Consider the following 72,089-nt stretch of genomic DNA (forward strand, 5'->3'; position numbering starts at 1 on the left):
TCCACATTTAGATTGGCTCCCAAAGCAGTAGCTAAAAGTTGGAGGAGAGCTGAAACAGGCATCCCTGCCAGCCAATTGGTCCAGATAGTACTGCTTAGAGAATGTATCCAATGGAGACAAATGTGCTACTTGGCAAATCTCGCTCACAGGAACTCCTTTTGTAGGGCAGAAGATGCTGCCACTTCCCTGGTCGAATGAGCCCTGAGATTTGATGGCACATCCTTGCCCGCTGTGAGGGGTCAGAAATGCGAGACAATCACAAAAGTATAATTTTCTCAAGGTTTGCCATCTATTAAATGAACAGGGGTGAGATAAACGCCTATCGTTTCCTATCCTAATGAGAATTTCCCTACCTGACAAACTAAAGTAAAGAAAGATGAGCTAATGTCCAAAAAGTCTCTGACCCTCACACTAATATATACAACAAAATAAAACAAGGAATATTTGGCTGTCTTCAGTTCAACACAACAGTGTAAAAGTTCAAACTTACACATTTTATAAAGTACTCCTTGTGACCAGGAGAAAAGAGGGACCAAAGGCAGCTTTGCGCTTGCAGTGTTTGTCAAGGAGTTCTCTAGAGTTCTCAAGGAGTTAGAGCATATTTAGTATACACAAGTAGCAATGTGTCAGTGTCAGACCTATCCTTGTGACAGGGTACTATTATAATCATAGAAACAGTAGTGCATTTATGAAGGAACTGAACAGCCAATACTGTGGTTGGACCTAAGGGTCTTTATTAAGGCTTTGGCATTATTTTTTTTTACCAGAGTGACAGCGGAAATTCAAGAGCATGGTTGCAAGTTGATAAATATGCTTACATTATTTGGTGTAGAACATCGTTCACAGTGGTGATAAATACATATTGTTAAATTCCATGATTCATGGGTATATATATACATTTATTTATTTATTTACATTTACAGTAGCTTGAAAAGACCTCGGGCACCTAGGCGCTAGTTACAGTTAGTGAGTGGGCGTAGGTTGGGGAATACATGGCTGCATTACAAGAGGAAAGGTAGGTCGAGTAGTTATAGTAGAGTATTTGTCTTAAAGTAGGTGAGAAAGTAGTAGGTTTAGAATGGCATACCCCGTAAGCTAGGATCAATTAAGCAAGGTGGGGAACAGTATGAAATAATGCCGCCTGAGTGCAGGCTGGGAAAGCCACACCACAAGATAAAGGGGCCACATCAGCTATACAGTGGGAAGCAAATAAGTCAATGCAATTACAGAGATACATTAAGAAGGCATGGGGAAGTAAATCCGGCAATTACATTGTAGTATTTGTCTTAATCGTAGGTTAGCAAGTAGCATGGTTTGAATGGCATACCCCGCTGTTTGAGATTAGAGTGCACAAGACGGGAGCAGACAGAGGTCAAGCGAACACAGTGAAAGCCTCATCTTATGAGTCTGGAGAAGGCTCAACTGAGCAAGGCGAGTGGAGTCAGTAAGGTGGAATGAGTCGGGGGCACTGGCAAGGGCAAGATCTATCTTTGCGGCATAATAGCAAAGAAACACAAATGGATATGAAGGTCCAGGTGCAGCTCCAAGGTAGACATTAGGGATTGTAGGTCGGTACTGAGATAGCAGTAGATGGATTTGGGCATTAAGCGAAAGGGAGCAGGGAGAGGAGGCGGGAAGGGAGCGGGGAGAGGAGGACCAGGAAGTGCGGTGTAGGGAGGGGGCAGGGGGCAGCACAACGCGCTCGGAGCGCCAACAACAAACAGAAGTGCCTGAATTCATTTACTGAAGGCCCAACGGGGCCTGGAGGGCAGCCTCACAGCAGGCCACACAGGGCTACGGGCGACCGCTCAATCCCGCTCAGGCTCAACAAGAAACGAGTGTGGAGAGCGGCCATCGCGTAGTCCTGGAGGGACTACGAGGACGGCCAATCAGAGGGGGGGGTGGGCGGGCAGGGAGGTGGGAATGGAGCGGGGAGAGGAGGACCAGGAAGTGCGGTGGAGGGAGGGGGCAGGGGGCAGCACAACAAGCTCAGAGTGCCTACAACAAACAAAAGTGCCTGAATTCACTTCCTGAAGGCCTAACAGGGCCTGGAGGGCACCCTCACAGCAGGCCACACGGGGCTACGGGCGACCGCTCAATCCCGCTCAGGCTCAACAAGAAACGAGCGTGGAGAGCGGTCGTCGCGTAGTCCTGGAGGGACTACGAGGACAGCCAATCAGAGGGGGGGGCAGGCAAGGAGGCGGGAAGGGAGCGGGGAGAGGAGGACCAGGAAGTGCGGTGGAGGGAGGGGGCAGGGGGCAGCACAACGCGCTCGGAGCGCCTACAACAAACAAAAGTGCCTGAATTCACTTACTGAAGGCCCAACGGGCCTGGAGGGCAGCCTCACAGCAGGCCACACAGGGCTACGGGAGACCGCTCAATCCCGCTCAGGCTCAACAAGAAGCTAACTAGGGCTTGCCGCTTTCACTCCTGTCCGCTTGCTCTCGTCTGTCTTCCCCCCCACTCCCTCCTTATTCCATGGTGCTCTCTATCTCTCCTATCTTCTCTAACTGCTTCTCCATTGACTATCCTGCTCTCCTCACTAAATCTGGTAGGAAAAAGTTTAAAAAGGATATCCTGGTCTCCAACCCAGGCCTCCCTATGGCTGACACCTATACCAATGCCTCCTCCAAGGAAACTCTTACTGACATCCTCTTTTTCGTGCCTTCCCCTGACCAATGGGCCCTTCATATGGTCTCTGTGCTCTCTCCCTTCTCCTCTTCTCCCATTAATGGTGGCACCCTTTGGGATGTCCTCTTGGCCCCCTTCCGCTCCTCTAAGGCCATCTTTAATGTCTACGCTAATCGGACCGTCTTGGTCCAAGGCCCTCAGGCCAACCTCCACCTCTTTGATAGACGCTTCCTGCGCCTCATCAACTTCCTTTCCTCTCCTGCTGTCCCCTCTTCTCTGTCTTCGGCTACGTTGCCTCCACCCTCTCACCCTGCCCTCTCTTTTGCTCCTTCCTCTTCACCTCCACAGGGCGTATCTCTGATCTGTACCCCTCCCCGGAAGTCTTTTAAGGATGGCAACCTTCTCCTCATTGCCACTCTCAACTCGCGCTCTGCCGTCAAACATTCCTCTGATATCTGTCGCCTTCTTATGGAACTGGACCTTGACATCCTCGGTGTCACCGAGACATGGTTCACAGCCAGCTCCGTCACCCGCTTTGACACACTCCTACCTGACGGTTACAAGATCCTCTCCTTGCCCAGGCCCAACCGTGCTGGGGGGGTGTGGTCCTCATCTTCCCTGAGTGGATTCCTGCCACTGTCACCCCTACGCAGACCTACTCCTCCTTTGAATGCCTTGTCTGCTGACTCTCTCTCTCTCCTAGCCATTCCCTTACCGTGGCTACTATCTATCGGCCACCTGGTCAAATTTCCTCCTTCCTCTCAGAGTGGGCGGACCTCTCCTCCTCACTCCTGTCCTCAACCACTCAACTCCTCTTTCTTGGAGACTTCAATATCCACCTTGATGCCTCCTGTCCTCCCTCTGGACTCTTTCGCGACCTCTGCGACTCTCTCTCACTCTCTATTCTCCCGTCTGGGCCGACCCATTCTGCAGGGCACACTCTTGATGCTCTGATCTCTCCTGACCTTCCCCTCTCTGTCCCTCTCTCCACTCCTCTCTCCTGGAGTGATCACTGTCTCCTATCCTCCCACTTCACCTTCCCTACCCCACAGGCAAAGCCACCCTCATCACTGCCACCCACCTTCGCGGTCATCCGACCCATGAAGCGCGTGTCAGTTGAGGCTTTCGCTTCCACCTTCTCGCCCCCCTCCCCCTTCGGCTGACTGCCACCCTGACACAGCCCTCTCCACTCTGCTATATCTGATACCCTTGATATCCTTGCCCCTGTCATGAGAATCTTCCTGAAGCCCAAAGCCAAATGTAACTCCTGGTACGACTCGGATCTCGTCACCCTTAAACGCAAGTGCAGGGGGGCAGAGAGGAAATGGCGTGCTTCATGTTCATCCTCTGACAAACTGGCCTGCCGCCTGCTCCAAAGGCAATACCGGCTCTCCGTTCTCACTAAGAAGAGAGCCCTTATCCAAGCCCGCATCTCTGCAGCATCTAACAATTCGGCCGAACTCTTTAAAATCTGCAAGGAGCTGGCGAACCCTGCTGCAGTCTCCACCTCTCCTGTCCCCTCCCAGGCCCTCTGCATGGCACTGGCCTCTCACCTCATTTAAAAAACTCAGGACATCCTGTCCTCACTCTCCTCCTATCACCTCCCCTCCTCGATTCCCGGCTCTCCCTGTGGCCCCTCTGCAGCCACCCCTCCTCCCTCCTTCTCTGCCTTTCCTCTTTTTTCTGCTGACGAGGTTTCGAGACAAGTCCGATCTATGAAAGTCTCGTCTAAACAGGTCCACCCCTGTTCCTCCAAAACTATCAAGGACCACATCGACTCCCTGGCGCCTGCCCTGGCTGACTTCTGCAATCATTCCTTCGCCTCTGGAGTCTTCCCATCCCCCCTCAAGCACTCCCTTGTGCACCCCCTTCTTAAGAAACCCTCCTGCGACCCCTCCTGCCCAGCTAACTATCGCCCAATGTCTATCACTCCCTTCCTGGGCAAGCTCCTGGAGAAACTGGCCATCTCCCAGCTTAATCTCCATGCTGAATCTGTTGGTAGTCTTCATGACCATCAGTCTGGCTTCAGAGCTGCCAGAAGCACGGAAACTGCTCTCCTGAACATCCGTGAGGACCTGCTCTCAAACTTTGACTCTAACACCCCTTGTGTTCTCATTTTGCTCGACCTCTCTTCTGCCTTTGACACTGTCAACCACACCATCCTGCTCAACCATCTCAGTGATAACCTGGGTATCACTGGTCAGGCTCTGGCGTGGCCGACCTCCTTCCTCTCCAATCGACCCTCCCAGGTCCAACTGGGTTCCTTCCTCTCTGACATCTTTTTCTCTATCTGTGGTGTCCCACAGGGATCTAACCTCTCCCCCTGGCTGTTCAACCAGTACCTGGCACTTCTTGCTCACCGCATCGCCGCTCTCTGTCCCAACTTTCAGTGCTATGCGATGATACCCAGCTCATTTTCAGGCTACCCTCGGCCTCCTCTTCCCCTTCCCTCATCTCCGACTGTCTTTCTGATATCCAGGAATGGTGTGCCGCCAACGACCTCTGCCTTAATGCCAGTAAGACTGAGATTCTACTTATCGGCACACCCACTCCCTCCTTCCCTGCAGCTCTCTGGCCGGCCTCCCTTGGCCCTCTTCCTGCTCCTACTTGCAAGGCAAAAAACCTCGGGTCATCTTCGACTCCACACTCCTCTTTCTCTCCTCACATATCTGACGTCTCTAAGAAGTCACACTTCCAGCTACACCTCCTCAGAGGTAGCCTTCCTTTCCTCTCCTTCCCCCAGAAGCTCACTGTCTCCAGAGCCCTGGTTCTCTCAAAGCTGGACTACTGTAACAGCCTCTATCTAAATCTTCCTGCCTCTACTCTTCGCCCTTTGCAACTCATCCAGAACAGGACTGCGAGACTTGTCCTTGGCCTCAAGCCCAGGGACCGTATCTCTCCAGGACTGAAATCGCTACACTGGCTCCCAGTGGCTGCGCGGATTAAGTTCAAAACCCTCTGCATTGTCCGCAAGGCCTTCTGGGGCCTTGGACCAAAATACCTTCAACTCTCTCTTCCTAAATATCTTCCTTCTCGAGCTCTTCGCTCATCCACCTCCAACTACCTCAGGGACAGCCGCTCCTCCAAGCAACGAGCTGGGGGTAGATCTCTCTCCGCAGCAGGGGCCTCCCTCTGGAACAGCCTTCCTGCCTTCCTGAAACTTGAGGAGAACCATCTGCGGTTCCGGAAGCACCTCAAAACCTTCCTCTTTGCCTCCGCTTTCTCTCCCTCTCTCCCCTGTTAAAATCACTGAACCTGCACTGAATCTGCAACTGGCCACTCACCGATCTCGGTCCTTGGCCCAGCCACTCTTCCCTGCACTGCCTACCTGCACTACAGGACTGTCTCTTTATCCTACAGCCCCTTCTCCCGGCACTTACCTTGAACTTGCCACCAGCTGACCCTATTATTTATCTTGTATTCTACTAACCATGTACTGCACTCTCCTTGCACTTGCCACCAACTGGCCCTATTACTTATCTTGTATTCTACTAACCATGTACTGCACTTCCCCTCTCCCCTTCCCCTTGCACTTTTCCCAGTCCCCCTACCCTTGCACTTGCACGATCTGAATGACACCTGGCCTAGTAGGATCGTTGTCTGTTCTCCCCTTGTTCCACCCCCCTGCCTCGTCGCACCTTGAAACACTTGTGTATAGGGCCGTTACAAATGCCATATCATATCATAAGGCTGTATGAAGTATTGAAGTAGCGGTTAGAGGAGAGGTCACATACCTTAGTGAACAGGCACCTGCAGAGCCACTTGCCAGACACAGAGAGGCAGAGACAGGAGTGGTCCATAGATCTGGTCCTTGGAACTGGAATTCCAGCACAGCCTGCCAGCCATGTAAGCCTGGTGGGGGGGTGTCCGTGAGCAGGCCAATTGGAGGCAGGCATGGTTGGGCAATCAGGCGACACACAAGGCTGTTGGAAGTAGCACCCAGTGGGAAAGAAGGCAGGAGGATGGGATTTGCGCCATACGTCTGCAAAGACATGAGTGGTCCTTAGGTCAATACAAGTAGCATTGATTGAGGCCAATTGGCGTAGTAGTCAGAGGGGAGAGAGGAAAGCAGGGAAGAAAACAAATAGGATTAGCAAATAGTGTTTTCGGCATCTCTATTTATGTTTTAGTTGCTGGTGGCCAGGTGATAATTTGATTTGGTGTCTATTATATTGTAGTACAATGGGGGTTCACATATGTGGTGGGAGCATATGCGTGACATTTCTCGGAGGTGCTTGGGTCATGCTTCACTACACATATTTGGTCTACTTCTGCCGGTGGTTGCATTGTTTGACAATGGGAATGGGTGTTCCCAATGGAGGGTTTGGCGACATGCATGATATATTCACATTATGGGTTTTATGTGCAGATTTAGGATAAGCTGGGCAGTGAGTCGTGCCTCTGGATTGGGCAGATCACTGTAGTTTGGGATTTAGTGATTTATTGGACTGGTGATCAAGGTGCGTCATGGGGTCTTGTTTTGTCTTACCAAGGTGGTTTCAATATGTGGTCCACTACCTAGGGCTGGCCACATGGTTCTGGCAGCCTATGTACATCACACTATCACATGTCCACCAGCAACTAAAACATAAATATAGATGTCAAAGCGACTGTTTGCTAAACATCTTTTCTTCTCTGCTCTCCTCTCTCATTCTCTCCCCTCCGACTACTATGCCGATTGGCATCAATCAATGCTACTTGTATGTATGTATGCCCATGAATCATGGAATTTTTACAATATGTATTTATCACCACCATTGTGAAGGATTTTCTACACCAAATAATGTAAACATGTTTATTAACTTGCAACCATGCTTTTGAACCAATCAATGTGACTTTGCGTTGTCACTCTGGTAAAATAACACCTCACTAAATGCCACAGCTTTGATAAAGACCGTTAGGTCGAAACACGCGTTGGCTGTTCTGTTCCTTCACAAATGCACTACTGTTTCTATGATTATAATTGTAACCTGTCACGAAGACAGGTCTGACACCGACACATTGCTACTTGTGTATACTAAATGTGCCATCACATTGCTGACTAATCAAACACAGGAGACAACTCCTTGACAGACACTGCAAGTGGCAAAATTGTCTTTTTTCTATCTTTTCTCCAAGTTAACTTCCTGGGGCCCTCAGGGTGTGGCCCCAAACCAAGGCACGTGCATCATGCTCTTTTGTACCCCTCATCAATATACTTGACATACGCCAAACGCAGGTGACTATGTAGTTCATCACCCAAACATCTTGTTCTCCTTGTGAGAAGGGCTGGGTTCTCTTCCCCTGGATCAAAGCAGGAATACCTTTGGAAAAGTTATGATTCAACAAAGTTCTGTCCAATTCAACACAATAGATCCTCTTCTTGCAATGCGACCTTCCACTTGGGAAAGTAAATGTCTCTTTCATCAACAATTATTCAAAAATCAAAGCAATTATTGTCCTCCAAAATATCCTTCAAATGTCTCTCTCACAAAACACAAGTTCATAACCAAGGCAATTGTTTTCCTCTGGATATAAAGCCATTATAAGCATATCAAACTTCTACCAATTAAATACCTTTGTCAGTACAGCACAGCAACTACCTCTAGTGATACAACAGTCTGTCAGAATGATGAAAGAATTGACAAGTTCTTTCCACCACACTTCTTTGCCACAATCATAATGTTTCATAACATTATCTTCTTTCCTGGTCCACTCGCCTGCCAGGACTAACTACTATTGATCCCTTTCCTGGTTTACTCACCTGCCAGGATGAGAAACTCCTACAACAAAATCATGCTTAGTGGAAATGTTTGTTCCAGGATTATCCCCACCAGTATCCTACGTGAGGAGGTCTGAACAATGGCTGCTTCTTTTAATAGTCTCTTGACTCTTGTCAATGTGGGTTACAGATTTCCCTCAGTTGGTGTCTCATATAAGGGGAGTTGCACCCTTTTTGCTCTGTACTACTCCTTTGTAGCCGCTTGGCTGTTGGAAATGTGGGTTATAAATTTCCCCCGGTTGGTGTCCCATATAAGAGGAGTTGCACCCTTGTTGCCTCTGTACTACTCCTTTGTAGCCTCTTGACTGTTGGCAATGTGGGCTACAATTTTCCCCCCAGTTGGTGGTCTATATAAGGGGAGTTGCACCCTTTTTGCTCTGTACTACTCCTTTGTAGCTGCTTGGCTGTTGGCAATGTGGGTTACAAGTTTCCCCCAGTTGGTGTCCCATCTAAGGTGAGTTGCGCCCTTATTGCCTCGGTAGCCTCTTGGCTGTTGGCAGTGTGGGTTACAGGTTTCCCCAGGTGGTGCCCCATATAAGGGGAGTTGCGCCCTTGTACTGCTTTATTTGTTTGGTATTCACAAATATTGGTTTCTACTAGTTGTCCTGCTTTGAGCACCCCGGGGTCACCTTTAGCTTTAGACCAACTCATCTGTCTTCTTTGGCGTCTCTGCTTCACTTGCTCGTACTGCCGCAGACCTTCTATCTCTGTCTGCTCTGTTGCCACCTTCCAGGTTACCCCCCCCCCCAGACTGCACGGCTCTTCTCCAGAGCTCTGCCAGCCTTGTTGGTTCTCTGTGTCCTCTCGCACACCGAAGTGCCACGTTTCAGCTTGGGAGCACGTCTCCCCTTTGGTTGTGCTTCTCTTCCAGACGCCACTTTCCGCTGTGTTTACTCTGCAATGCTGCACGCCTTCCCTTCTCGCGTCGGCTTCAGCTGGCGTTCTTCCCTCTACTTCTGTGGCAAATCCAGCACTCTGGACTGCCACAGCTACTCCTACAGCATCTCCCTTCAACTGCAACTCATTCCTGAGTTTAAATGTACCACTCTGGTGTCTTGCTCTAGAACAACTAGACAGCACATTCTGGTCAATGGGATTTTCATCTCAGTACCACAGGCATTATGGTCTGAAGTCCATAGTCTTTGGTGATTTTTTATATTTAGTTACTTTTGTAAACTGAGAGTTGTTAGATTTAGGGAATGTTGTGGAAAAGGTTTGTGATTTAAAATTCGGGTTTAGGCTTTTTTCTAAAACAGACTTATAACAATCATAGGATGTCATATTTAATTCCTGAACTTCCAACGTACAAACCTTATTCTGTTTAGATTACTTTTTATAACATGTTTGGGTAGTTTCATGGGAGGGACTTGTGCAGGGACAGCATGCTATTAAGTATTTGTGAATTATAAGAAGATGAAAACCGTGTCTCACATGACAGTCACCACTTTCCCCTGACAGCCATCTCCTCCCATGTGATACTCCCTTATGATACAACTCCAAGGTTAGGATTAGGTAGTGCTGCCTTACCCTGGCCACATGGGAGGAGATCTCAGGCTGGGGCTCAGTGATGACTCTGCAGGATTCATAACATTGCCTTGTCATAACACTGAAATACTGAGTACTAATCAGTGGACCTGGTCTATTTTGTTATAGCATTACCCGTTTGAGCCTGTGAAAATGCAATGAACAGCTGGTCATCCCTACCGAATTGAGCTTTCCTGCCCACATAAAAACTCTATACCCTCTTGGGGTCCAACCTATCTAACCGCTCTTCCTACTTTTAAGGGGGTGGTTGTGAGACAGGCGACTGAATGTTGTTTAATGTGAAAATCTGAAATGACATATGAAAGAAAAGAAGGCTTTCTTAAAGAGTTAACATGTCAGCTAAGTGTGATTACCAACAGAAAACAGCTTTCAAGGTCAGGAGCTGGAGAGAGCATGACTGCATCAGCTCAAAAGAGACAGCCATGATGAATGAAAGGATGAAACAAATTCAGGTCCCAAGGTGGAACCACAAATTGAGGTGATGGGAATATATTTGTTAAGCGCTTCGCTAAATGGGAATCCAGTAGAACTGTAAATAATGAACTTTGTTCAGGTGACCTTTTAAAAATTTAAATAGCTGTGAGATTGCCCTTGATCATGCCCACCTAGTCCCTGCCTGCCCTAGAACAGCAACATCTCCAGAACTATTGAATGGGGCAGAACATGGGGTCCTTGCTCATGCACACTGCCACAACCTTTCTCCATTTGGATGTGTAAATAGACCTAGTAGTAGGCCTGGGTGCAGCCAGCAACACCTCAATGACTTAGCCATTCAGCTACCAGCCATCATACCATATACCCTCAACAGCCACCCATGAAGGATGAGAGACTCTGGGTTTGGATGATGCAATGGACTTCCCGGATGGGAAAGCAATATCGCACTCCGAGAAAAGTGTTGAGGTGGACAGATGGTCATCCTGAGAAGGTCGATGTACCTTGTTCTCAGAGATAATCCGAATCATGCAAGTCCAAAACCTCCTGAGAACCAAAAGAATGACAGAGAAAGGCATCCCCTATGTCCCCCTCCAAAGAAATTACCCCCAAACAGAAACGTTTGCACTTTCTATTGTTCTTTGTCACAGAAAGGTTGACTGAAGAGTCCCACAAAGGTCGAATATCTCCAAAAGGACCTCTGGACATTGCTCCCACTCATGGGAGACCGAGCCGTGCCGGCCACCCCATTCTCTGCTCCAGCCAGATAGGCTGTCGAAACAGAGATGTTGTTCTCCAGCATACAGAACCAGAGCCGCATTGCCTCCCTGCACAGAGCTTTTTTCAAATCTGTGCAAGCCCAGAGTTGGCTTTTCATCACCTTATGGCCAGATTGCTGCAACATGGCCACCACCACTACATCTGTGGGTGGTCTGCAAATGCCCACCCTACTGCTGTGGGGATTTGCCAAATATTTTTCATCACACTGCTGATCGCACAAAATTACCAGCAGCGTGCTTCTGGCACGTTTCAACATCTTGTGGGCACTACCCTTACTGAATTATAAGCGGCAAGCTTTTTTCAAATCTGTTCAAGCCATGAGTGGGATTTTCATCACCCTGTGGCCAGATTGCTGCAACTGCTGCAACATGGCGGCCGCACCTACATCTTTGGGTGGTCCGCAAATGCCAATTCTGCCGCTGTGGGAATTGGCTTGATCCTCATACAAACATCCGATCCGAGAGCTGGCAGGCAAGAGCCGGCCCCCGACCAAGGCCCCTGTCCGGATAACCCCTCCCAGCAGCTACTTTGCAACACTCCCAAATGATCCACACAGACTTGGTCCCCAGCACACTATAACCACGATCAAAATTTCGACTTCAAATTGCCCTGGTGAGCAATATGGATCGCATTGGTTCTCCCACCTTCCTTGGACACTATGACTGCTCAAATCGTTACCTGCTCCTATTCCTACTTGCCTAATCTTTAACCTCTAATCTATGCACCATGTCTACTATGCATCTTGATGTGCCTCATACTGATTGCTTCTCTGCTGCTGGAGCGCCCTCGTCTGGGCGCACTGGAATGAAGCCGGAGCGGGGATCCGCGGGCTCGTGGGATCACTACCAAGGAGGAGGATGCGCGGAGGGATCTCCGTCGCTGGAGCAGGAAGGACCGCTGGCGGTAGAAACCTTTGTCGCCAAATGTCGGGGGCTGGATAGCCCTGAATCATACACGGACACTAGCGGCTATGGAAACAACCTCTTTATTAGGCATACAACTCCGAAGTGCCTCCCTGGCACTCCGCTCCTCCTCACCACGTCACTTCTCACGTGACGACCCTCCGGTGTGCCTTAAAGGGGCAGCCACGCACAACAGCTGCTTTCTTAATGTCCTGCTTCCTAATGAAAAAAGAAAACAAATAATGTAAAACTCTTTTCTATTCTTGGTGTGCCCCCAACACTGCATCCACCATGTTTTACTGGTTTTGAATGCTTTCTGGCATAGTTTGAATTTAGGTGGGCTTACAACTGTGCATCCTCCATTTTGTACAGCTTTTTAGTGCTTTCTGGCATAATTCGAATGTAGGTGTGCTTCCATATGTGCATCCTTCACTTTTTACATCTTTCTTAGTGCTTTTTGGCATAATTCAAATGTAGGTGTGCTTTCCAATTTCTTATTGATCTGCAAATCTGGGCAATTCCTAGGTGCTCATTGTTATTGTCTGCCTGGCCACCTGGTGAGATTCTACTGTTCATGGTGCTTCGGACCTTCTCCCCTGCTATCTTTTGACTTTCCCACCCCCCACCTGTCTGCCCCCATGGTGCTCTCAGTCTCCCCTATCATTTCTAACTGCTTCTCCATAACCTATCCACCCTCTCTCACAAGGTCGCGAAGAAAGAAACTTAAAAAGGCACCCCTTAGTTCCAACCCTGGTCTGCCCATTGCAGACACCTACATCAATGCTTCCTCCATACAGACTATCACTGACATTCTCTTTGATGTTCCTTCCTCTGACTTATGGACTCCCCATATGGTCTGTCCTCTCCCCTACGCACCTATTACTGGTGGCACCAGATGGGAAGCGCTCTTGGCTCACTTTGCATCTTCCAAATGCACCATTAATGTCTATCACATTGGCACTATCATGGCCCAGGGCTCTCAGCCCAACCTCTTACTTCTTGAAGGGTGTCTTCCACCTCTCTTCAACTCCCCTGCCCCTCTCCTGCCACCCCTCCATTCATCATCCCCCTCTCTCCTAACCCCAGTGGTGGTACCCCAACCCTGTGCCCCCTCTCGCAAATCTTTTAAAGGGTGCAACCAGCTTCACTTAGCTACCCTCAATTCTCGCTCTGCTATCAAACGCTCCTCTGACATCTGTCACCTCCTTGAAGTTCTTGACGTCCTTGCTTTCACAGAGATGTGGTTCAAGGCCAACTATATCACTGCTTTTGACACGCTTCTCCCAAAGAGTTACAAGATCCTGTCCAATCCCAGGCCGTCCCGGTCTGGTGATGGAGTGGCTCTGATCTTCCGTGAGTGAGTTCCTGCCACCATCATCCCCACTCAAACCTACTCATCTTTTGAAAGCCTTGTCTGCAGGCTTTCTGTCTCGCCTACATTCTCTCTTACTCTCGCTACCATCTACAGACCCCGCGGACCGATCTCCCTCTTCCTCTCGGAATGGTCGACCTGTCCTTCTCTCACCTCGTCCCCCAAACTTACCTTTCTTGGGGACTTTAACATCCACCTGGACTCTCCTGATGTGGCCAGTGTTCTCCTTCGCGACCTCTGCAACACTCTTTCCCTCACTATCCTTCCTTCTGGCCCAAACCACTCTGCCCGACACACCTTGGATGCTCTCATCTCAACAGACATCCCCCCTCCAACCCTCTTATTACTCCTCTCTCCTGGTCTGACCACTCTCTCCGCTCTTTCCACCTTGACCTCCCCTTCCCCTAATGATACCCCACCTGCACTGCCAGTCTCCTTCTCTGTTATTCGACCGATGAAGCGTGTGTCAGTCTGCATTTTCCTCTTTATTCATCCCTTCTCCGCCTCCATCCTTTGACTTTCCTTCGGACGCTGTTCTAGCTAACCTCCACCTTTCTGTCTCCATGCTTGCCCCCATCATGAGGATCTGCATGAAGCCTGCCTCCAAATGCAACTCTTGGTATGACTCTGACCTGGCAGATTTGAAATGTAAGTGCAAAGCTGCAGAGCGGAAGTGGCAGGCATCTAGGTCATCCTCTGACAAACTGGCCTGCCGCCTACTCCAAATTTATTTATTTATTTATTTATTTAGATTTATATAGTGCGCAAGCAGCCCACGGGCATTGAGGCGCTGTTACTTGTGAGAGCTTAGTTACAGAGGTACAGGAATGGTAGCAGTTGTTGGTACATTATAAGTATTACAGACATAATACAATACTTACAGCTTCTGCGATTGGTCATTACATTCCAGCTTATGCAGTGGGTCAAAATGTATAGTATTCATGCTGATGTGAGGGACCTTATGTGAAGAGGATGGTTTTCATAGCTTTACGGAAGGCGATGAGGGAGGCCTCACCTCGGATAGTGCGGGGTAGGGCATTCCAGTGTGTGGGTGCAAGATATGGGAAGCTGGAACCCCCCGCTCTGGCTCTTTTTACTAGTGGCACATAGAGCATGTTGGTATAGGGTGATCTGGTTGGCCTTGTGGAGGAGACAGGGTGGATCCTTTCGGAGAGGTAAGCGGGAGCAGTGAGGTGAATGCACTTGTCAGCCAAAGGCAATATTGTCTCTCCATCTGCTCCAAGAATAGGGCTCATGTCCAAGCCCACCTCTCTGGAGCCACCAATAACACGGCTGAACTCAGATCTGCAAGGAACTTGCCAATCCTACCGCAGTCTCCTCCTCTCCTCCTCCGTCCCAGGCCCTCTGCTCTGCACTGACTGCCCACCTTTCCTGCAAAACTCTGAACATCCTGTCCTCTCTTTCATCTGTCCTCCCCCCACACCCTCCTTCTCTTGCCTCCCTTGGTCCCCCATACTCTCCTTTTGCTCTCCCATTGCACCAGTTGATATCTCTAGAGTTGTCCAATCTATGAAAGTCTCCTCTAAACAGGTGCTCCCCTGCTCCTCCAGAACCATCAAGGACAACATCACCTCTCTAGCCCCAGCCTTGGTTGACCTCTGCACCCACTCATTCACCACTGGCTCCTTCCCTCAACACCTTAAATACTCTCTTGTGCACCCTCTCCTAAAAAAAGCAGTCTGCTGACCCTTCTTGCCTGGCTACCTACCGCTCTATCTCCATCACCCCCTTTTTTTTAGCAAACTCATGGAGAAGCTGGTCATCACCTAACTGACCCTCCACACCAAAGTGGCTGGCTGCCTCCATGACCACCAGTCTGGTTTCAGGGCAGCCAGAGGCATGGAAACTGCTCTCCTGAACACCCGTGAAGACCTACTCTCTACCTGGACTTTAACACTCACTCTGTTCTGATCCTTCTCGATCTTTCTTCTGCCTTTGACACAGTCAACCTCTCCAACCTCATAAATCATCTCCATGATACCCTAGGCATCACGGACCGGGCACTGGCATGGCTGACCTCTTCGTTTTCAAACAGACTTTCCCAAGTGCAAATTAGTCCTTTTCTCTCCTCCACCTCACTCTCTACCTGTGGCGTCCCTCAGGGCTCTATTCTACCGCCATGGCTCTTCAACATCTACCCGGCCCACTTGATTTCCACTTTCTCTCCTCATTTCCACTGTTATGCAGACAACACACTGCCCGCTCTTAAGCTGCCTTCCTCTACCTCCTCCCCCTCCTCTCTCATACCTGACTGCTATTCAGGCATGGTGCTCTGTCAATGATTTCTGCCGTAATGCCAGTAAGACGGAGATCCTTCTCACTGGGATGCCTGCTCCTTGTTTCCACCCTACTCTCTGGCCAACCTCCTTGGGTCCCCTCACCCACCTGTGAGGCAAAAAAAACTCAGGATAATTGTTTACTCCTCTCTCTTTCTCTCCACACATCACAGACCTTGCCAAGAAGTCCAACTTTCAGCTCCACCGCCTCAGAGGCATTCTACCTTTCCTCACCTTCCCCCAGAAGCTCAACGTCTCCAGAGCACTCTACTTTTGCCTCCCTTCAACTAATTCAGAATAGGACTGCGAGACTTATCCTTGGCCTCAAACCCAGGGACTGCATCTCTCCAGCCCTAAAATCTCTTCAATGGTTCCCGGTGACTGCAAGGATCAAATTCAAAACCCTTTGCGTCATCCACAAGGCTGTCTGGGGCCTTGGACCTCTTTACATCCAGCTTTCCCTCCCTAAATACCTCCCGGCCACAGTCCTTCAGTCCTCTGGCTCCAACTCTCTGCAGAGAAAACATTACTCCAAGCATAGAGTGGGAGGCTGATCCTTTTCTTTGGCTGGCTCCTCCGTCTGGAACATCACCCCCTGCCCTCAGACTTGAGCCAGATCTTAAGTTCTGGAAACCTCAAGACTTTCCTTTTCTCCTCTTCCTTCCCTCTCCCCCTCCCATGCTAACTCTCCCTCTGCGACTGGGGCCTGGTCCCTTCAGAGTCATACAGGGGCCAGGCTGCCCTCCTACCAGTCCCCCTCAGCATCCTTTGCAAGCACTTACCCTCAGGCTCCCTTTCTCGGACTAGTCGAACTTGGTCCTCCCTGTCCACAGCACTTACCCTTCCTTTCCCCTGGCACTTGCCAACTTGGCCTGCCCAGGGCACCCCACTGCACTTCTCCCTCTGCCTTCTGCCCCCTTGCATTTACCACCTTGTCAAGCACTTAGACAGTAGGATTGTCTCATGGCCAGTATAACTGTTTTTGTTCTACTTTGTGATTCCCATGTCCCCCCCCCAATCTTGTCGTGTGGCGCATGGAAACACTTGTGTATAAGCGCCTTACAAAAGTCCAAAAAAGTAAAAATAAAATAAAAATGATAGGTTGCTGGGGATAAAATGGGATATTCTCCTGCCATGCCTACTGTTCGCCCACAGGTAGGTGCCACAGAACAGAGTAGGTTTTAGCCTCTATGAGTTTCTGTTTGGACACCCTGTAAGAGGTCCCCTCAGTTTAGTGAGAGAGAGGGATGGGAGGGCAACCCCTCCTCCCCCAGTTCAGATGTGGTTGATTGTGTACCTGGCCTTTGGACTAGAAGGAGAAATTATTCACCGTAATGATCTTTCTATGGATTATTCTCCCGCAGATTCCTCATCTTGATGGATATCCATCATCCATCTCTGCTGTTCGGTATCTTTTCGACAGGGGGCGTAGTGGACTTTAACTCGCCCGTTGATCCGTCTTGTCCAGCTCTCGATCATTGGCTCCAGAAGTGACTTCAGGCATCGTATATACAGCAACGTCACTAAGCCCAATGCTTTAGTTCGTCCATTTTCTCCCCCCATGCTGGAACACTGCTGAAGGAAAAAACACAGGAGGCGGCTAATCAGCCAGTTCAAACTTTAAAAAAGATACATCCCAACAGGGTTATCCCCCACAACAATGATTGAAAACAATTTTTTTTTAAGAATTTTGTTTTATTTTTAGAGTGAGTCAGAAGCGGTCAACTAAGAGCCATCACCAGATGCATTCTTGTTTGGGTTTGGACAGAAGCGACAAGCCACAGAACTTTGTGGATGGGAGGGTCAACAAGGAATCTGCAGGAGAAGAATCCACAGAAAGATCATTACGGTGAGTAATTTCTCCTTCAATGGATTGCTTTTCTCCTGTAGATTCCACATTTTGATATACTCCCCAAGTAGTTATGATAAAAGAGGAGGGCAAAAAGATTTAAACCAGTAAATTCGGTAGAGCCGCCCTACCAAATCTTGCATCAGCTCCCCGTGCAACATTTCCAGCTCCCCGTGCAACAACCAAGGCATAGTGCTTGGTGAATGTATGCAAGGATGACCAAGTGGCTGCTCGACATATATGCCTGACAGGAACCCCTCTCTGGAGGGCTGTAGAGGTTGAAACCCCTCTGGTAGAATGGGCCCTGATGGCCGCTGGAAGCTCCTTGCCTGCCGATTGGTTATGCACAAAAGAATCCAATGTGACGGTTTGTTTAGTGATGGCAAGACCTTTTCTAGACAAGGAATGGGCCACGAACAACTGGTCTGATTTCCTAAATTCGGATGTGTGAGCCACATAGAAACTTAACACATCTCTTGGGGTCAAGGCGATGGAACTGCTCCTCCTCGTTCGAGGGATGTGGAGGAGGGTAAAAGACAGGTAAAACAATATACTGGGACAGATGAAACTCTGAAACCACCTTAGGAAGGAATCCTGGTCGGACTTTAAGAGACTTTCTCACGAAAGAAGTTCAAAAAGGGAGGTTTTGCAGGACAAGGCTTGCAGTTCGCAAATCCTCCTGGCAGACTTGATCGCGACCAAGAAGGCTGTCTTAAGGGATAACAGCCACAAAGTACATGAATGCATAGGCTGAAACTGAGCCGCCGTCAAGTAGGGCCAAACCAAATTAAGATCCCGATCTGGGACAACATATGGGGTTGGGAGAAACTTGTTGAGAAGGCCCTTCAGGAATTGTGCCCTCACTGGAATAATAAAAAAGGAACCTTGGTTGGGGGACCTCTTGAACACAGACAGAGCTGCCAAATACCCTTTGACTGTAGCAACGTGAAGGCCTAAAGAGGCCAGTGACAGAAGGAACTTCATCACTGTGGTGGTGGGGCAAAAGATAGGATCAGTCTTGCGTTCCCTGCACCACGCCTCAAATCTTCTTGACCTGCACAAGATCTTGTAGAAGGTCTGAATGCAGCCAGCAACACCTCAACTACCTACTCCGAGAGGTCCTAGTCATCATACCTCATTCTCTAAAGAGCCATGCATGTAGATTGAGGGAATGCAGGGTCGGGTGAAGCACTTGACCTTCCAACTGGGTTAGGTGATCCGGACTCTGAGGCAACCGGTGAGGCGGATATATGATCAGATCCAGGAGATTGGGGTATCATGTTCTCCTTGCCCAATCCGGGGCGATCAAGATCATTTTTTTTTTAAAACAATTTTTATGAATTTTATTTTAACAACCAACACAAACCAAACTTACAGTGCACATAATGGTATGGATACATACAATTGTTCATGACCACTGTATCCCCCTCCCCACTCCAGCCCCACTCCAGCCTACTCTCCTTCTTGTTCTGTTTCTATGTGCCACAATAGGGATTCCTCATCACTGGTTTCCGTTGGATCCTGGTCACTTGATCCGCCGTGCGTGGGCCCAAACAATTCAGCAATTAATTGTTTCCAAGCCAATAAATGTCCTGCTTCCTCCTCTCCCTCAGCGCTACTCACCTCTTGCCATACCATGGTTTACGCTTCCGCCCATTTCTGTAGGTCCCTCCACCACGCTTCTATCCTCGGGCTGTGACATGCTTTCCACCCCATTGCAATTTTCCTCTTAGCTAGTGCATACGCCAGGTCCTTCAGTTTACTCACATGCTTTAGCTTATGTGGTCTAGGGAACCCCCCCAACAGACATGCCCATACCGTGTCCACTTCCATGTTAATCCCTTTATCCTCCATCCTGTGCGCTATTTCCCCCCAGAACAGTCCTATTATTGGGCATGACCAATACATGTGTACCATTCCAACATTTTCCTCATCATATTTGGGGCAAGATTGTCACCCTGCGTTTTTGAACTTGGCTATTGGTTGGGACATCATATACGCCCTATGGGTGATGCATACACCCATAGGTAGGCAGCATCTACTGGACTTTCAGAGTGCCTTTCAAACGAACGTTTTTCTTCCCTGCTAACCAGCATTGCGAGCCGTGAAGGGGCTCTTGCTGGTGCCTGTGTGCTTCCTGGAGGAGGCAGGGCCTGTGCCCTACACGTGACGCATCACGTGACTCTTGTCATCTTTATAACGCTGAGCCATCTGCCTGAGGGGCGAACGCTGCAGCATCTACTGGACTTTCAGAGTGCCTTTCAAACAAACGTTTTTCTTCCCTGCTAACGAGCATTGCGAGCAGTGAAGGGGCTCTTGCTGGTGCCTGTGTGCTTCCTGGAGGAGGCGGGGCCTGTGCCCTACACGTGACGCATCACGTGACTCTTGTCATCTTTAAAACGCAGAGCCATCCACCCGAGGGGCGTTAAGCCCGTAGGAGACAAGCCCTCTGGCTGTTGTGCGGCTGTTTGGCGCTGAAGGCGGACTGATCCTTGTAAGTACTGATAGTGTAGAGACATTGTTCTGCATCTTAGTATCACCATCTGCACTAGTAAAAGACAGCACTTGAGATCTAACATATAAACTGAGCATTTGTGTATATTTGTATCATCTTGGACTTCGTGTGTCTACAATTAACGAGCAGTGGGAGACTGCGGGGCTAGGCCCTTTGATCCCAGTCGCTCAGTCAGGAGCACACACTATTGTGACACAACCAAGAGAGACCCGTGGAACTCGGGGAATCGCGGGATCACTCTGATTCTTAATCTCTTGATCCTCTCCTGAGGGAAAGTGCGGCCAAGTGCAGCCCCAGGAAACAAGGCACGGAGGACAGAAGGCAAATTTTCACAACTATCAAGGTTCTACTACCCTCCACGTATTCCATGTGCATTGGAAACTCTTGGAGCCATTGCCTTAAAGGTAATTTTCACCTACTAGACCCCTTGTGACAAATTCCAGCCAGGGAGACCTTACCTTCTTGGGTCCCGAGTCCCCTAAATTGTAGACAGAACATTTGTAATGGAGGCAAGCCATGTCCCACAAAAAAAGTAGGATAGGCCAGACCGTGACTTTTATCCTGAAGTGGCCATTACTTGTAAAACGGCATCATCTGAAAACATCTTACAACCCATAGCTGAACAGATCGAAGGGAGGGGGGAAGGGCTAAGCCAGGCAAACCGGGAAGCCTTACCGCTGTCTCCACCAGTGACTGATAATACTGGGATCAACATTCAAGGGGAGGATAAGGAAGTCTCAGGGCCAGGTAAGGAAACGAGGATAACGGAACTCTTGCTGGAGCAACCCGAAGAGGCCCTTCAGAGCTTGTTACCCCAGAGCGCTTCGAGCCTCACTCACATATTGCCTATACCGGGAAATGAAGGCTCGAACTTTAATTTCAAATCTACTATCTCTTCTGCTTTGGATTTTTTTGTTTTCGGCCCAGAAAACCGGAGCGATGATCCTCAGGGCTGTACACGAGGGTTTAACCTGGGTTGGAAACCATTTGGTATTACTATCCAAACTAGCCACACCAAACTGGATGTGAATAAAGAGCTCCACTCTAAAAAGAATCACATACAGTCGGATATTACCGGTTTTACAACGCCGTGGCTGCACTCCGATCAAATGGACGACAGACGGCTAGTCTCGGGAACTAACAGCGATTTAACTCACCAAAAGGGGGAGAAACCCCCTCCACCAAACAATTCTCAACTCAGGGGCCTCTCCCCGAGACCTCACAAAGGGGTCTTTCCACAGCAAGCTCCCTTTCCCAGTAAACGATTTAGACGGCAACTTTCTCCCACGGACGAAGATCTTTTGACGGTGTTGGCAACAACTCAGGTGGAGGAACCCTCTAAAAAGGACCCCCAAATTGACTCTGCAATGATTACAGCTTTTGCCCTCGTCATGGCTCCTTTTATGAAATTAATAGAGACACAAAATGAACAGCTCCGGGATCATACCACCACAATAGCAATGCTATATTCTAAAATGATCTTCGTAGAAGGGTTTGTTTCTGCGATACAGTCTAAACTGGACGACAATACTGACCAGACTGTTCAAATCCGAAAGAGTATCATTGAACCAATCATAAAGGAAAAAGAAACAAGAAGGTCCGAGAAGCTAATCCCCTCAACAATGGGAGTGGAGTGTGTCCCGGTTGTTTTGGGTACTCCAGCAAAGTCTTCAGACCCAAGATCTGCTCCTGCTGGTAAGGGTCTTGAACCAACTCCAATTTCACTTAGTTACACGGATAAATCAACTAACACTGATCAAACCCTGCTGTTAGTTGCTCCCACAGTGGTGGTGGGGGGCAGCTCTGTTAAAGACGCAAGGCAAATCGTGCCAGCGGCTAGAACTGTGCCATCAGGAACGTGCGTGGCAAATTCAATTATCAAACTGTATGATCTGTTCAATAAACCTAAGAAGAGCCAGGCCACGCGGGAGGGTGATAAACTAGAAGTCAATAAAAAAGGAGGGAAAAACTATGGAAAAAACCATTCCTGTGCAAAAAAAAAAAAAAAAAACTTTGCCGCTTGAGAATTCTAATTCACGGAAAGCTTCTACTCTCACCAGAGCTGCGATTAGGCTCACACTACCTAGAAATTTGGTTGTACCTGAAAAATCATTAATCCATCAGAGGACCTTTAAGAACCCAGGCGGAGTTCCGACAAAATTAATTAAGGTGCCAACAGAAGGAATGGAGGGCAATTCAGACAACGAGAGGTCGAGTGAAAATGGTGACAACTCACTCATGGACTTATCCATCTACACAGACATGATTGATTCCTGTGCTGAGGAAGTGGGGACAGCTTCATCTGTAACCATAAGCTCTGCCAAGGAAGACGATTCGTTAGAAAACATCAAGCCAAATGAAGTCGACCAAAAATCGGTTGGGGTCAAACAGAAGTCCAAAGATTGTGGGGTTGTTTTGGCGGTCCCCATTATCCCTCCACGAGTAAACTTAACTATACCAGGAGTGGCCACAAATAAGAAATCTTTGTGGAAATCTAGAGTCCATAACTCAAGATACATTTTGGACCTCTCTCTGGATCAGGACAGGGTGGATGGGGGTCCTACTAGGAATTTGGACTTCAAAACCCTGGAAAGCAGGACAAACTTATTGACACTGAAGAACAAGGACAATGGAAAAAGTAGTAGCTCTCAAAGTGCGCTGCTAAAAGGTATCGGAGGAATAGTGACTTGGGCACAAAACCCTAACATGGAGACACCATCCAAGCCCAAAGACGAAAACGTTGATAAGGGGTCTGAGATAAAGATCTCTACGGGACCCTTTAAACTGTTATTGGAGAGAACATTGAGCTACGAAGATAACCTGACCATGAATCGGGAAAATGTCATGAGACTTCTGTACTCCCTCAACTCACCCGGTCAACTAAAATCTAAGGACATCGAATGGATCGAGTTTCATAATGATCAGCGCCATGACAGCGTGATCCTGCATATGGGCGAATGGAAGACTAGATGTGCACTCCTAAATCTCGGCCCTAAACTCAAACTTTGTGGGTTCCTGCTCAGGGAGTTGGAGGAGGCCCAGCGCACTCAGCATGAAGGCACCAAGGACAGGGATCGGGTTGTAAGAAGTGTAAGGAACCCTACACCTAAACCTGATCTGTTTTGCGTAGTGCAGACTACGCAAAGGGCCCAGGGTGACACACAAGTTGATATTCATGGGGCCTCAACATGTACTTTCTCGAAAAAATCCGAGGAGTCCTCTGGGAACAGTCAGGAGGACTGGAGTTGGCTGGCGGGGTTCCTTGCTGCTAAATCATAATGCCGGCTAGACCTGCCTAGTGTCCAACAAACTACTCTCCCAGAAGGGCAAGAAGAAATCATAATGAGTTGGAACACTAGGAGGTTTGCACGCTTGTTAGGGAACCAAGCAGTGGACTTAACCACATACGATTTATTCTGCCTCCAAGAAACATGGTTGTGTGATCTAACTCTCCTTGATGGGTTCGAACTTTTTCTAAATCCTGCTGTAAAGGGTCCTAAAGGAAGACCAAGTTCGGGCCTATTATTGGGCATAAAGCGATCAAGTGGCTTAAAAGTGCTTTCATCCATAAACCAAAACTCGTGGATACAACTGACCACTGTCCAAATATCCTCCAAGGGTTTGGATGCATCACTGGAACAGAAGCTGCTCGTATGCAATGTCTATTGGAGACCCTCAGAAAGATTAGAGGATAACTTCAAGGAATTGCTCCTTAAAGCCATCGATGACGCCAGGATCAAGTGTCCCAAACTTGAGGTCCTCCTCTTTGGTGATTTCAACATGGAATGCTTCGACAAAATGGGGAGTAAAATTGAGACCCTCCCCTTGTTACACACGAAGAACATGTTATGAGGGGTAGACCTCGAAAAAGAGCTTATAAATAGAAATATCCTGATGATCAATGGCAGTCTGCAGGGTGACCAACCCGCAGCTCCAACTTGGAAACGTGCTAACCAATTTAGTACGTTGGACTACTTTTTTGTTACAGAGCAACTGATGGGAAAGTTAACATCGTTGACGGTGGTTCAAACAGAACAGAGTGACCATAACATCTTGGAACTTGTAAGTGAGGACTGGGACACTCATGTTTTACCAGATATACACTTACCAGATCACCACCTGGAATTGGTTCCAGGCGGCAACAGGCTTAGAATTACAAGAAAAGACCTAGGTCTGGTACTGGACACTTTTGAAGTTAAAATCGGACCACCAAGATCTCACTACAAATCTCATCGATTACAATGATGTATTAAAAGTATTCCGCACGAAGGAGGCTGCAAATGGTGGTTTTTCAACCATCAGACACACCTACGACCACCAAGTTGTGGCTAAAAAAAGGAACGTTCGTAGGGCTAGGAGGCGATTTAAAACTTCGAAGTCACCAGAAGACTTATCTCTGTATAAGCAAATCAGAAACACCTACAGAAATTGGCTTACCCAACACAAACATCTGTTGGCGCAACAAGACAGCCAGAAGATGATACATTTAGTCACCAGTAAAAACATCTCAGGTATTTGGAAATTGGTAAATTACATATCCCCGCCTGCCGAGTCAAAAACTGGTAATCCAATACCTGCAACGGTCTGGGAGGATCACTTTCTGAAACTCTACTCTATGGGGATTACCTGTGTACCACATTAACATCTATCTTCTGATAAACCCTGGGACCTCAAATTTGAAAAACAGGACATTGTAGATCTTATCAAGAGCTCAAATTCCTCAAGGGCCGCTGGGCCTGATGGTCTTACAAACGACATCCTCAAGAGTGACCCGGAGAAATGGGCACTATTCATGACAACCCTGTTCAACGATATAAAGTCTCTCAAAAAGATACCCCAATCTTGGACCAGGTCAATAATCGTACCGATCTTCAAGAAGGGCGATAGGTCCAACCCCGCAAACTATAGACCGATCGGACTCTTGGACGTCGTGGGAAAAATATTTGCTGCGGTGGTCCTGAGACATTTGAATGATTGGAGTCGGCTGACTCTTCACCAAGATCCTTGGCAGTCGGGCTTTCGCAAAGGTATTGGCACATCCTTGAACATCTTACTCATAAACATACTTAAATGCATGATCAAGGAATAAAAATACAAAGCCATCTACATTACGTCCATAGACCTTGAACGGGCTGTCGATTCCGTTGACCGTAGTCTTTTGTGGTCTAAATTGAGGAAATGGGGATGTCCTAACAATCTGAGAGAACCCTTGGAGGCCCTTCACAGTGGAACAACGCTCAGATTTAGATTGGACAGTAAAGGAACTCTCTCAAACAATGTCCTCCTTAACAATGAGTTGAAACAGGGGTGCCGTTTGGTTCCTGCTGTGTTTTGCCTATTCATATCTGATATGCAGGAAGCCTTTGGAGCAGTAAGAAGTTTTCCACCTACGATTGCGGGGACTCCAGTGGGCAGGTTGTTGTTCGCCGGTGATCTTCTTTTACTGGACCAGACTGCGATAGGTCTGCAGAGACAGTTGAAAGCACTTGACCTGTATGTCCAAGAGAACGGCCTCAGAATCAACCCTAAAAAATCAAAAAGTTTGGGCCTAGGTACATCGAAAAGAGCAAAAAAATTTAGATGGCATTTAACAGGTGAAGTTGTTCCTGTGGTCTCTTCAATGGTCTATCTGGGAATTACCCTAAATGACAGTATCCGTGACGAGCCAGGAGTCGCTAGGTTGAGAAGCAAAGTTGAGAACTTGGTTTGTCAAGCACTTCTAATCAAGCAACGCTATTGTTCTTTTTCACTTCGACCAATTATGGACTTTTACAAAGTAAAAGTATCCCCTGTCCTGACCTACGCGGCTGAGGCCAATTTTTTTCTTGCTCCAGAGGTTTGGCGCTTGTTGGAAAGCCTTTTTTGGAAAAGAGTTCTGAGATTACCTTCATCCCTTCCGATTGAATGTGCAAGAAAAGAACTGGGGTTAACCTCACTTTATATTGCAATGGTTTGGAAATCTCTAACTCTTTACAGCAAATGCCTGGACCCTCCGGAAAGAAGTGGATTTCAGGCCATAAATGAAGCCCTGTCTGGTGGATCGATTCCAGCCTTAAACGCATGGCAGACAACCTGTAAAGGCATTTTGGACACGATTGCTCAAAGCACAGACAGTTTAATGCAACACCCACTCAAGGTAAAGAAAAAACTTCTAGATTGGGACTGGATTGCCACGATGGATAGGTTTAGTGCTCTTCCGTCTATATCTGTGGGTAAGGAGGAACACTATAGCCGAGGTACAGTGCTTCCATGCTTAGACAAATTCCCCTCCCACATGGAAAGACAGTTTTTTTCTGAGATTCCGCCTAAACCTCCTTCCCACGAGGGAGGTGCTGGGAAGAAGGATCAAAAAGAGAGAAGATTGGATTGTCTCGTGTCGCTGCTGTGGCCAGGAGGTAGAAACTCTCCAGCATTTGGTAATGAGTTGTGCTGCTCTTTCAGTCTACAGAGAAAAATGGCTGGGGAAGCACTTTGAGAATTTTGACCTTAAACCTCTTCAGGAGAGGTGGTCCATTTTAAGATGGGGAGGAAAGGTTTCCTTAACCTTGGCCTTAGTTAACTTTGTCAGAGAGATTTTTTTGATGTTGGACATGTAAAATTCTCTGATCTTCCTTTCCTCCCTATATAGTTGTTGCATTTTACATTTATTCTTTTTTTGTGTTTGAGTTTGTATTTGCATTTAAAGTTTTTCTGGAAACTGATTGATGCAATAAAAATAAGAAAAAATTAAAATTGTATCTGCTGTAATCTTGCATTTCTCAATACTTTTTTGTGATATCCCTGAACGCGCTCCCACATCCCATCAGTCATTGGGGCCCCAGCCTACTCTTCCCAATCGTGTCTAAGTTGTGTCACTTCCTTCCCCACTTTAGTCATCATCAGCTCATATAATCTCAATATTTCGTGCTCCCCTTCTGCTATGTCATATATTGTGTCTATGGCCGCGTCCGGTTCATCTGCCAGTGTATCTTCAGGCCATGCCTCTTTTATCCGCCGCACCACCCTGTGATATGCAATATACTGCCCCATATGGAACCCCGTTTCCTCCACCAGCTCCTCAAAATCCTTTGTGCTCTCTTCTTGCCACATGTCACCCATCGTTACTATCCCCGTTGGCTCCCAGTGCTTCCTAATCGTTAATCTTAATTGCCTCTCTCTTCCCGCCAGAGCGACCAATGGCACCTGTGGGGAGCACGGGATCGGGCTACCCATTATCTGACAGGCTCTCCTCCATATCTCCCACCCAAGTACCATCATCCTAGGGCGCCCCCTCCATGTCTGATTTTGGCAACCACATCATTTCTTTGAAAAAGAATGAAGTGCAATCCAATTGGAACAGCCTGTATTCGGAGGTCGGCTCCTCGGACAACCATTTAGCTACATATTGAAGTTGGCTTGCTATATAGTAAAGCTCATAGTTTGGTATCTTTATACCCCCTTTTTCTTGTGGGTTGTGCAGTTTCCAGAGGGCCATCCTATTTTTTGTCCCCTGCCAGAGAAAGTCCCTACATATGCTGCTCAACCTGGCAAAGAAGCTCCTGGGTATCAAGTATGGGATGTTCCCACAGTAGTGCAACAATCTTGTCAGGACCACCATTTTAAGCATTGCCCCTCTGCCTATCATTGCTAGGGGAAGTTTCACCCAAAACCTCATACTATTTTCTATCTGTCGGATAGCCTTCTCTGTGTTGTATTGGTATCCCCTTGTACCTACCTAGTGGAAATACACAAGACTTTTTGGGATTCACAGCTATACCAGAAAGCTTTGCAAATCGCTCCATCACCATTTATTCGGGGTAGCGCAGATACAACAGCATGTCGTCAGCATACAAAGAAATTAAGTGCGGTTCCGCCCTTATGGTGATTCCTACTGTGTCATACTGTGTCTTAGTTATATTGCCAGAGGCTCTAGGGCCAGAATGTACAACATGGGAGACCACGGGCATCCTTGTCTGGTGCCTCGGCTGAGTTGCCACCTCTCTGATATGACTGCCCCTGTCTTTACTCTGGCCAGCGGGGCACTATATAGTAATCTGGCCCATTTAAGGTACCACAGCCCTATTCCATAGCTTGTCAAAGTTGCCATGAGCCATGGCCACTTGACCGAATCAAAAGCCTTTATGGCATCCAGCGACACTATTGCCATCTCATCGTCTCTTCTTCAGCATATTCAGTGACTCGGTGGAGTCGCTGAAGATTATTTGATATGTTTCTGTTGGGGACATAACCAGTTTGGTCGGGGTGTATTAGTTTGCTCACAACTTTCCTCATTCTGTTTGCCAGGGCCGCCGTCAGTATTTTGCTATCTTGGTTCAACATCGACAAAGGTCTGTAGGAGCCACACTCACAGCCTGGTTTATTAGGTTTGGGGAGCGGAATGATGATCGCCTCTCTCAGGGACTCTGGTGACCTTCCATTTTCATATGCTTCATAAAGCATCTCCAAGAGCGAGGAGAGTACCTCATTCTTGTACATCTTATAAAATTCACTGGGGAGTCTGTCAGACCCCGGGGTCTTGCAGGTGGGTAGCTGTCTCACTACTTCTTCTAGTTCCTCTAGAGTGATTGGAGCGTCTAGCTCCTCTCGCTCCTCAGCGCCAATCTGCGGCAATCCTATAAAGTTTCGCTTATTTCCTTGTTATCACTTTTCTCCGCGTCCCCATACAGGATGCGATAGTAATCTACAAATTCTTGGTTCACTCCCTTTTGGGTGTCTATTATGCTTCCATCTTCTCTCGCTATCGCCCTGATTACTGATCTGGGGGTCTCGCTCTTGTATAGCCATGCCAGAACTCTTCCTGGTTTGTCCCCCCCTGTGTGCTGTTTCTCTATGTATTTTTTGTAATTTCGGTTGCAGAGCCTTTCCCAGAGTCCCTGCACATTTCCGCTGCAGCCTAAGTATTTCCTCATTGTCATCTTTAGTGCTGCCAGCTCTCTTCAATGCTCTTTCTATCGCCGTCTCTGCCTCTTGTAGTTCCACCAGGATTCCTCCCTGTAGCCCCTTGGACTTAGATATGGCTGCCCCCCTCACCACTACTTTAAAAGCTTCCCAGAGTACACCCGCCGAGTCTACACTGCCCGTATTAGCCTCAAAATAACTTATTATTTCCTCTCTCATGTCCTCTCTAAAGATGTTATCTTTCAGTGCTTCTGCCCAGAGGCACCAGGTCGGTATTTTCGCTCTTGGGGGGTCGGTACTGCCATGTCAGTATCAGCGGCGAGTGGTCCGAAAGGACCCTCGCTTTATACTCTGCTTGTACTATCTCTACCATCAGTTTGTGCATGACAAACATGTAATCCAGACTGGTATGTAGGTTCTGGGAGGCTGAAAAGTGCGAGTATTGCCGAGCTTGTGGATAATGTGACCTCCATGCATCCTCAAGCCCAAAATCTGTTACCAGGAACTGCAGTATCCTGGCTGCCGGGGACAGTCTATCTATTTTGGTGTCTGACCTGTCCAGCCTCGGGTCCAGCACGCAGTTGAAAACTCCTCCTCAGATCACTGCCCCTCCCAAGCTCACACTAAGTTTGCTATATAGGGTTCGAAAGTATGCCGCCGTACCCTGATTCGGGGCATATGTATTTATGACGCATAGTTCCTTGTTCTCTATTAGTCCTTTTACTACCACCATCTTCCCATCCTGTTTTGCTCTAGAGCCCAGTAGCTGAAACGGTAATGCGGTGCTATCCAGGTAATCACCCCCTGGCGTTAGCTGAGTATGCTGCGCCCACGACAGTCCCTCTCCATTTTTTCCTGATCACCTCTAGCTTTTCACGCGTCAGGTGCGTCTCCTGCAACAGGGCGATATCTATTTTATGTCTGCGCAGGTACATCATGATCTTGTTTCTTTTTAGATAACTATTGAGCCCTCTAACATTCCAAGTAACTATTTTTAGGTCTCCCATAGCGAGTCCGGTTCCAACTCCGCCCTCCACCAGTCCCAGCCAGGTCTCAGTTCTTCCCTTTTTTCCTGTAGGCTTGTTCCCTTATACAAACTTCCCCTAACTATTAACACTCCCCCAACTCCCATCCTCTTTTACCTTCAACCCCTCCACACTCCCCAACTGTCCCACCCCTCTCCCCCCCTCCTCCCCTCCTTGCCCCAACTTGCCCCACTCCCACAACTGTTGCCCAGCTCCATCCCTGGAACTCAGGCACCCCCGCATCTAGCCCCTTTCTGGCAGTTGCCTTACTTATGGCTCAGCAGGGAGATATCGCCCTAGTGGCGGTCCTCCTATTCGGATTCTCGGGGGTAGGTTGCATCTATACCGTTGCTCCTTATTCGCAAATCTAGCTAATTGCACCCTTTGTTATTCTCAATGCGTTACACATTCTATATTCCAGTCCAAAATGTTCAAATGTCTCATATTACGATTACTCATTACCCTGTGCCCTTTTCAGAATTTGCAAAATTGTTAAATCACTTATCGTATCTTTCCTGTCCCTGCTTCTCATCACTGTCCGGGCAGCCATGCGCGTCCAGCCACGTCGTTGCTTCTTCCGGGGAAAAAATAGTGTTTTATCCTTATGAAAAATCTTGAGTTTTGCAGATTACAGCAACATGTATTTGAGTCCGGCTGTGCGCAGTCTCCTCTTGATCGCCACGTAGCTGTAGCGCTGTCGTTGAACCAGCATCGTGTAGTCTGGATATGCTGTGATGGGTGCCGACACTTTTTCTATCGTCCCACCTTTCCTGAAGCACTCTAATATCTGTTCCCTGTAGTTTAATATCTTCACTATGATTGCTCTCGGAGGGGCTCCAGGTCGCGGCTTCCTCATCAAAGCGCTGTGCGCACGTTTGAACGCAAACCCTTGGGAGAGCACATTTGCACCTATTTCTTGCATAATCATGTTTTCAACATAATTCGTAGGGTCTTGGCCTTCTTCCCCTTCCGGCAGGAGGACCACGCGTATGTTGTTGCGCCTGGCTCTGCCCTCTTCCTCCTTTGCTCGATTCTCCAGATTAGCTACCTACTGCTTCAATATGTGAACTGCCTGGGCATTGGCCGTGCTAGTGTCTGTGTTGATTTTCACCGCACTCTCAAGACCGCTGGTCCTTTCCGCAAGCGCTCTCACATCTTGCCTTAGTAGGTTGACCTTCACTCCAACCGCGTCTATTTTTGTTGCAAGTGCAGTCCTCAATTCTGCCATGGTCGTCCCCCATGAGGTCTTCAATTCCGTTATAGCCGTCAGGATCATGTGGTTCTCGCATGGTGCTGTTGTGCCTGCGGTTGTGGCCGCTCCACTTTGCGTTGGAGTGATGGGGGACTGTTGCGGTTTAGCAAAATAATCCATTGTGGGCTGCTTAACCTTGGCTTTGCCTCCTCTCACAGACATATCGTCTTGGTGTTAGGTCTCCAGTCTGGTGCCCCAGCAATCGCTAGGTCTGTACCACTTTGCGATTCCTCTCTTGGTTGCAGGTTACATGTGTTGTGGCTCGTCCTAGTTTCCACTTGTTTCAATATGCACATGGGAAATATTCCTGGTGTGCCTCCCTTGTCTACGGGGCGTTCTTGGTCTTCCTATCATCAAGGTAGCTCCCCGAGCTGCAGCCAGTGCTCTGCTTCATTGGGTCCTGGGTTACTCTGGGCCAGTTACACTATATCACCTCCTCGCCTTTTGCCAAGGGATATCCTCCCCTATCTCTGCCCTCCTGCGGCTTCAGTGTCATCCGCTAGTTAAGAGGGATCACCCTCGATGTGCTGGCTCGTGCTTCCAAGATGCCCTGGGTGGCACCACCCTCTCTCGTTTTATGCTGGCGTGTGTGTGCTCAGTCTTTTACATGTGGCAGTGTCATACCACTGCGTGCTTGGGGCGGTGTCCCCACCTGTCCCCTTTTGTTGTTTCTATGGCACGGGTGGGGAGGGTCACCTCTGTCCGGGTGTCCCACAACCTCATGCCTGTGTCCGCACCCCCCAGCACATTGGTTGAGTCAGGCAGCGGGGGGGCAGGGATTTCGTACTCACGTCCTCTGCATTGCTCTGCACTCAGGCCTCCTTGCCTGCCTTTGACAGGGCTTAAATCAATGGATTGACTACCTTTACAGTCGTGTGTGGCCCAGGGAGCACCCCCTCTTGTCTGATCCCTCCCTTCCGACTTATGCCACCAATTCCGGTCATTTGTCCATGCCGCATTGCTGCGCACGGCAGCTTTCGTTTTATACTGCGTGGGCCTGTCCAGCACCCCAGTGCTGTGCGTCTTGCTGTCTCCTCTGGCAAAGGCGTCCCCGGGCTTCTCCGCCTCTCGCTATTGTTACCAGCTGATACCGCCGGCGACGGTTCGCAGCTGCGATTGTTGCAACAAACTCGCGATGACCTTGCAACACTTACAGCGTTCTTGACAGGCCCGGCACACTCGCTGAATCCTCCTGCTCGCCAGCTCGTATTTTATACCCTGCGTTACACATTACAGTGCATTGCGGCCGTCCAGTGCACCAGAGGTTTCCTTTGTCCTTTGTCCCATCTCCTCCGCCATCTTGTCCGAGCCCAATCCGAATCAGGTCTTGGTGCTTCAGAGGTCCCATCCCTGGGCTCAAACGTCTGTTGCAATCAGCTGTTCGCTCATTCAACAGGCCACAGGTTCATACAGCTGCACATCCTTTTTATTATTTACGGGTTCATTTTCAGTTGTGCGGTGCCGGATCTTCGTCGGATGTTCAGGAGCTCTCGGTAAGAGCTCCCTACACCATAGTTGCTAAGCAACGCCCCAAGATCATGGTTGCTCAAAATCTCTTCAACCTCCTGAGAAAGCAAGGGATGACGGGAATCGGGGTGAAGGCGTAGTGCAGAGGAAGATCCAATCCTGGGGAAGGGAGGTGGGGTCGCTATAATAGCCAAAAGTGAGTTACAACTGTTCGCATCGCCTATCCACTGTCAAGGATGCAAAAACACTTATACTGAAATTGACGCCAACTAAAAACACCTGTATTAACATTATAGCACTCTACCGACCACCCTTGCTGACCGCAGACTTCAATGAAGATCTGATTCAGATTCTAAATAGCCTAAAAGGGCCTAGCACAGGGACAGTGTTACTAAACAGATGGGGAAAATAGTAAAGATAAAGAAGCCATCAACCTAGAATTAGCCCTAAAATCCATTATCTTTAGGGTGATAAATAACACTCACTACTGACAAATGTAACCAGGTAGATTGGGTAATTACCAGCAACACAGACATCATGACAGAACAAACAACTCCTTGCATTTGGTCTGACCATTATAAAATCGAGTTAAAAATGATGCCCAAAAACAGCAGCAATAAATCGGGTAATGCACCCAAAAATGTTCTTAATAGAAACTTCAAAAGTCTCACACCTGATATCCTAGTGCGAACCGTTACTAACATTATGTCTCAGACCTCAGACGAAGACTCCTGTGAGGAGATCGTAGAAACATACAACAAACATTTTCAAAACCTTGCTGACCTACTTGCACCTATGAAACAAAGGCAGGTAGGCCTTACATAAACCATCAAAAATGGTTCAATGAAGAGACTAAAAGCCTCAAAAAAGAGAAAAGGAAACTAGAGAGACGGTGGTTAAAATGCCAAACAGAAGAAAATAAGCAAAAATGGAAAAACCTAGGCAAAGAATATAGAGAAAACGGATGCTAAGAAAAACTTTTATAATGAGCAAATCTCCACAGCTTCAAACTCGATTGGTAAGCTCTTCCAAAACCTAAAAGCAGTGGAAAAACCAACAGCTCTTACACCCCCCTTCCAACCTTCACAGGAATATTGTTGAAAAGTCCAGCTCGCCTTTCATGAAAAAAATCCAAAAAGCCTGAAATGCCATCAGCCTTTGTCAGGTGTCTAGGCAAGCACAATCTTCCCTGAAAGAATCTGACTCTACCAACTCAAGTGAGGAAAAATGTAGGTTCAAATCCCTCTCCTTAAACGACATGAAGAAACTTCTATTCTCAGTTAAACTGACATCTTGCTCAGGGAACATCTTATCCCCGAAAATCATCTTAGAAAACACTGACATATTTGCCCCACTCTTTCTCAGAGTGGTTAATGCCTCCTTTAGAGACAAAATAGTCCCTACAGCAATCAAAACAGTTACTGTGACACCCCTAGTTAAAAAACCAGGCCTTGACCAACAAGATCCCACAAACCTCTGACTGATAACCAACTGTAGTCTACTATTAAAGATCCTACACAAAGCAGAAACTAAACAGCTCCAATCCTATGTAGACGTAAATAATTTGCTCCACCCACAACAGTCCGGCTTTCGAAGCTCACACAGTACAGAGACTGCGCTGCTTGACCTTCAGACCAGAATGTTATCCATCTTGGACAAAGGTAAAGCTGGTATGCTGATCCTTTTAGATTTATCATCAGCTTTTGATCTGCTAGACCACCAAAAACTTCAGGAGGCCCTGGAAAAATTGTAAAATTGCTCTCAAGAGGCCATAGGTTGGATCTCTTCTTTCCTTTCGGAACAAAGTTCCAAGATACACTGGGGAGAAGAGTTTTCTAAATCTTTACACATAAGCTGTGGCGTGCCCCAGGGAACTAACTTGTCTCCTCTCCTATTTAATGTGTACCTCCGCTGTCTCTGCACCCTTCTTACCAATCTAGGTGTGCTATTCACCAACTTCGCTAATGACACGCAGCTGATAGTTGAACCAAGCCGGTGCCATAGCACAGACAACTCCAAAGTTGTAAACATCTATGACATAATCGAGTCCTGGATGAAGGCAAATTGGCTCTGCCTAAATTGCTCCAAAACAGAGCTCATGATTTTCGGCTCTTCCCAGGCCAGGGCTAAACTAAACACTGTTTATGCTTCATTTACCATAAAATACTCAAATATCTTGGTCACTGGCAAAGTTAAAACTTTGGGAATATTCCTGGAGTCCTCATTGGGGGCCGACTCACAGGTAGCATATCTAAAAAAAGAACTGTTGATATTATCAAAGACTACTCGGGCAAATAAGACGTGTCCTGAATGAAAAAAACGGCACCACCATTGCTGGAGCTACTATCCTCTCAAGGCTAGACTACGGCAACGCCTTACTATTAGCAGCAAACAAGGGCTGCATAGCCCAATGGCAGGTCATTCAAAATGACACAGTGAGAATTATCAAAAAGAAATCCAGGAGGGATCATGTCACTGAAGAAAGGAAGTGGATCCACTGGCTAGCTATGGACAAACGTATTATCTTCAAAGCAGCCTCGATGGTTCACCACTGTATCTACGGTTGCGCTCCAGCATATCTAAAAGAGCAAATACTCCCATATGAACCAGGCCAAATTCTAGGATCAAAAGATCAAGGCCTGGTAAAAACCATCTGTTGCAAGAAAACTAATGGTCTGGGATGTTCCTTTCCGGTCAAAGGGCCCTTGAGTGGAAAAAACTCCCGGTGTCACTAAGGCTGGAACCCAACTTTTTGGTAATCAAGAAAAAATTGAAAACACTCCTCTTCTCGTGAAATACCCAGGAACCTGCACCTTGTAGCCCATAGTTTGTAGCCTGTTTCTTGTCCTGTTAATCGCTTGGTCTTTTGTCTTTGTGTACGTGCCCTGATGCCTGCAGGCTTTGGCGCACTACAAACAAATCACATTTTTTTTAAAAATCCACCAGAAATGCCTGCCCCAGTGCAACGTTCACTGGGAATTCCCTCAAGCAAAACTGTTCGCACTTCCTGTTGCACTCTGTGGTGAACAGATCCACTACTGGTGTGCCCCAGAGAGCAAAGACCTCCACCAGGACTTCCTGGCACACTTAACACTCGTGTGAGACTGTGCTCTGCCTGCTCAGAGCATCCACCTAGGTGTTCTGTGCCCCCGCCAGATGAACTGCAGAGACCCAGATTTGGTTCTCTCGAAACCAGAACCACAGCTGAATTGCCTCGGTGCAGAGTGGATGGGAGTGAACAATACCCTGCTTGTTGAGGTAGTGCATGGTCACTGTATTGTCCATCAGGAAGAGGACATGCTTCCCTTTGAGAGCCAGGCTAACCTGATGGCCTGCAATTCCAGCCTGTTGATATGCCAGCTGGCTTCTGATGGAGACCAGTGGCCGCTCACCTGCAAATCCTCGCAGTGGGCATCCCAACCCTTCAGGGACGCATCTGTGACCACTTGGGTCTGGGGACAAGGAGACCAGAAGGGTTACCCCGCCAATAGATTGTTGCGCGTGATCCCCCGCAGACTACCTGGCTGGACACAAAGGCGATCCATGAGCATGCCCAGATACTGAGAGCACTGGTTCCTCAGGAGCAACTGAAGCAATCTCATGCACAGTCTGGCCTCTGGCACTAGAAAAATACAGGAGGCCATGAGATCCAGAAGGCGTAGGAAGGAAGCCGCTGGAAGGGTGGTGTGGTTCTGAAAACACTGCACCATCTGGGCTATGTTTCTGACTCTCGATTCAGGAGGAAAAGCCTTCCCTACTCGGGTGTCTAGGACTGCTCCGGTGAATATAGCCGCTGAACTGGTGTCAAATGGGACTTCAAGTTGAGCGAAAAGCCCATTCTGTACAGTTGAAGGCAGGTGTCCTCTAGATGAGACAAAACCTGCCCGCTGACTTCCCTTGGATCAGCCAGTTCAGATATGGGAATATGTGGACCCGGGATCTCCTGAGGTGAGCCACCACTACCGCCATGAGCTTGGTGAAGACCCTTGGGGTTGAGGTCAACCTTAAGGGAAGCACTTTGAACTGATAGTGCTTGTACTCTATGAGGAACCTTAAGAATTCCCAGTGCTTTTGGTGTATCGGTACATGGGAATAAGCATCCTGTAGGTCTATTGCCACTAGCCAGTCCTGAAGTTCAAGAGCGTGGAGAATCCCTCTCAACATCACCATCCTGAATTTGTCTTTCCTCAGTAACTTGTTGAAGGCCCTGAGGTCCAGGATGGGAGGAGAACTCCTCCCTTCTTGGGCACCAGAACATACCGGGAATACCAACCCGACCTACTCTGATCGGGGAGTACCTCTTCCACGGCACCTTTCGACAACAGGGCTCTCAGTTTTTCCTGGAGCTCCTGTCCCAGTTGGATTGGCGGAGGTGGAGGTCTGTCTGGAGTCCTCTTTAGAAAAGACAGACCATAACCCCACAGAATCAACTGCAGGGCCCATGCATCAGAAGTTATTTCCTGCCACTGGGGTCAATGCCCTACCAACCGTCCACCAACCGGTGCATCGTGGGAGGGGAAAATCAAAACAGCTTAGAGGGCACGGGTGACCCTGCTGCTGTTGCTGCTTGCTGGCTTCTAAAGGCCCCTCTGCCCCTTCTGGGACTGGAGAAGTGCCTCTGTCCTTGTCTGGCTTGTGGGAGCTTCACCTTCCTGCCATAGGGGACATAACATATGTAGCGTCTGCCCCTGTAGGTGAAGCTGAAGGTAGGTTTGGTCGGCTGTGCCGCTAGGCCCAGTGATTTAGCAGCCAACTTGGATTCCTTGAATTTCTTTAAGGATTTGTCTGCTTTCTGATCAAAAAGCATGTCCCCTTCAAAGGGCATATCCAGCAGCCTGTTCTGAACATTCGGAGAGAAGCCAGAAGTTTTTAGATGGGATTGGCATCTCATTACAACTGCTGAACACATTGCTCTGCCAATGCAGCCCGCTACAGGCCCGTTTGCAATGACTGCTTGGCTACCTCCGTCGCATACTCCACCAGCTGTACAAATCTGTCCCACATGGCACACTCAGGGACTTATTCATCAGCATGTTCCACAGCCTTCATAAGCCAAAGGAGTACTTGGAGAATCCGCAGGCTATGTTTGTGACTTTGAGGGCCATGTTGCGAGAGGTGAACACCTTTCTGGCCAATGCATCAGATTTTGTTCCTTCTCTATCTGTAGACATATTGGAAGTGGATGCCGCAGGTCTGGTGGAAATAGTGGCAGCCGGTACAACCAAGTCTTCTGGGGAAGGGTGCATGGCGCGGAAAGAAGGGTCTCCTCTTGCCGGCCTATACTTCCCCATGAAATTGGTGTTCACAGGGGAATAGTACAAGGGTGCTGCCATAAGGAGGTCAAAGTGTCTGCAACGACTGGGTGATTGGCATGTTATGCTCTACTGCGGGACCTTCATCCAAAATGTCAGTGAACTCATACCCCTGAAGGGGTGTGATGGATGCCTTAGACCCAAGGGTGTCAACAACTCTGTGAACCAGATCCCTGAACTTGATATTATCACAGGTATAGGGCTGGTTCTGTTGTAACTCAAGGTCTGGGGAAGTATCCAGACCACTGGCATCTTGTAGAACCTGAGCTAGGGCCAATAAATCGGACTGGTCGTCCAAAATAATCGACACTGCCGCCTCCAGTGTAAACAGGCTCAACTGGGTCATCAGGGTCATTGTTGCCAAATATGGATTGCATCGAGTCGAAGAAGCCCGATCTCGACAGCGGCACAAATGAACCGTCACAGACTATCGGCGCCAAGGGCTTCAGGATAGGTTTCAAAGCCGAAGCTTTAGATGCGAGGGACGCTCGCGTAACCGATGGGCGTCGTGAGCCTCAGTCTTACGGCCCTCCGGTGACTTATGGCTGGTTGGCATGATGCCCGAAAGCGTGTTCGATGTTGACGCTGTCGACGGAATGGTTGGCTTGGGGTCGGGAGCACAGAGTGCTCTTTTGCCGCCAAAGCTTGCTGGGCGGGGGCTGGACGTGCGCCTACAGCAGCTTGTTGCCTAAACATATCAAGCATGGAAGTCTGAAAACTTTTCCACTTTTCCCGAGTGGTCAGCCCCGCTGAGGGCTTACCTCGATCCGACGACAAACTGGAATCACGTTGATGCCGCTTCTTCTTCCGCAAGGAAGATGACGAGCAATGGCTCCTACAGTGGGACCGTTTCTTGTCTTCTTGCAATGTCGTTCTTTCCCTTTGTCGGGAGTGGGCTCCTCCGACACAGCCTCCGAAGATCGAACGAGGGACCATGCCAGAGATTTAGCAACCGGTCGTCTCAAAGCCAGTTTCCTGGCTTCTCACGTAGGGACTTGGGCTGCATCCTTGCGCACGACGCACAAGCCTCTGTGTCGTGACCAATACCTAGTCACCACATGCACACGTCATGGGGGTCGGTTACTGACATTTTGGCATCGCAATTGCAGCATCACATGAAGCACCAAACCTGCGAGACGACATTGCTTTGAGGTTTTCTGACAAAACGCACAACTAGGTAAAGAAAACGTTGAGTAAACTCGAGTCGTGTTCCCGATGTAGCATGCAAGCGCACAGAAAAAAGGAACTGAAGCATGGGGTGTAGTGACATTCTATATATACGACACCTGACGTCACTTCCGGAGCGGACGATCGAGAGCCGGACAAGATGGATCGACGGCCGAGTCGAGGTCGACTATGCCCCCTGTCAAAAAGGTTTCCGAACAGCAGAGCTGGAATCTGCGGGAGAAAAGCAATCCATCGAATGGCAAAGTACTGTCACACTGACTTGTGTCTCTCCAGGACCGATGGATGAGCATCCCTTGACCCCAAGTTCTCACTTCCCCTGTTTCACCCGGAGGGTTACCTGTCAAATACAAGGTGTACACTTAGACCTGAATTCACCGGATTCCCCTGGGCCCTTCCCTTAACTGTGTGCTGTGATGTCCCCTAAGGGCTTACCTTGATCTTTAGTAGGGTGTGCACTCCATCCTGCATTCACAGGGGCGCGATTCACTCATGTGATTGATGCCAATGTCTGTAGGCTGAGTTCAGATGCTACACGCTGTTTTATGCCTTCACAGCGAGGCCGAGTGTTCAAGGCGCCAGTTTCTTCACTGGCCAGAAAGTCCTTCCCACAAGTGAACGCTGCACGGAGAATGTTGAGTGTCCAAAATCGTCCGTAATGTCTTTGTTTGCCGGTGTTTTTGTGGGTGAGTAGCGCTGCATGTAGAAGCTAGCTGCTGGTAGGTATGCACAGCGCCTTCAATTCGAGCATGCCTGGTAATGTCTCTCCTTTTCCCTTTCAGGAGATATTATGTGGTAGTAGCGCCTCGAGTCCGGGTTCAGTGCTACTGGAGTCTTGGTGGTTTGGTAAGTATGCATGGAGGCTTTGGTAAGTATGCACCGCGTTGAGAGCGAGAGCAGCGAAATAAGTGTCTGCATTATTGGGTCGAGCGCAATGAATAATGTCTCTTCTTTCTTTTGCAGGGGTTTGTGCGCTCGTACAACTGACCTGGATTCGAGCATCGCAAGAACATTCGGTGAGTATGCGCAGCGTTACTGATGTGCGCGTGTTAACCCAGTTCTTCTTTGTTTTTACAGGTGCCGGTGTAGAAGTCCCCTCTTGACTGGAGATTGCTGCGGCAACAGAGGTTCCCCTGGAGCAGTGAAGCAGAATGATCTGGAGCAGATAAGCAGAAGCAGGATGATCCGGAGCAGGTAAGCAGAAGTAGATGATCCAGAGCAGGTAGCAGAGCTGCTGATCCAGAGCACGGCAAGTGTGTTGCTGATACAGCTCACAGTAAGCAACACAAAGCACTGGAAGAATCTTGGGTGTGGCTTATATAGCCAGCCATACCCAAACACTAGAGAGCTCATGAATTATCACGCACTTCCTGTTTGGCAACAGGAAGTGGTAACCAGGAAGTTACTACAAACACTAGGAAGGAATTAAAGGAGAGATCTGCTATGGGTTCTTTGTGTGCCTATGCCAGGCCTGGCGAGCCTCCACCCAGCTTGCCCCAACTACCTGCCTGATACCCATGACAAGTACATGGAGCAGTCTACAAAAAAATCTAAAGGCCAGTCAGGAGCCGATGAAGCACAGGCATGACCAGAAGCCACAGTGACAGTTTATTCTCCAGGCCAGTGGGTGTGGATTATTGAATCTTTCAAACCCAGTGCACTTCAGGACAAGTGGACTGGGCCTTACTGTGTACTAGAAAAGTTCAGTGAGGTAAATGATCTCATTGACGCAAAAGGGCCTATACAGATGTACAGGGCCTTTCACATCAATCGACTAAAACCCCATTGTACCTGGGATGATTTGGTCATGGCATTAGTGACGGGTGTAGAGACTGAGGACGAGAAAGATCCCCTCCAAGAGCTCCTGCAGACTGAAGCCACAGATGGGTCAGTTGAAGGTGTCAATATTCAACTGACCTGTCAGAAAAGCAACTGACAGGCTGTCGCCATTTACTGTTTTCGTGTATACCAGGTCAAGGGTGCACCCATGATGTGGACACTGGAGTAAGTCGGTTAAAAAAAGAATCCACTGGTAAGGGATACCATCATGCAGAACATTTCCAAGATGTTGGACCTATGAGTGATAGAGCAAGCCCAGTTGTAGTGGTCCCTAAAAAGACCAGTGGTGTGATGACTGAAGTTTGCTTTTTTGTGAACTACCGGGGGCTCAATTCTGTCATGAAGACATATGCTCACCCCATTCCTCAGGCAAACGAGCTCATTGACAAACTTGGCATTGCTAAGTACCTTTGACTTCATGGCAGGGTACTGGCAGGTCGGCTTGACAAACGGAGGAAGAGAGAGGTCAGCATTTTCAACCCCAGAAGGACATAATCAGTTCACTGTTATGCCCTTTGGTTTGAAGAATGCCCGTGCCACTTTTCAGAGGATGGTTAACAAGGATTTGTCTAGCCTGGACACCTAGGTCTCACTGGGTACTACCGGTCATTCATCAAGGGGTATGGGACCATTGCCATGCTCTTGAATGAGGTTACTTAAAAAAAAAGATGCCAAGAATGGTAACTTGGACCCCTACCTGTCAAACCTCCTTTCAGGATTTAAGGGACGACTGTGCAAAGCCCCAGACCTGTAAGTGCCAGACTATGGTCAGGAATTTATTATCCAGACAGACGCCTGTGATTTTGGGATTGGAGCAGTTTTAGCACAGCTGAACTGTCAAGGGGTGGAGCAACCTGTCGCCTACATTAGCAAGCGATTAACAAAAATGGAAAGGAACTGGGACATATTAGAAAACAAGGCTTACGCAGGTGTTTGGTCCGTGAAGAAGCTGAAACCATTCATCTTTGGGTCTCACTTCAGAGTGTCCAAACAGACCATCTGCCTCTTAGATGGTTAATGGCCATGCAAGGGGAGAACCCTAAGCTTTTGCACTGGCCCATAGCCCTACAGGCATTAGATATGAACATTCAGCACAAGCCAGGCTCCCAGCATGGGAAAGCAGATGGGCTAAGCCGGTACTTTTGCCTAGATGACACAGTACGGCACTAACCTCTGTATTCCTTTTTTACGCTTTCACTGTTTTTTCATTATTGGTGTTCCGTCATGTTAGTTTCTCCTTTTAGGCTCCGGGTGTATCCCCGGGACATGGCGGGTGACTGGATGCAGCCTACCTGCATACACGCTAAGAATCTAGCGTTTTTATTTCTTTTAACATTTATTTTATTTTATCTAATTTTATCTCTGTTTACTTACATTATTTCCTTGTAAGCCAGGCTGCACTGGCTGAGGGTGCCTGGACAGTTGGTATTCCGAATCTTGTGCTCGGCCACTGCTAGTCGTTCTATTATTTTCATACTTGCAGTCATCCTGCTACTGGGGGCAGTCAGTTCTCACTGACTTTTGTTAGTGGGACAGGATTGGCCTCAGTAATATCATGTGCCCATTTAATGAGCTTGGACGCAGACAGCGATTTTGCGCCTAAGTTAAGCCTGTCTGGGCCAGTCTGAGCGACGGCCGGGCCAGGCGGTCTCGACTTGTGTACCCCTCTGATATTTTCTCGTGCCTCCTTGGTGGCTTTGGCCCCATCAGGCACGGCTTTCCCGCCGGGATTCAATCCCATGGACACTGCTGCTGCAGCCAAAGAGAACACAGGGAAGCCCGTGCTTCATGCTTGCCTGCTGAACAGACGCACGCTGGTGGCCCATGCCCCCTCCGTCCATGAGTTTCTGCTGGCTCATTCCACAGAGGCGTGGCTATCAGATAGCACGTCCCCAACACTTGTGGAAGCGCTTACCGATGGGTATAGCATTCTCCATCTTGACCGCATTGCTCCCCACCACGGAGGAGGGATAGCTATTCTGTTTAAATCCTCGCTAAAGCTTTCTGTAGTCCCCCTTGTGAATAGTCTGAAAATGGAAGACTTATTAGAGCACTTGACAGCTAATGCCTCTTATTCTACTTACTTTCTTAATGTCTATATGCTACCTGGCCGCTAAGCTGCTTTTCTCGCTCCTTTACTTTACTTTAATAACTTATATTGCGCTGCCCCGGAGGCTTAAGGGTGCGCTGAACAGACGAGACACAGGCAACATACAACTTAATAACATGAGAAGTGTCAGAAGTCATAGTCAGTCACGATGTTGGATCTAGTTAACTGAACAGGAGGGGGTTCAATCCTTTCCTGAAAACTGTGATTGAGGTCTCTTCTCTTAAACTAAGAGGCTATCGAAAGCTCCATTCTTCACCTTAGTCAGCCGACATACAGGATTTTTTAGTTGAGAAGAATGGTTGGATCTTAGATTATGTTTGCTGGTTTTAAGAACTAATTCATCTTTGAGATATGCTGGCGCTGTATTTCTCAAGCATTTGTGCGTAATTACCATAAGACGAAAATGGATTCTATCCTTAATCGGGAGCCAATGTAGATCTCTTCTCGCATCCGAAATGTGGTCCCTTTTACTCCGGTCCACAATGACTCTGACTGCATTATTTTGCATCACCTGCAGCCTATTAACCTCACCCTTAGGTAAACCAATCAGTAGACTGCTGCAGTAATCAATTCTTGATCCCGTTAGAGCTTGTGCTAGGGTTTCCCGACTTGCTTTGGAGAGAAAGGGACGCCCATGGGTCAGAAGCTTAATATAATATGTGGCTGATGCAACCAGACTGCTAACCTGAGCTTTCATGTTCAGGTTGCAATCGAGGTTAACCCCAAGGGTTTTAACCTTTTTTTGTCTTGATTGTACACCCATCAATCTGAAGCTGGGTGTACTGTTCCTCCAACTTACGAGTTTTGGCTTCCGTTCCCACTAGCATCAGCTCTGTCTTGCTAGTATTTAGTGCAAGGCCATTAGTGCACATCCAGTTTTGGATTAGGCCATAGATCCTGTTAATATTGGCTTTGTCCTCCACAAAAACACCTGTGAGAGGGATGACACATTGAGTGTCATCAGAGTAGTTGGTAAATTCGATGCCATTATTGTCTAGGAAATCAAGGAGCGGCACTTTAAAAATATTATGAAACATGGGGGAAAGACAAGCCCCCTGCGGTACTCCTTGGGCCAACTCTTTAGGACTAGCATCAGCCAGGGCACTACTCACCCTCCACTGGCGTCCACAAAGAAAAGATTTAACCCATTGTGCCGTAGAGGTAGCAAGGCCTTCTTGCTCCTCCAACCTGGTGACCAGAGAAGTATGGTCCACCAGGTCGAAGGCAGCAGACAGGTCAAGAAGCATCAGCATGCTTGTTTCTCCCGGATCCATATGTCCGAGAAGCCTGGACTTCCTTTTGTGCAATTGGCGTTGTCACTGAAATTGCAATTCACAAATTTAGTGATGTTGGGTGATTTTTAACATCAGGTACAAAGTCCTGCAAGCTCCCACGTTGCCTAACTTCTATGTAACTTTGAATGACCCCGGTCTTCATCAGTTTGTGTATGAAGCTACCCACGTGCTGGGTGGCATTTTTGAGCTTATCTTTTCTACAGAGTTGACTATTTTGGTTGCCCCAGGTCAGAAAATGTTGTGGTCATACCACTATTTGATATCATTTGAGGTGGACTGTATGTGTTCTCCCACGATTCCTACCCCAGTAATTGACGTTCAGCTGACCTTGCCCATATGGGTTCTTTTGTCCATGATAAATGTAAAACTACCACACTAGTGGATCTCTCTTTTCTATCCCAGATGCTGCAGGAAGCAGCTGATTTGGGAGCCCCACTTAAAACAACCCGTTCTAGGAAATCTCCTCCTGTGCCTTGGTTCTCTGATTTACTTAAAGCAGCCCATCTGGAAGTAAGGCAGGCAGAATGAAAATGGCACCGGTCTTACTGTCCCGGGAAGAAACTAGCTTATCAGCAGCTCACTAGTGCCTACTATGCGGCTATTTGCACTGCTACACAGACATTCTTTACGCACAAAGTGGAATCAGCTCTTAATCAGTCCAAGGAACTCTTCTCTGTAGTTAAGTCCTTTTGCTCGGCTGCTCGTTTTAGTCCCAGAGTGCCTGCCACTCAATGTCGCTGTGATCAGTTGTCTGAGTCTTTTATTACAAAGATAACAGATATCTAGAGAGTCATAGAAACTAACGTGGCTAGCTTTGTTAACCCAAAGTTGAATGATCCCGAGACTGCCAGTGCCTAGGTGTGGTCCCTTTTTCCTGGGTTTTTGGCTGAAGCCATTTTTATGGCAGCCGGTCAACTCAAATCAGCATCCCCTTCAGACCCTGTCCCCCTTAAGGTTCTGAAAGATATTCTGCCCACTATTACTCCCTGGCTTATGCTGGCAGTCAATCCTGCCAGCTAGGCTCTATTCCTAAAGAGCTCAAACAAGTCACTGTTATCCCTTTTCTTAAAAAACCTTTGTTGGATGTCTCTGTTCTGGCCAATTATCGCCCTATTTCTCTCCTCCCATTTCTTAGGAAGCGTCTTGAATCTTCGTTGTTTTTCTACTCCTTTCAGTCGGGGTTCGGTGCTGTTTGACCAGGGTGGAGTGGGTGGGCTGATATTAGATCTTTCTGCAGCATTCGACATTGTTGACCACTCCATCCTATTGTCCCGCACGGCTGCGGCAGGTCTCTCTGGGCCGGTCCTAGCTTGGTTTTCATTTTTACTGACTGAAAGGGGCCAGTCTCTCTCTCTTCCTCCTTTTTGCTCTTCTGGCAACTCACTTTCCTGTGGTGTTCCTAAGGGCTCTGCCTTGTCCCCAATGTTGTTTAATATCTGTATCAGGCCACTGATTTGGCTCATCCGCTCCCATTGCTTTTAGTGCTACTCCTACGCTGATGACACTCAGATCCTGTTGCGTTTAGATCTTGACCAGACTGAAGTGTCTTTGCGGTTGTGCGAGCGCCTGAGGGCCGTGGGAGAATGGGTGGCCCGCAATTGGCTGAAGCTCAATGTGGACAAGACAGAGATTCTGGTGGTGGGCTCTCTTCCGGATCCTTCTCTGTGGTTCCCATCTTTCTGGCCCACGTCTTTGGGTGATCTACCTTTCCTTGTAACAGTGGTCAAGAATTTGGGAGTCTATCTTTCTGCCTCACTTTCTATGGCCACTCAGGTGAGTGCAGTATGCAAAGTGGGCCATGTTTCGCTGCGGGTGCTGTGCAAGGTTTTCTTCTTGCCAACCTGCACACACGGGTGGTTGCCTCGGTGGTGATCAGCCGGATTGATTACTGAAAAGCTCTGTTCCTGGCGTAACCTCTTGGGCTCATACATCGGCTGCAGTTCCTCCAAAATCTGGCTGCCAGGGATGCTATCACCTCAGCCCTGTGCTCTGTTCCTTGCACTGGCTCCCTGTGGCTAAAAGGGTCGAATTTAAGTCCCTGTGTCTAGTCCAAAAAGTTCTCTATCACCTAGGAGCTGACTATCTGCGAGGTAAATTTCATCACTACAATCCGGGTTGCTCGCTTCACTCTGAAAAGCATACCTAGTGGTGACACCTACATTTCGTCTCTCTAGGGTATGCGGTTGAGCCTTTTCAGTCTCTGCCACCAAACTTTGGAACAAGTTACCTATATCTTTGAGATGTACTGAGAACTATCTAATTTTTTCGTCGACTTCTTAAGACCCTTCTTTTCTAGGCCATCACCTTTAGTTATACAGTAGCTTGTCCACTATGTCCGGCCTTCGTGCCAAGATGCCCTTGGGTGGATGTGCATGCTATACATTTTGTTAACATAGATGATGAACCAGACCCTCAGGTGGGTGGTGGTGCACATTTTGAGGCTGGGGTACATGTAAGGAATTCTGCATGGTGTATGTGGACTCGCCTGGGCTTTTTTGACATTTTTAAGTAAGTAGATGATGGTAGATCTGCCTCAGGAAAATGTGTGGGGCTAATCCACACACAGTTTCCTATGCTCACACCACAACAAACACATAGACCCGTGTACTCTGGCATGGACACAGCCTACAGGCACAGTCCGCCCCGGTCATATTTAGTTGGAATAGGACAGGAGAGCAGAGCACAATGTCATCCCAAGGAACGGGGGAAAAGCTTCCCCTACTAGGGGGACCCCATTCATAAGATACAAGAATGTAGTTTGCAGAAGCCAGAGTCTGGTCTCAGCATCTTCTAGGGAGATATGCCGCTTTAAAAAGGAACCACACAGGGAGAACCATTAACGAGAGAGAATCTTTGATTAAAGTAGACAAGAAGGTGGGTGGGACCGAGTATCACATGGGAGTGAACCCAGACCTCTTTCTGTTGAGAGAAAAGGGTTCCACAATATAGGTTCTGGGACACCCACTGTTCCAGTTTCACCCATTTACCGTTTCCTGTTGCAAAACACTCTGGGTATGACCTCACACATACAGTAAATTGTTGGTAGGGGCCCCAGGATTGTTTCACTAAGGTAGGCTCAGCCAACACAACACCCATCACTGTGGCCCAGTTGGCTTTAAAAGAGGGCTGGAACACCTCTTTAAGCAGATCATCTGAAGACCACTTGAAGCATGAAGGACTCATCCTTGGACTCTAGCTGAAGGTACAGTCTGCCTTACAGCGTCCACCAGTAAAGGAAGACCACGAACATCCAAAGAGGGAAGTAAGCCCCTTAACTTCTCCCAGGGAACAGAGGGAGAAAAGAACTCAGAAGACCCTCCAGCCGCTTCAGAACCTGTACCCTGCCATCAGACAGCAAGCTCCATGGACAGCCAAAAGGTCTCTGTACCTTAAACTAAGGACAAGGCAGCTGCCTGCAACACACTGCATAGCTCTGGGCCATCCACCTTAAAGGACAACTCAAGACCATTGAAGAGGCGAGGAGAAGTGCAACGACAAGCTCCTGCCGTTGTCCGCCTTAAAGGACATTCTTGAGCCAGTCGAGCTCCTCGATCTGCAACCGCCTGCAACGCTAACCGCTGCCAGGCCACAGTCGCTGAATCAGCACTGAGACAACAATTCCTGATGGTGAGTTGCTGTGAAGGCCAGCCTGCAGCAGTTTGCCAAGCTTTGCACGCCAAACTGTCTTGCCATCTGATACTGCCGCTGACTCCAGTCTCTAACTCTGTCGCAGAAGTCTGAAAAGTGCCCTGAAGCAGACTTGATGCTGTCAAACAGCAAGAACAACTACAGCAAGAGATACATTGTGGTTATGTCCCACTAGTCCTTCCCAGAAGGCCCCTAGGGACATTTTAAGATCCTTTCTCCCTTTTTGCTGAAGCCAAGAAGCCTTTTAAAAAACGATTGTGGTTATTAACCATACCAATTCCCTCCTGTCAGCATCCAGAGTGTATACCTTTTCCTTCTTAGAAACGGTCTGTTCTCTGCATTCCTTTACAGGGTGGGTTGTATTTTGTAGGGTTATTAAATTGTTGTGATAATAATAAAGCAGATATGTGTATACAACCTTGACTGGACACTCCTTTTCTCATTGGGTAATAATTGTATTTTTGATGTGTTGCAAATAACCAACGATCCAAGACCTTTAGAGGTGATATGCCTGCCGCTCCATCCATGTTACCAACATTGGACAAGGCGGTTTATCATTTTTATTGTATGCTTGTTTAATCCAACCTGTTCAGATCCATTCTGGTTTTCTTAGGGTTGTGGGGCTGATTGATGGTTTAGAAACCGATATTCTTCCCTGGACCACTGGTACCCCGGAATTTGACTTGTCACACAGACCATCTTCAAAATAACTAAATAGACTACACAAACCCCACCCCTGGAAAAGAGCAGAGAGTAAGCAAGGATAGCACAATGCAGCACTCTGGGTAATGAATCAGGGGTGTAAGGTAAGTGAAAACCACAATGGTCTTAAGAATATGTTTTTTGAAGAGAAGAAGGGATTTAGTGACCCAACTAGTTTCCAGGGCCCATATTGAACCAAGGGGACAGTTCAGAATCAATAGTACCTTCTTAGGTTGCTTAATAGTGCAATAGCATTGAACCAGGTTACAACCTGTTGTGCAAGTGGGCAGAACCAGATTCAAAGTAGTTCAAGTGGAGAACACAAAATACCTGGCTGGTTTGGTCCTCTGGTTGCTGTGAGTACCAATCGAGGGGCTCAAGGACAAGATGTGGTCCTTCTGATTCTCCCAAGCACTAGGGAGGCTGGCCCATAACTGCAGCTGTTCTACAACGTGGAGAGGTTGTGGGTACTGTTGTGGCTGGCAGAGAGGCAGGTCTTGTTCTAGCAGCAGGCCATCCCCACAGGTCCCTGGGGATGGTTAGAGGACAGATGGCACCTCTGCCTTTGACACTTAGTCTTCACCTCACTGGCGGAGGACTTTGGAAAGATCAACTCTCCCAACAGAGGTCCGATGAAATCTTCTTGAAAGGTTGAATTCTAAAAGATGATTCCAAGATGATTCAAAGAAGTGGTAGGATACCCCTTATTTTACAGGTAAAACGTTTGCAGGTGATTGGACTAGCACTAGCCTGCCTTAGTGGTCCAATCCATGTTCTTGAAAGAAGTGAACTTTGCCCTTCTGACATTACACCCAAAGTGCTCTGTGCTAAAGGAAGTGGAAAGGACAGGATGGAGAAAGGCAGAGAGAAACATGCTGGCAGAATCTTCCTTCATATGTACCTAGCTGCCCCTCTCTAAACTAACCCTGGTCCCCTTCCATTCTCAATAGGATCAAATGCAGCACCCTGGTGTGAGGTCAGCCCTTTCGTGAATGGGTGTGCCCTTTGTTTCCTGTTCCCAGGCCAGTGTCTGTGGAGTGGCTGCCTTCTGGGGAAGGGCATTACCTACCCTTACAAAGGAGCAAACAGAGGCAACCCCCACCTGTCCGATGAGAACATAATCTTTCCAGAGCTGAGCTTGGGCTCACAGCTGTGTCTATAAAATAGTTGTAGCCGTAATAATCATGAGAATACCATCTACCATACCATAACCTCCTTCTGCCACCAGGCGGTAGACTCATAATTATAGGGTTTTGGAACAGGGGTGCATATCTTAAATGCAGCCCCAACGCTGCAGAGACCTGGGATGCCACTGCAGCTGTCAAATGGGCAACTATGACCTCAAAACCTGCTCTGTGCCACTGCTAGGGCATGTGCTGCAAATAAGGATACTGATACAGCAAGACACTGGTACACACTTTGCTTTTGGAACAGAGCTTATGAAAGGGGAATCTGTTACGCAGATCTCCTTTTCAGATATGGAATTGCCTGCATCATTTTTATAATTTAATACAAATAAAAAAATCCACGGTTTTCACACCCTTTACAGATAGCAATTAATCCCAGAAAGACCTGGCAAATCGAGAGTCTTGACCAGACTCAGAATGCAAGCAGAAATGTTTAGCAAACATATGCAAAGAAGCCCACGTAGCCACCTGGCAAATGTCCAGGACTGGGACTCCACATTGCAGAGCTGATGTGGCAGCCAGTTATTATTTGTATCTATTTCTTATAATGCGCAACCCGCCCATAGACCTCAGTGCGCAAAACACAATACAAACAAATAAAACAAAAATTATAAAGCAGAACAGTTTAAAATTATTTTCAGATCAAAAGCCACATTCATGAACCAATTACAATTAGCTAAAAAGCTGGAAAGATTAGTACGACCACATACAATGATTATGCAGTCAGTATTGACTTCAGAACACGAGCCATCAATCTTCATCCTCCACAGAAACTTAAGGTTAGAGTTTCTAATGATTCTAGGTCCAGTTCTTAGTCGCAGCCAGGACAATACCTTGTTTTTAAGAACATCGCTGGGTTGAGACCCCAATGCTAGTGCAACATTAGTGATGATGTTTCTTTGGTCCAGGATCAAGTCTCTCAGGGACTTATCCACAATAGCTGGCATCTGTATTTTAGTCAAGCTCCAAGTCCATATTTCCCTTTCCTCTATACTGTATTATTGTCTTCTTTTTTCTATTCAGTTGTTAAATACTGCTCTGTCCCCTAGCGCAATGCTCCTCCCCAGCACATGTCGACGACGGTGGGCTTCAGCAGGTGTCCAGCCTGCGAGGGTCCCTTCCCAATATGCGACCCCCATGCCCTCTGCCTCCGGTGCCTTGGCCCAGACCACGGCTGAGACGGCTGTACCCTGTGCAACGCTTTGACTCAGCGCGTGCTCAAGAATTGAGTAGCCAGGTGGCGGGAGCTCTTTGGAAGATCGCCTCCATAGGACTTTAAAGCATTTGTGAAACGGAAGACCAGGCCTAAGGTAGGTGCCCTGTTCTCCTCCACACCCCGCAAGGGTGACTCCTTCCCTGGAAGGCGCCCAAGCAGGAGGGACCTCTCAGGTCCTAAAACCAGCAGGAATACCGAGGCTGCTCCAAATACCGGCCCCCAGGCCAAGAGGTCGCAAAGAACATACCGGTGTTACCGCGGAGTGGCCGCAAGGCTCTATTACTGGGTCACAACCCGAGGGGCTACGCCCTAATACCGGACCCATGTCTGAGGGGGTGCCTGCATGCAGTACTACCGGCAGCATGGCTGAGGGCACTCTGCCTACCAGGCCTCAACCTTAGGTGCAGGGAAGGCCACAACCACCACCGCTCAGCGTACTGGTGGAGGCCAGTCCCAGCTAAGCAAGTACCACGACACAGGCACATGGCGCGGAGCAAAACAATATTGCTGCTGGGCCAGACAAAATGGCGGCTCACCCGGCACCATTTCCCTTTGGAGACCAGGCAGGGGAGCAAGCTTCCAGGTGATATTGGACCACACCAGTCACCTGGTCCTCATTCTATCCCTCCTCTACACATTGCCCAATTTAGCGAGACAGGGCATGCCCAGGACAAACCAGCCTCTGGGCTCTACCCATATGCCTATTCCATCAGGCACACCTCCGGCTTGTGAAGACAGGTTCTTCGAGACATTCCTCGCCCTCATGACATCACCACAGATGGGTAGCATCCTCAGGGACGTAATCAGGAACATGCTCTCTCCTCAACAGCCGCAAGCACCCACAGCGGTACCACCCCTGGGTCCAGCTCAGCCCCAGGCCCCCATACCTGTACCAATCACGGCAGCTCTGGCTCTGCCCCCTCAGCAGCCTCTGGCACTGATAATCAGCACGCCACAGCTGCCTGCGCCCAGCACTCCTTCAGCTCCCCTGGATCCGCAGGACACTGGACACAGACTGGGAGGAAGACCCGGACACCCCATCGTCAGCCAAAGCTTTTCATGAGTGACTAGCGGGCCTGACTGAGTAACTAGGAATCCTGCAGCCACAGGTGGAACAACCGGAGGCGAGGGTACTGGCTGAAGATCCTGCGCTACGTCATCCTACTATAACTGGATGTCGATGCATTAGCCTAAAAAGGTTGGCTCAAGCCACACTCTACCCAGCCTACCAACAGGCATCTCAATGCTAAGTACAGGCAAATAGAAGGGGACATCCTCCTATTGTTGGCGCACCCCCAACCACACTCCTCGGTGATAACAGAGCATCACTATACTCTAAGCCACAATCCTCCTCGGCGGCTTTGGCTTCTGCACACCTGGGCAAGGAGGAAAAGCTCTTGGAGGTGTTCGGGAAGAAAATGTACTCTAACACCACTCTCCACCTGTGCCAGGCCAACGCTGATGCAATGTTGGCGGCTGTCAACCAGAAGCTGTGGCAGGAAATTGCAGATTTGTGCCAGGGAGGAGCGTGCGAGCCAGAGGACAGAGCAGAACCTAACAATTGAATAGAAAAAAGAAGACAAGAATACAGTATGGGGGAAAGGGGACGGGACGTACTTGCTCATCAATGGCACCGGGTCAGGATGGACGCATAATATTTACGTCAAATTGCTTCAAATTCTCAGCTTTCAATCGATCCCACATATTATTAGAGTTAAACTCAGTTCGACTACAATTATCTCCATAATCCCTGCCTTGTTCTGGCATATCTACTAAAGAATCCTGCTGAGGGCTAATGTTCGCATCCTCTGCAACCATCAGAGAATCAGTTTGACATGGGTTATCCACCCTAAGGGGGCGCACTAATGCTGCAACTTTGTCTATTAGGGCCATCCATAGGCAGAAATCATGGGTATTTCTACACTGAAAAAGATCAGCGGCAATTGCATCTTTTGCGAGTTGCCATTGGGCAGGACTACAGTAATCCAATTGAGTAGATTGCTCGCCCTTTAAATCCACTGGATCCATACATGGTATAATAGCTGTCACCCCATCGTTACAATCAAACTGCTTAGACAGTCCTGAAATATCCATGTGCAATATAGCAGCAGACTTTTTTTCTTCAGCAGAGTCATACTGTAGACACAAAGATACTAACGGGGGGAGAGGGGAGTATAGAAGCAACGCCCTCCCGTTGCACACTAGCTTCATCCTCACTAGTGTGATAAGAATATTCCTGTTGTAGGAAATCCTCTACAGTAGGGTCTCCATTAGCATCCTAAGAGAGACCTATTTGAATCCGTCTCCTTCTTTGGGCACTGGCAAGCACCACATCCAAAATAAGATTCCTGTGAGGTGTTAACATTTCAACTGTGTTGCCCTGTCGTGTAATCACCATAGAGTATAATTACAGGATGTAAGCCCCACAGGCCTCTTATACGGCTCACAAATATCAATCACAGTATCCGAGCAAAGAGACCAAGAGCGCTACTAGTAGGGGAGTGCCGCCAGCTACCTAGTAAATTGTAGACAGCCATCACTTAGATGGATTCCAGAAGGAGCAATTACTCACTGTAATGATCTTTCTATGGATTCTTCTCCCGCAGATTCCTATATAAAACGTCACTATGCCCCATGCTTCAGGTCCTCCATTTCCCCCTGCGCCTCAACGCTGCAGAAAGCAAAACCATAGGAGGAGGCTAACAGCTGTTAAAACATTAAGAAGGATACAGCCCAACAGGGTGAGCCCCCACAACAATGAATGAAACATTTATTTTTTTAAACATAAATAAAACAGAAGCGGTTACCTCATAGAAAGATCATTACGGTGAGTCATTTCTCCTTCAATGGATTGCTTTTCTCCCACAGATTCCTCATCATGATAGACTCCCCAAGCAGTTAGGATAATGGAGGAGGGCAGAAAGATTTAAACCTGTAGATTCTGTAGAACTGCCTACCAAACCTTGCAGCAGCTCCCTGTGCAACATCCAAGGCATAGTGCTTGGTGAAAGTATGTAAGGATGACCAAGTGGCTGCTTGGCATATATCCCTATCAGGAACCGCTCTCTGGAGAGCTGTAGAGGCTGAAACACCTCAGGTCGAGTGTGCCCTGATGGCTGCTGGAAGCTCCTTGCCTGCCGATTGGTAACACTCGGATATGCACAAAATAATCCAACGTAACAGGATTTGTTTAGTGATGGCAAAACCTTTTCTAGACAAGGAATGGGCTATGAACAACTGGTCTGATTTCCTAAACGCAGATGTGCGTGCAAAATAGAAGCTTAACCCACTCTTGGGGTCAAGGCAGTGTAACCGCTTTTCCTCTTTTCCTCTTTTGAGGGATGCGGAGGAGGGTATAAAACAGGTAAATCAATAGACTGGGACAGATGAAACTCTGAAACCACCTTAGGAGGGAATCCGGGTCTGACTTTAAGAGAGACTATCTCACGAAAGATATTCAGAAAGGGAGGTTTGCAGCACAAGGATTGCAGTTCGCTAACTCTCTTGGTGGCTGTGATTGCGACCAAAAAGGATGTCTTAAGAGATAACAGCTGCAAAGAACATGAGTGCATAGGCTCAAGCAGCCGCCATCACGTTAAGATCCCAATCTGGGACAACAATGAACTGGCAGAAATTTGTTGAGAAGGCCCTTAAGGGTCTGGGCAATCACCGGAATAGTAAAAAAGGAACCTTGGTCTCGGGATATCTTGAACACAGGCAGGGCCATCAAATACCCTTTGACAGTGGCAACCTGAAGGCCTGAGGAGGCCAGTGACAGAAGGAACTCCATCACTGTGGTGGTGGGGCAAGAGATAGGGTCAGTCTCGCGTTCCCTGCACCATGCCTCAAATCTTCTCTACCTGCACGCGTACAGAGATCTAGTAGAAGGTCTGCGTGCAGCCAGCAATACCTCAAGTTCCTCCTCAGAGAGGTCTCAGTCATCATACCTCATCCTCCCAAGAACCACACATGTAGGTTGAGGGAATCCAGGGTCGGGTGGAGCACTCGACCCTTCGACTGGGTTAGCAGATCTTGACGCCGATGCAACCAGTGAGGTGGACAGATGGTCAGATCCAGGAGATCGGAGTACCACGTTCTCCTCACCCAATCTGGGGCGATCACGATCATGGTCGCTCGAAATCTCTTCAACCTCCTGAGAACCCAAGGGATGACGGAAATCGGGGGGAAAGCGTAGTGGAGAGGGAAGATCCAATCCACTAGAAATGCATTCCCCAGTGCGCCATTCGATGGGAATGCCCTCAAGAAAAACTGTTTGCACTTCCTGTTGGACTCTGTAGCAAACAGATCCACTGCTTGGGTACCCCAGAGAGTGAACACCTCCTCAAAGACTTCCTGATGCACTTCCCACTCGTGTGAGATGGAGCTCTGCCTGCTCAGAGCATCCGCCAAGGTGTTCTCTGTCCCCACCAGATGAACTGCCGAGACAGAGAATTGGTTCTCTCGCAACCAGAACCACAGCTGAATTGTCTCTGTGCAGAGTGGGTGGGAATGCAAACCACCCTGCTTGTTGAAGTAGTGCATGGCCACCGTGTTGTCCGTCAGGACGAGGACATGCTTCCCTCTGAGTGACGGGGCAAAGGCCCTCAGGGCTAACCTGATGGCCCGCAACTCCAGCCTGTTTATATTTTAGCTGGCTTCTGATGGAGACCAGAGGCCGCTCACCTAGAAATCCTCACAGTGGGCGCCCCAACCCTTCGGGGATGCATCGGTGACCACTCGGGCCTCGGAGGCCAGAAGGGTTCCCCCGCCGATAGATTGCTGCACATGTTACACCAGCAAAGTTTGCGGACTACTAGGCTGGACAATGAAAGGCAATCTGTGTGCGCTCCAAGATACTGAGACCACTGGTCCCTCAGTAGCCATTGGAGGGAGCTCATGCACAGCCTGGCCTCTGGCACTAGAAAAATACAGGAAGCCATGAGACCCAAGAGGCGGAGGAAGGAAGCCACTGGGAGGGTGGCGTGGTTCTGAAACAAATGCACCATCTGGGCTATGTTGCTGATTCTCTCTTCGGGAGGGAACGCCTTCCCTACCCAGGTATCTAGGACTGCTCCGATGAACTGGAGCCGCTGAACTGGTGTCAAATGGGACTTCTTCAAGTTGAGGGAGAAGCCCAGCCTGTGCAAAAGAAAGCAGGTGTCCTCTAGATGAGACAAAACCTGCCACGCTGACTTCCCTCGGATCAGCCAGTCGTCCAGCTATGGAATACGTGTACCCCGGATCTCCCGAGGTGAGCCGCCACTACCGCCATGAGCTCGGTGAAGACCCTTGGCGCAGAGGTCAACCCAAATGGAAGCACTTTGAACTGATAGTGCTTGTCCCTTATGAGGAACCTTAAGAACTTCTTGTGCTTTAGGTGTATCGGCACATGGAAATAAGCGTCCTGTAGGTCTATTGACACCAGCCAGTCCTGAAGTTCGAGAGTGTGGTGAAACTCTCTCAACGTCACCACCCTGAATTTGTCTTTCCTCTGGAACTTGTTCAAGTCCCTGAGGTCCAGGATGGGACAAACCTCCCTTCTTGGGCACCAGAAAATTTGTATTTTGTATTTGTATTTTATTGAATTTATATAGCCCTTTAATCCAAAGTGCTTTACATAAGAACAAGAAGAAATACAACAAGCATAAGATGGTAATTGAATCACAACTTGAAAACAGTATAAGGAACAATTTACAATATTGCAGAGGTGAGGAGGGAGCAGAGAGGTACAGAGGAATAAGGGGGAGGAGAGAAACAAACATAAGATGGTAATTGGAACACAACTCGAAAACAATACAAGGAACAATTTACATTATTGGTGATGAGGGAGTAAAGAGGGACAAAGGAATAGGAAGGAGTGGGAGATCCAACAAATAACAGATGGCAATTGAATCACAGCACAAACAGTATAAGGAATAGTTTACATTATTGCTGAGGTGAGGAGGGAGTGTAGGGGGACAAAGGAATAAGAGGGAATGGGAGGGATGAGCGGAGATGTTAGCGGAATTCAGAAGGGAGGCAAGAGGGTGTGTGGAAGATAAGAGTGAAGAATAAGATTAAGTAAGAGCATGAGGAAGGATAAAAGGGGAGGAGAGGGTATAGAGGTGGAGGAGTAGGAGGTGAGGCAAGGGCGGGGAGAAGTAGAAGAGGAAGTGGGAGGTGTTGGGGGGTATGGAAAAGATAAGAATTTAGAGAAGAGCGAAAGGAAGGGTAGGAGGGAGAAGAGCGGATGGGTAGGGCGAGGTGGTTCCAGTGGAACGGAGCAAGGAGTTGGAAAGAGCGGAAGCGGGAGGAGGCGCAGGGAGGTGGAGGGGGAGAGAGTAGGAAAAGATCCGCGGAGCAAAGAGAACGAGGGGGGGAATAGAGAGAAAGAAGGGAGGAAAGGTGGGAGCGGCAAGACCATGGAAGGATTTGAAGACAAGACAGAGGAACTTGAATTTAAGCTGGGGGTGAAAAGAAAGCCAGCCTAGGGAAGTGAGAGAGGAGGAGATGGAGTCAAAAGGTGAGAGAAGGAAGAGGGAGCGGATGGCGGAATGGTAGATGGATTTTAGTGGGGAGGAGGGGAGTCCGAAGAAAAGGGAAGAACAGTAGAAAAGTCTGGAGAAGATGAGGGAGGTGATTAAGAGTTTAGTAGCATGAAAGGTTATGAGGGGTCGTATTTTACGAATGAGATAGGGAGAGATAAGGGTCAAGGTGAAGGCCAAGCTTACGGGCATGGGGAGAGAAGGAGAGTTGGGAGGGGGGGGGGAAGAATGAAAGGGGGAGGGCAGGGAGGAGGAAGAGTGTTAGCCGGGAAGAAAAGGAGTTCAGTTTTTCAGTGTTAAGAGTAAGGAAGTGAGAGGACATCCAGGATTTAATAGCAGAAAGGCAAGAAGAGAGTTTATCATGAATGTCAGGGGAGAAGGAGAGGAATAGCTGGGTATCATCAGCGTAGAAATGATGCGAGATACCAAATTAGGAGATGATGGGAGCAAGAAAAGAAGTGTAGAGTGAGAAAAGAAAGGGGCCAAGGACAGAACCTTGGGGAACTCCATGGTTGAGAGGATATGTGGGAGAGGTGGGGCCATCCCAGGAGACAGAAAAGGTGCAGTTAGAAAGATAAGAGGAGAGCCAGTTGAGGACAGAGTCTTTTAGGCCAAAAGAAGAGAGAGAGTTGAGGAGAAGAGGATGGTCGACAGTATCAAATGCAGCGGAGAGATCAAGGAGAATAAGAATGGAGGAGTGTTTAGGGTAGCGTGCAGAAAGGAGAGAGTTAAGAACTGAGATGAGGGCCGTTTCAATGGAGTGTAGAGGGCGGAAGCCAGATTGGGTAGGGGGAAGGAGGGAGTGGCTAGAGATAAAGGAAGAGAATTGAGAATAGACAATGCGTTCGAGAAGTTTGGAGAGAAAGGGAAGGAGAGAGATGGGGTGATAGTTGGATGCAAGATGGGGATTAGCAGAAGGTTTTTTGAGAATGGGGATAATAGTCGCATGTTTAAAAGGAGTAAGAAAAGAAGAAGTTGAGAGGCAGATGTTAAAAAAGGAGGTGAGATATGGTATAAGGAGAGGGTAGATTTTAGGGATGAAGGAGGTAGGAATGGGGTCCACGGGAGAAGCTGTAGGATGAGTTTTGGCTAGAAGGAGGGAAACCTCAGACTGAGTGACAGGAGTGAAGGAGGATGGGGGAGGAGGAGGGGGAGAGCAGGAGGAGGAGGAAAGTATAGTTTGATGGAGATTGAGGACTTTATTAGAGAAAAAGGAGGCAAGATCAGTGGCATAGAGAGGAGAGGCAATGGAAGGGTCAAAATACTAGGAATACCAACCCAACCCTCTCTGATTGGGAGGTACCTCTTCCACGGCACCTCTCAACAACAGGGCTCTCAGTTCTTCCTAAAGCTCCTGTCCCGGTTGGATTGGGGTTAATGGCAGTCTTTCTGGAGACAGACAATAACCCCACCGAATCAACTGCAGGGCACAGGCATCAGAAGTTATTTCCTGCCACTGGGGCCAATGCCCTGCCAACTGTCCACCAGCTGGTACATCGTGGGAGAGGAAAATCAAAGCGGATTAGAGGGCGTGGGTGACCCTGCCGCTGTTGGTGCTTGCTGCCCTCTGGAGGCCCATCTGCCCCTTCCGGGATGCGAGAAGCGCCTCGGCCCTTGCCTAGCTTGTGGGAACCGCATCTTCCTGCCATAGGGCACATAACGTCTACAGCCTCTGCCCCTGGAGGCGAAGCTGAAGGCAGGTTTCACTGGTTGCGCCGCTAAGCCCAAGGAGTTAGCAGCCAACTTGGATTCCTTGAATTTCTCTATGTACTCGTCTGCTTTCTGACCGAAAAGCGTGTCACCTTGAAAGGGCATGTCCAGCAGCCTGTTCTGAACATTTGCAGAGAAGCCAGAAGTTTTTAGATAGGCTTGGTGTCTCATTATAACTGCTGAATCCATTGCTCTGCCAAAGCAGCGTGCTACGTTAAGGCCCGTTTGCGTTGACTGCTTGGGTACCTCCTTCCCATTCTCCACCAGCTGTAAAAATCTGTCCTGCATAGCACCATCAGGGATGTATTCAGCAGCATGTTCCACAGCCTTCCATAAGCCAAAGGAGTACTTGGCAAATCCACATGCTATGTTAGTGGCTTTGAGCGCCATACTACCAGAGGTGATCACCTTTCTGGCCAATGCGCCATATTTCCTTCCCTCTCTGTCCGTAGGCAGATTAGAAGTGGGTGCTGCAGGTCTGGTGGAAACAGTGGCAACCTGTATAACCAACCCTTCTGGGGAAGGATGTGTGGTGAGGAAAGAAGGGTCTCCTCTTGCCAGCCTATACTTCCTTGTAAAATTGGCATTCACAGGGGGAATGGTACAAGGGTGCCGCCATAAGGAGGCTAAAGGTTCCGCAATGGCTGGGTTGAATGCATGTTGGCATGTTATGCTCGACTGTAGGACCCTCGTCCATAATGTCAGTGAGCTCATACCCTTGAACCCAAGGGTGTCAACAACCCTGTGAACCAGATCCCTGAACTTAATATTAGTGTTGGAATGGAAATTAATCTATGCCACCCCCTAGGCGCTTTAAGGTGTGGCGCATCCCATATGTAGTTGTGTAGTGTACAAGGGGGGAAGAGGACAGTGCTATGAAACTCGGCACGGATATAGTATAGCGCGAATGATAGATGCATAGACATAGTGTGTGCATAGAAAGAAACACCATTTTGTATTTATGGCGGATGCATATCCGGCACGCCGCGCGGCACAACTTTAGATCCATGGAAGGACTCGACTAGGCCAAGATCATTAATACGGGATGAGTCCACACAACCAGTTCTCACAGAAGCTTCATCCTTGTCCTTCCATTGTTGCAATTACTCAGTATCACTAGGAGTAATGCGCCCAGCAAGGCCGTGAGACAACACCAAGCTCCTCCCAGTACCCATTCATCACAGCCAAACTGCATGCAGACATCTACTAACCCCCACCCAGCATACTCAGAGTCATGGCCCACATAACCGTCACGACCCCCACACCTTGCATTCTATGATAGTGAATGACCACAGCCCAAATCATAAACCAACTGGCCATAAAAGATCTAAGCATGTGCCACTGCTTCACCTCTTCACATAAATACATCCTTTTTAACACGAGGTACAGGGAGGGATAAATTATAGATCAAAACAAGGGTGGAAGCCTTGGGTGCGAGAGGTGCGGCAACAACAAAGCACAGAATATGAGGATCAGCGTGACTGTATTTCATCCTCCCTTCCCCCTGGCACCAGTCCCCGAGCCTCCCAGGTGCATGCCACAGTGATGTAGTAGTAGGCTTAGTGTAGCATAGCAGTTTTTGATAATGTTACTTATGAGAGACCTAACCTTCACTCTGCAGAGAGATGAGCCCAGCTGACCCACGTGGGAACTGACAGACGGCAGAAATGTGATCCAATTGTAGCATGGCATCCCCTATGGACCAGGCCCATGTATATGGTCTTGCCAATTGATGGGGATAGTTTTTACTATATGGGATGATGCCATCTAGCTTTTTAAACCTCTGCTTGTACTAAGATTAACCAGAACGTTCTTGAACAGCAGAGTCCTTTACTGACACCTTTGTATTCTGTACAATTAAACCTTGTTATCATTGAAAGCTATCTCTTGGCCTCTTTCCCTAGAGGGTTGTATTCATTCTGGCTTGCGCGTAAAGAGGGACTTGCCTTCATTAGCATGAGAATAGGTCTGGTTTTTCTATAACTAAAGTTCTGGGGAAGTATCCTGACCGCTGCGTCTTGTAAATCCCAGAGCTGGGGCCAATGAATCGGCCTGGTCATCGAAAAAATCGACGACGCCTGGTCCATGTTGACAGGGTCGACTGAGTCCTCGGGGTCATCAATGCCAAATATGGATTGCATCGAATCGAAGAAACCCGATCTCGACAGCAGCACAAATGAACTGTCGCCGACTGTCGGCGCCGAGGGCTTGGGAATAGGTTTTGATGTCAAAGCTTTCGATGCAGTGCCGAGGGACGCTCGGATAACCAATGGGCGTGTAATGGGCCTCGGCCTTGGGGCCCTCTGGCGACTTATGCCTGCTAGGTGTGACGCCCGAAAGCATTTTTGACGCTGAGGATGTTGATGGAGTGGCTGGCTTGGGGTCGGGAGCACAGAATGCTGCTTTTGCCGCCAAAGCTTGCTGGTCGGGGGCCAGAGCCACACCTACAGTACCTTGTCTCTTAAGCATTTAGAGCATTTAAGTTTTAAAACGTTCCCAACTCTTCCCGAGTGGTTGGCCCCGCCGAGGGCTTACCTCGTTCCGACAACGAGCTGGACTTGCATTGATGACGGTGGTGCCACTTCTTCTTCGAGGAAGACGACGAGGAATGGCTCCTGGAATGGGACCGTTTCTTGGTTTTCTTGCAATGTCGTTCCTTCCCCTTGAGAGGGGTGGGCTCCTCAGTCTCTGCAAGGGACCGCTGTTAGGCAGAAACCTGTGCAGTTCCCTCTGGGACCACTGCAAAAGATTTAGGACTACAGGTGTTTGGCAGTAAACTCACTTGGTAGCAGTCTGTACCACACAGATTCACTTGGTAGCTGTGGCTGAGCAGTCAGACTTCCCTCAAGAAGAGTTAGGCAGTATACAGAGTATTCACAATAGGTCAAGAGCACACAATAGAACAAGTAAACACTGACAAGAGCTTGGGGTAAAAGAGATATAATTATTTATTTAAAACCACATCTAGAAAAAACACACAGGCACTAATAGTAAGCAATTCAAAAACACAGTCACTAAAAGATATAAAATCCCTTAAAAGAATATTAGACAAGTCTTAAGTAAAGCCCCACTTATTTTCAGACAGCGGTGAGCGCTTAACGTAGATGGCACTCTAATAGTTCGTTTTTAAAAAGGGAGAGAAAAGCAGAGAACAAGTTGAAACAGATCCCAACGCTTTTACGAGAACATAACAAGAGAGGATGCAAAATAAAACCGTGAGTGCAGAGTCCGTAGGCTGGATCTGCTTTAAGAGGATTGAAACGAAATGTGTCCAAGGTCACACGGTTGCAGTGCACAAAAGTCTTGAAAAGTTCAAAAAGCAGTTGGACCAAAGAAAGGGACCAGTTAGAGGGTCAAGGCGGCCAGCCCAGTCCAGAAGGTTAAGGAGTTATTATTACCTTGTAGCAATCTTTAGAAAGGGAGGCCTGGCGGACACGGTACCTTAAAGTGGTGAGAACGCTCCAGCGGGGGCAGTTGTTCCTGGCAGCGGGTGCAAGTCGGTGCTTCGTCCGGGGGAAGAGAGGATCTCGTAGTGGAGGAAGACAGGAGTCTGTTGCACTGCAGGGAAGAAACCAGCTGCGGAGTTTCTCAGGTACAAGGAGCGGTCCAGTGATTCGCGGTTCAGTGGTGAGTGGCTATCCGGCTGCCGGGGTGCTTGGCACGGGCAGTTCGACCACAAACCGGGCTGGGGTGCGAAGAAAGAAAGGAAAACTGGTTGTGCCCACCAGTCAGGGGAAGAAGCCTCTCCAGCCGGGAGATCTTCTCTGTCGTCGGGAAGTGGTGAGTCGGTTCTGCAGGGCTCCACCGGTGGTGTCGTCGTGGTAGGTCGGCTCAGCTTCTCCCTCGTCGGATTCTCAGGTCCTGTGGCAACTTCTGAAGTTCCAGTCCCCAAAGCCCTGCTTTTATGGAGAAAACCCCCATTCACTCAGCCTAGCTGTCACTCAAACATGCTAAGTGGTGAGCCGGCCGGCTCACCACTTGGGCCAATCACACAAGAGTGCGACCTGAGTTACCAAGGTAACTCGGTCCAGGGTGCCTAAACCCCCTCCCACACCTCCTGTGGTACCCAGACAGAGTGGTACCACTTTTGGAGGCTTCTGTGGAGAAGCCCGCCAAAAAGTGGAACAAAGGGCTCGACTTGGGTTGGAGTCACAGAAGAGAACACAAACGCCATTTTTGAATCGAGTCTTGGCAAAAAATATCAAACGGAGAATTAATATTAATTAAATAAACCAGCGGTATGTTCGAGGCTATGAGAATTAAATAATTAAAGTTGGTAGCCTCGAACAATGGGAAAATCCCATAGGAAAATATTCGCGGTCGAATATAAAAAATAGTTTTTCCACTGCCACCAGCCAAAACTCGATCAGGGGGGACAGAGACGTGCCCCCTCGACTAACAGACCCCGGGGCAATCGAATTGCCCCGACCAGTACGTCCACAATATGATGGTTTGTACTGGTTTCTGTTAATAATTTGGGACTAGTAAAGCCAATGGTGACTTTACATGCCCTGGGAGACAGTAGTCAGTCCCAGGGTATGGAACTATGGTGGGGTGTCACTATGACACCCCTGTGTTACTGCACGGAGGGTGCTGTGTAATACACATAGGAAAAACACAGGAGACCCTATGGAGTAAAGGACCCCATAGCCCATAAAACACATTACCAGTCAAAGGAATACCATTAATCATTTCCAAGAGTGGGAGGAAGAGAGTCTCACTTTTGGCAGGAGGAAAAAAACAAACACCAGAAATCCAGCAAAGCTGCTGGGGGACTCACTAGGTTAGGGAATTCAGCCTAAAGAGAGAATTCTCCCTAACAACCGCGCCGGAGACTTGGCACACGGTCGGTGCAAGGCCAGTGTCATGGCCCTCTCACGTAGGGATTTCGGCTGCATCTTTGCACACAACGCGCAGGCATCTGTGCCCTGACTAACACCTAGCCACCATAGACAGACATTGTGGGGGTCGGTCATAGACATTATAGCCTCGCAATTGCGGCATCGCTTGAAGCCTGAAATCCGGTGAGACGACATTGCGTCAAGGTTTTCGATTAGGAAAAGGTACAAATAGTACAAAAAGGATATTGAGTAACTGAAGTCACATTTCTGATGCAGTGTGCAAGCATGCAGAAAAAAGGAACTGAAGCATGGGGCGTAGTGACGTGCTATATATATACAACGCCTGACGTCACTTCCGGAGTTGACGATTGAGAGCCGGACAAGACTGATCAACGGCCGAGTCGAGGTCCACTAAGCCCCCTGTCGAAAGGTTTACAAACAGCAGAGCTGGATGATGGTTATCTATCATGATGAGGAATCTGCGGCAGAAAAGCAATCCATTGAAGTTTATATAGAACTTTCTTCCACGCAGAAAGCAAGGAGACAGGTAGACAGACAAGGCACAAAATATAAGTGAGCTCACTGTCTGTGGGGCAGAAAGCAGGAACTTGGGCTCAGAAGAACAAAAAAGAAGGTCTGGTGGGAGAGCACGAGGCGAGTCAAAGAGGTAATACCGCGCTCGAGAGACTCACCAGTCACTTTATTCCCCAAACTCAAAATAAAACACGCTCTAAAGGAGCCATAATGCCACACAGAACCTAGGCAAAAAGTAATTCCGTTTTTCAAAAAACAGAGGACCAAAAAGACAATATCTACCAGTCCTCTTCAGCTCTCCAGATACAACTTTCAAACAGTGCTTTTATGGGAACCGAACTTTCAAATGCACAGCACAGCAACACACCGGGTTGGAGATGGTAGGCGTCTTCCTCACAGGCAGCATACTGGAAAATGATAAGAGAAAAGGACCTAGGAACGTGGGCAGTGTTCTAACACAAGGCTCTGACACAACAGCAGCAAGCCTTCAAGCTGCATCCAGGAAGGCTGCTTCCGAAAGCGTCATACTGGTTGGTGGGGAAATGGTCAGATTCTTGCAAGTTGCCTTTGGAATGTGCCAGGAGTCACTCAGGTACATCCTTACCAACCGGCTGATGGAAATGTTCCTCTGGAAGGGTGAGGCAGAGGAAATAAACGTCAGAAAGATGGAACTTTTGAGAGAGACGAAAATCAGGGACCACTTTCGGGTGGAAAGGAGATCTCACTTCCAATGTCACTTTTTCCTTGGAGAAAACCTACTAGGGAGGTTTAACTGATAATGCCTGGAGCTCAATCATCCATTTAGAGGAAGTGATGTTGACCAGGAAAATCACCTTAATGGTGAGCAGTCTTCAAGAACAAGAATGAAAGGGCTCACACAAAGCACCCTTCACAAATGTAAATTCAAAGCCCAATCTGGAACAACAAACTGGCATGGGGTAAACATATTTTTATTATTGTATTTGGTAAGATTACAAACCTTTACAATTTACAAAAACAAACAATAAAAAAATACAAGATTATAATACACATATTTACAACAGTATTAAAAACATATTTCTCATTTTTCCTTGCGAATAAACAATTCTTTTGCTACAATTCATAAGTATTGAGGCACATTTCCTCCTTTCTTTTTTTTTTTTTTAATTAAATTAGTCATAGACATGACAAAACTGAAATGTAGTTAACCAAATCATAATATCCTCTTTAACCTTAATTGTTAGTGATTTAAAGCTATGTACATAAAAGATTAATCTCTTTCAGTTTCTTGTCAATTTCAGAGTCATTTTGGTACTATTACCTATCATACACCTAGACCAGAGGGTCATTCTCGCCAGCAGTGAAGAGGGATCAAAATAGGATCCAAGAGTGCTAAGTCTCAAGATCTCGAAATAATCACAGAAAACAACTAGATGTTGTAAAGATTCAACCATAGTAACCTTCTGACAGAATTTACAAGTACCTGGTTTTATTAATTCATTGCATCTTCCCCATTGGGCTAATCTTTCATTCGTATTAAATTGGTTCAATCTGAAGCGAAGGTATAGATTTCGTCCAGAAGCTGATGGAAATTATATAAGGTAGCTCGGACAAGTACCCCATTTCTTTCTAATCTGTGCATATTCCCGATACGTGATATACATGCCTATTCTGTCTGATTGACAGCACCAATAATATAGCTGCATTTTCCTTTTGCAACTAGGTAAACCCAAAATTAGATGTTCTTCTGGGATAAGCGTCGAGGACATAATATCCTTCATTTTTTTCACAAATGCTAATATGGAAGGTGGATGTTTAAGCAACACCTGATTGTTTAGGTCTTCATAGAGACTATTAGCAGGTGGCTTTAGGAACTTAACATAATTATTAAGCATCCGCCAATGCCATTTTACAGATAGAGGAAGGAGTCCTATTTCATGTCTTATGATATCATTTGGAATTGAGGTGGCCAAACCCAATACTTGTTTCCATTTACCACCTTGTAATAAATCAAGAGCATCTTCAATTTCATAAAGACATATATCAAGAAAATATAATATGCACAGTTCCACTTTGAGTAAATAAAATTGTAGAACAGGTAATATGGAAAAGCAACAATATTTTCTCATGATAATTTTCATCTGAGAGATTAGGGGCCTAGCTTTTTCATACAGTTTGTTTTTCCACCATTGCAGTGAGTACATATCGGACAGAATATAACCAAGATATTTGGCTGATTTTACTGTCTCAATAAGAATGCCATCAATAGACCAATTAAATCGGTATGCCTTTTTTGTCCCCAACTGAAAAAACAAGTAAGTTAGATTTAGACTGATTCACTTGTAAATTATTCTCTGATGCATATAAGGAAAAGGAATTCAACTTGTTTTGGAGACCAAAAGGTGTTTTGTCAAATAGTAATAAATCATCAGCAAAGCCCATATAATTGAGCTTAAGCACCCCCAGATTCACCAGGTAATTGATGACATCTGTCCAGCAATCCTCGATATCGCAGATATATAAATTGAATAGTACCGCTGCAAGAGTGCAACCTTGTTTAAGTTCGATGTTAGTTGGTATAGCATCGGTAGTAGCACCTGCTCAATTTTGTCTGAACTTATAGTAAGTCGAGGTGTGCAGAAGGGCAATAAGCGACACCAGGTACGAGGGAAAACCCATGTGTAACATTTTTTTCCACAATAGTTCTCTCACCACTGAGTCAAAAGCTGACTCAGATCGAGAGAAGCCATGTAGACTGCACCCGTGTGATTGTGTTTGCTGTTCCATTGAATGCGAGATAGTATTGTAGCATTTAGGGAACATCCCATTGAGCCACGAAAACCCGTTTGGTATTTTGATAGGGTAGCATTGACATACATGTGTTCCAAAAGCTCCTCTAAGACAAGATGACAAAATACTTTCGAGGAGGCATCTGTGAGGGCCATCGGTCTAAAGTTATTTGGATCGTTTATAGGGCCCTTTTTATAGATTGGAATGATCGTAGCAGCACACCATGATCGAGGTAATGTTTGTGTGGCAAATACCATATCGATTTTATATTTGATATTAGCCCAAAACAGTGTACCTGAATTTAGGAGGCATGCTGGAATTCCATCCGGGCCAACCGCTCTAGATGTATTTAATTTCTTGATTGCCCTTTCAACATCATTGAGGGACCAAGGAGTGCTGGCCAACCAAACATTTGTTGGAGGAAGTATTTTTTTTTTTTTACAAAATCAATAGGCAACGTAAATTTTGACTAAAAGTGATCCACCCATTCAAAACTCGCAATTGCATTTTCCTTTAGGCCAGTCTTTTTGTGATTTATAGATCTTAGTATAGCCCAAATGTTATGTGTGGAACATAATATTTTGGTTGTCTTTTAAGTACTGAGTTATTTTGAGACTCTCTAATGAAATTTTGTATGTCTGCAAGATTCTGGATTTTGAGACCCAATATGAGTCCCTGTCAGTAACCGTTTTTGCAAGGTGTCTAAGATTTGCATTTTTAACTTTCTTTAGATTGAATATCTCAATGTTAAATCTATGCTTATGTATTTTATCGGTACTGACAGGAACTGTCTTCTTAACCAAGGCCATTAAATGGAGGTTAAATCGCTTGGTTAGAAGTGCATCCATATAGGCTGCATCCATGTTTTCACGGGACAGTTTATCCATGATCATAGGATCATTTTTCATCTGCCAAATAAGCTGATGACAGGTGGATGCAGACCATCTAACTGACAGACCCGGTCTGTCCGTATCCACAAGAGTAAGAACTGGACAAGAGTTATAACCCCATTCTCCGATATCAAGTTTGAGGGAAATAGCACAGTGATCTCCAAAACCCAAGTCTTCAATTGTAATCGGATCACACAAGTTATATAATGATGTTGACAAAATAAAATGATCAATATGAGAGAAAGACCCTCCTCGAGACCATGTAAACGGGGATGTTTGATCATCGACTTCGATCACCTGCATGTCCCAGTTTAGAAACAATTCTACCAATTATTTACCATTCCTGACCGTTAGAGCAGATGGTAACAGTTTTTGTCCAGCTTTTTGTCCTTTATATAAACAAGATGAGTTAAAGTCTCCCCCAGCTAGGACACCAATATTCGCATGTCGGCCCAAAGCATCCTCTAAAATTGAGTCAATTATACCTTCCAACTCATTGTAAGTAGTAATAGCCGTATTCCAATAAACACATAGAATAAGAATTGGGCTCACATGAACCAAGGAAGATGATATCTCAACAGCAATCAGAGCATCATCATTAAATACCATTTTTGAATTTACCTTACAGGAGTTATTAATAAGGATGGCCAAACCTCCTGATGGCCTCCCCAGATCCCCCCTTTTAGCAGATTGAGAATAGCATACAAAACCTTCAATATTAAAGTGCGACATATGCATTCTGACTCCTGTAATAGAATGACATCCAGATGGCATATATCTTTAGCTGTGTCCCACCATCTGAAGAAATTAGCCAGACCACAACTGTTCCATGAGCGGCACAGTATATTAGACTCATTACTGAGTTGGTTAGGGGGGTGGCATAGTTATTTTGGAAACAGCATTAGAGAGAGTGCTATTCAAACCATTCAAGTCATTCAAAGCAGCTATCAATGCCATTAATTGTTTGATCATGTCGTCATTATTAAGCAGTGATGCACCCATTGCTCCATTTGATTGGTCATTAACAATCTTCATGACTGGAATTTCAAGAAATGTTTTAGCTTCCATATCGGTTTGAAACAGGCAGGGTGATATACCAACATACACAAAGTTCTCCCTCTGTTCCCACATCAGTTTCATAATCAGCAATGAATGAAATCCACAAATCATTCTATTATTGTGGAATTAGGTTAATCTCAGCCAGTCAATATCATCCCAACAGATCGTTCTTAGCGATGGAATAGAGTGAAATGCTTTTAACAAGGAGGATCGGTTTAGATTGATTTTACCATTAATTTTCGAGTCACTTTCCCATCCCAGGATGAGTGGCATCTCAGGTGTAATTAGGATTTCCCTGTTTTTCAATTGGTTCACATCAGCATTTTGAGTATCATGAACTACCCCTTCTCTATACGCTAGGTCGGGAGATGATTTGGGCAAGACTTCCCCAGCAGCTAGAGGCGGAGTTACATTATTTTTACACTCTGCAGTGTTTCAGGCCACTTTGTTAGTGAGACTGGGCAAATCTATATGTGTACAGGGTACAACAAGTAGTTCATCTTTGCCCAAAAACCCCATCATCCATGGTTCACCTAATTCTTTTTGTGAATATAAGACCTGCTTATTTGGCAAGTGCTCATTAAGGGTCTTTTTTTGTTTATTCATAGATGTAGTTTTATGGACAATAGGATAGAATTGGGAGAGTGACGATTGAGAGGTAGCAATTATCACATCAGAGGCCTGCTGTAAGTTTTTTGAGGAATTTTTATTGATAATGCTTAGATCTGGAACCCTCGCCTTTTTAGGAATTAAACTGGAGTTGTTTCGGCCCTTTGCGGCACCAGCCATACCATCAGATTTATGATCAGGATGAACCCTCGATTCTTCATTGAATTGGGATAAATCAATGACCCCCTCATCGCTATGGGTACCCGGAGTTTCCTGTGAGGGGCGGTCTTGATTAGATTTTGTATTATCCTTCGCTATTTTATTTTTTTTGTACAATTGGTTTTGGCCCTTCTTTTCTGAGCTCTCCCAGCTAATCTTTTTTCTCTTCTTGTAAGTACAACTATGGGTTTCTCTTGATCATCGATTTCTCTTAACTCCTGCACTTGTGAACCCTTTCCAGCAACGCAGTCATCAGTAAGGTCAATTATGTCCGTCAAGGGAGAGGGGCTATCGGGACTCTCATTATTAAATGGAACCTGAGCAAGAGCAACTTCAGACCCCATATGTTTCAAGGACCCAAAAAGATCCTTTAATTCGTCAAGATCATGTTCAATTTTTTGCATTGAAGTATCCATGTTTATGGACCCCACATCATTTTGGGCTAAAGGATCCGTCTGACAATATATAGTTTGCATCACTCTCGGGGTGGTAACCTCTGCAAAGGTTCTCTTGTCCCTACCCGACAGATCAGGCTCACTATGGGATTGAGTTGCTTTGTCCACTCAGGTTTAACCTGTGTGAGACTTCCCTGCTAGGGTGGCTACTGCTTCACACGTAAATAATAGTCCCTCAATTCGATTTGTTTTGTTCACAAGCTCTTCAATTGATCTTCTCAAAAGACCTACCTCACAGTGTGAGCGTTCATGTCCTTTATCAAGTAGATCTAGGATTCTCGCTATTACAGGAAAGTCGGTGTTTAATGATGGCCCTTCTAATGTATCTGAGTGAGCAGTCTTCAAGAACAAGAAGGAAAGGGCTCACACAAAGCACCCTTCACAAATGTAAATTGAAAGCCCAATCTGGAACAACAAACTGGCAAGGGGTAAACATATTAACAAGACCCATCAATAATTGCATGACTGGGGATTGTGAAAAAAGCCCTGCTCTGGGGATCTCTTAAAAACAGAAATGGCAGCAAAATACCCCTTCATAGTGCCAATATGCAGGTCTGTCCAGGCCAAAGAAAGCAGAACATCCAATACAGAGGATGTGGAGCAGGTAAAAGCGTCCAGAGCCTTCCCCCGGCACCAAGCCAAAACCTTACACCATCTAAAGGCATAGATAGATTTGGCAGCGGGCCTCCAAGCAGAGAGGAATGCATCCGAGATGTACTCCGATACATCGCACTCTTTATACCACCACCTTTCAGCAGCCAGGAATGAAGGCTCAGGCTGTGGAAACTTGGGTGCAGAACCCGCCTCTCCAAATGAGAGAGCAGGTCCGGCCTTTGTGGCAGACACCAGGGGGGCAGATGGCCATGTCTAGCATCTTCATGTACCATGTTCACTGCGCTAATTTGGAGCGATCAAGATCATTGTGCCTTGTACAGAAGGGAGAAAGGAACCAGGGCCGGCCTGATCACCCTCAACTCCAGCAAGTTGATGTGGTCCTGGCGCTCCAATGGGGAACACAGGTCACTCGCCGTAAAGTCTTGTTGGAGGTGAGCGGTCCAGCCTTTCTGGAATGCATCTGTGACTAGAGTCTGTTGGGGCTAGGGTTGTCAGAAAAACGCCCCTTGTGGCAGAGGGGAGGAGCATACCGCTACGGCACGGTACTAAGCCCAATATACGGTTGCTGGAGGCGCCAAATCGGTGAGGACGGCTGCAGCGGACACCAACCAGCGGATCCTGTGTATGACCGAGACCCGTAGTGC

This window comes from Ambystoma mexicanum, chromosome 4q (genome assembly GCF_040938575.1).
Source record: "Ambystoma mexicanum isolate Mex_15411 chromosome 4q, UKY_AmexF1_1, whole genome shotgun sequence".
Lineage (NCBI taxonomy): Eukaryota > Metazoa > Chordata > Amphibia > Caudata > Ambystomatidae > Ambystoma > Ambystoma mexicanum.